The sequence below is a fragment of the Gadus chalcogrammus genome, chromosome 10 (assembly GCF_026213295.1).
Source record: "Gadus chalcogrammus isolate NIFS_2021 chromosome 10, NIFS_Gcha_1.0, whole genome shotgun sequence".
Lineage (NCBI taxonomy): Eukaryota > Metazoa > Chordata > Actinopteri > Gadiformes > Gadidae > Gadus > Gadus chalcogrammus.
This window is the reverse complement of record NC_079421.1, coordinates 11,057,415-11,118,558: the sequence shown is the minus strand read 5'-3', so window position 1 is coordinate 11,118,558 and position 61,144 is coordinate 11,057,415. Positions and strand designations below refer to the sequence as shown.

At 47.6% G+C, this 61,144-nt stretch overlaps 3 protein-coding genes across 4 annotated transcripts; all 3 read left to right on the top strand.

The window, feature by feature from the left end:
- Positions 1 to 416: 416 nt before the first annotated feature.
- On the top strand, positions 417 to 5,535 carry gar1 (GAR1 homolog, ribonucleoprotein). Its single transcript, XM_056599962.1, has 7 exons — positions 417 to 545; positions 1,469 to 1,683; positions 2,069 to 2,223; positions 2,335 to 2,394; positions 2,765 to 2,876; positions 3,072 to 3,206; positions 4,445 to 5,535. Exons 2-7 carry the CDS (start codon positions 1,476 to 1,478, stop codon positions 4,453 to 4,455), a joined length of 681 nt encoding a protein of 226 aa, XP_056455937.1. The 5' UTR covers positions 417 to 545; positions 1,469 to 1,475; the 3' UTR covers positions 4,456 to 5,535.
- Positions 5,536 to 5,607: 72 nt separating this feature from the next.
- On the top strand, positions 5,608 to 16,106 carry LOC130390167 (alcohol dehydrogenase class-3 chain H). The gene is made up of 9 exons (XM_056599945.1): positions 5,608 to 5,711; positions 6,139 to 6,240; positions 9,217 to 9,358; positions 9,450 to 9,537; positions 13,417 to 13,636; positions 13,863 to 14,123; positions 14,391 to 14,526; positions 15,137 to 15,275; positions 15,865 to 16,106. Exons 1-9 carry the CDS (start codon positions 5,694 to 5,696, stop codon positions 15,887 to 15,889), a joined length of 1,131 nt encoding a protein of 376 aa, XP_056455920.1. The 5' UTR covers positions 5,608 to 5,693; the 3' UTR covers positions 15,890 to 16,106.
- A 1,665-nt stretch (positions 16,107 to 17,771) lies between these two features.
- On the top strand, positions 17,772 to 27,106 carry eif4ea (eukaryotic translation initiation factor 4ea). Of its 2 annotated transcripts, XM_056599960.1 has the most exons (7): positions 17,772 to 17,854; positions 21,998 to 22,101; positions 22,303 to 22,398; positions 25,071 to 25,134; positions 25,240 to 25,353; positions 25,799 to 25,938; positions 26,562 to 27,059. In XM_056599960.1, the coding sequence occupies exons 1-7, from the start codon at positions 17,837 to 17,839 to the stop codon at positions 26,674 to 26,676; spliced, it is 651 nt and encodes a 216-aa protein (XP_056455935.1). In that variant the 5' UTR covers positions 17,772 to 17,836; the 3' UTR covers positions 26,677 to 27,059. The 2 variants fall into 2 exon arrangements, with proteins under 2 accessions (XP_056455935.1, XP_056455936.1); XM_056599961.1 differs by lacking the exon at positions 22,303 to 22,398 and having other exon boundaries at positions 26,562 to 27,106.
- Positions 27,107 to 61,144: the final 34,038 nt, after the last annotated feature.

Here is a 61,144-nt window from a genome sequence, read left to right as displayed (position 1 = left end):
GGTGATGATGGTAGGTATGAGGTGATGGTGGTGGTGGAGGAGATGGACATTGTTTGATTTTGTTTCCCTCTGTGTGATGGCCCTACTCTCTCCTGGTTCATGATCTGACCTTTGTTTTATGGTATAAATTTAATTTAATTAGGAATTATAAATTAGAAATAAAAATCTCTAGTTTCTAGTTTATCTAGTTTTAATGTTAAATAAATAATTTATCTGCAATTCATTAAATGATGAAACGGGATAATCAAAGCGTACCGTGTAATAAATGAAAGGCAACAGTGGATGCGCGGTCACTCAACACCTCCTCTCTCTTTCTTTAATAGGTCCATGCTCTCTTTTTGCGACCTCCTCCGGTTTTTCGTCAGCGCTCACCCACTCACGGCAGCAGGTTTCCATTGTAAACATTCACGACAGTGTGACGCTCACAGGTCTTCGACGCGCTTTACGGTAGCAGGAGCCACACGTGTTGTGGTGCATGAGGCGGATCGGCAGCGAGTGAAGAGATAAACTACTTACTACTAACTACTGAGACATAACAGCAGCTGGTGAGTACATTGGTACAATTGTACAATTGTGATCGTATTTGTAGAAAGCTTCAGACTTTAGACCTGGTAGTATCTGGCTAAATGTGGAGGTAAAGCGGCCGCCGAGGGTCTGTAGTGAGCCCGTCGCGGTCTGTGGATCATGTGCTCCTGTTAGTAGAGTAATACCGGGATAATGTTACACATCTACATTATAATATCATGTTCTCTGCTGTTTGAACAATACTCTGATGATGTTAACATAAACATTAATCTTATCATCTGGGTATGGTCTGAATGTGAGACTAGTCTGGTCAGATCTTCTGGTTCTAGGTCTCACTTCAGGGCTGCTAGGCCTCACATGTTGAGTATCTTCGTGCTTTAGAACAGCGAGCGCCAACCACCGGTCCGGGCACCCGTTAGAACCGGGCCCTGAAATATTTTCAGAAAGGCTGACCTATTTTATAAAATAGGCTAAACGAGTATTCTTTCCATCAACACAGACAAGAAATTGATCTATGCTGCTTAAGCACTGTAAATGCTTTGCATTACTTTTGTGTAACTTTAAGGCTAAGTGGACTTTTCTTGCGTTTCTCTTATAAATTGTATATCATTGTATTGTTGAAGGGAGGCTGAGACTCAGGGATTCCATTGCTGTTGCTGTGACTACGACAAATCTTGAATAACAGCCACATCCTTTGTTTAGAAAGGATGTCGTTTAAAATTAAGGCATTATCGACGAGTATGCGGTCCTTGGAACAAAAAAAGCGTGCGAAACCCTGCATTAGTACTACTGACGTTAACATAGTGCTCCGAAGTTATTGCAGTGCTCCAAAAGTTATTATATTGCTTCAAAAGTGACCGCAGTGCTAAAAAAAATGCAGCATATTGCTCCTAAAATTGCCATAATGCTCCTCCTGACCTTAACTTCTCCTCTCTTCCTCCAGTACCAGAATGTCGTTCCGAGGAGGCGGCGGTGGCTTTAGCCGAGGAGGTGGAGGCGGATACGGCGGCGGAGGAGGTGGAGGCTACGGGGGTCGGGGTGGAGGTGACCGGGGCGGCAGGGGCTTCGGGGGTCGTGGCGGGGGCTTCCGTGGCGGGAGAGGAGGAGGAGGCGGCGGGTTCAGGCAGCAGGACTACGGACCCCCGGAGTATGTGGTCGGTAAGTCACCGGGGACTCCCCGCAGAACGCCGTCAACAGGAGATGAGTTAGGCTTTAATGTGGTTAGGTCAATGGTCCAAATTAAGAGGAGTAAGAATGTACTTTAATCATCCGCTTTAGGGTAGTTCAGGTGTCCAATAGCTCACAAAGTCAGCGTAGACCACAAAATGGCCAGTCAAAGTCAACCAAATAAGTCAATAAAAAGTGCAGAAAAACACAAACGAGAACACGCAAAAACACACTGGATACAACACAACCTACTGCAAGAGCTGCTAGGACGCGCTGGCACTGAGTGAAGTGAAGCATAAGTCTACATGTGTAACGTTACATTAACGCTGACACTGGTAAACTGCGGTGTTAACTAGTTTGACGTGTGTCCCTGCAGCGGTGGGAGACTTCGTCCATCCCTGTGAGGATGACATCGTGGTGAAGTGCACCACGGAGGAGAACAAGGTTCCCTACTTCAACGCTCCAGTCTACCTGGAGAACAAGGAGCAGATCGGGAAGGTCGACGAGATCTTCGGCCAGTTGCGGGACTTCGTATCCTTTCACCTCTTTATTATTATTATATATTCTATCGTATGATTCATGTCAGTGGGGAGATGAGCCCAATTACAGCCTGGCTGAGGACGTTCCTTAACCCTGTGTCAGTACTTCTCTGTGAAACTCTCGGACAACATGAAGGCGGCTTCCTTTAAGAAGCCCCAGAAGGTGAGAATACATTCCTCCTTTTACCTCCACTACAACTACCAGCAATGGTACTACAGCTGTTGCCTCGACTGCTCCTAATACCAGTAATGGGACCAGTTATAGCTAGTTACAGCTGGTACTTCCGATACGGCTAGTATGGGTTAATGGTACCAGTTGTGGTACTACAACTGGTATCTCCACTCCTCCCAGTAATGGTTCTATAACTGGCAACCCCACTACTCCCAGTAACAGTAATGGTACCAGTTATAGAACCACAAGCTTTTGGCTCTCAAGTTCCCAAAGTGGTGGTCTGGAGTTGTTTTGATGTGTGATGAGCCTCTGGTTCCCGATTGGTCGTTGAGTAACATGTGACCCTGTTTGTTTCCTGTAGTTCTACATCGACCCGATGAAGCTCCTCCCACTGCAGAGGTTCCTACCCCGACCTCCGGGGGAGAAGGGCCCGCCCCGAGGGGGGAGGGGGGGGAGAGGAGGCGGTCGCGGAGGTAAGCACGTTATTAATATTTATAGAAACAATACACCTCCTGGAGACTTGTATGCGTCACGCACATACTTGTGGAAAAAATGTAATACTTTTTAATGCAATGTGTGTTTAACATATTACAGATTTTACAACTGTATGTAAATTCTTTACAATTGTTAAAGCTGTATGTTAACATGTTGTTTGTGGTGTTTGTCAGGTGGCTTCAGAGGTGGTCGTGGAGGAGGAGGTCGTGGAGGAGGTTTCTCGAGAGGAGGTGGAGGAGGTTTCGGACGTGGAGGAGGAGGAGGCTTCAGAGGGAGAGGAGGTGGAGGTGGAGGGCGTGGTTTCAGAGGTTTGTTTTGAAGGACTTTCATCCATTGGCCGGTAGGGCTTTGACTTCGAACTTCGTGATTCGAATATCTAAAAATAAATCAAAATTCGAACGAATATTAGGCAGCCCTTAATATTCGAACCTGTTATGGGCAGGCCAAGAGGGAGAGACGTCGGAGAACCCCACGCAGTCTATTCATAATATTGTATTGACCACGGAAGAGGCAGTGAATGAAGTATTGATTAGACAGCGATTTATTAGAAACATAATAAACCGTTGGAACACGCAAGACCGGTAACCATAGCAACGCCGGTAAACAAACCTTGCAAAGCCCAATCCAGGGCTGAATCCGAATACTCATACTTATAGTATGCATTTTGTAGTACGCCACAAATATAGCGCGTCCGAATGCTCTGTGTGCATTGTGTAGTACGGAAAACGTTTCCGAATACGTACTACCGCCACAGTATACAACGGTAGGTCACTACGTTACCAGTCTACGAGTCTTGTAACGAACGAAGAAGAGATGGCTGACCCGACACTACCAACAGCGGCTTAGAAAGACGTCATAGAAAGCGGCGAAAAACGAGACATTAAAAAGAGTAAAAAAGTAAGTAATTAAGTAAAAAGAGACATTTTTAATTTAATAGCAACTATGACAAGACGGAAAACAGGTAACTTATCAAGGTAATTTTGCTGGCATCTGAGGGGAGACACGTCATCTCCAAACATCCGGTGGAGTTTCGGCGGTGTTCGGAAGCGTTCAGAGGCGTTCTACGCATAGCTGTAGACCGTTCTAGGCGTTCTACACATAGCTGTAGACCGTCAAGTAGTAGACACTGAACATAAATAGTATGTACTAAGTATTCGGATTCAGCCCAGGTACTACTGAAGGCATTTAATGGTCAAAATAATATTAATAAATATTCAAATATATTCAAATATTAATATTAATAAACAAACAAACTTCGAATATGATTTTTGGGCAAAAGTCAAAGCCCTATTGGCCGGTTCTGGTTACTACTAAGGTTAATACAAGCCAAGTTAGCATCCTGTTATATATATATAGCCTGTTATTAGGTAGTGGCCACCTAATAACAGGCTAGGATGCTAACCCTCTGTGTTGTCGGGTGGGATGTTAGGATGCAGTCGCTAGGTAATGGTCTAGATTCTAACCCTGTGATGTTTTGTCAGGTGGGAGGTGAGGATGCGGTTGCTATGTAACGGTCTAAGAATTGAACCCTCTGATGTGTTGTCAGGTGGGAGGTGAGCTGGCGGTCTGGACGCACCGCGACGGGCGGGGTCGGGAGCCGTACCTGGCCCCAGACGGATCTGGACCTCGGTGGACTCTTCTCTACGTTCCTTCCTGCTCTTGGTGGTCTGGTGCTCCGCCAGTACGGACTGGTCTGCTCCCAGCGCTCCACTCATGAACTTGAGACTCAAATGTTTTTTCTGCTCGACCTGAAGACCTGAGGAGAGGCGTTGTTCCGTTCATCTGAGCGGCGGCGACCGAGACGCTGCCTCTGGTTCCTCACGATGACGAGGACGTTTCAGTTAGATTGTGTGTTTTGTCAAGATGTTTTAGAGGATTGTGATGCAAAGTGCGGTTGACTTTTTTTTTTGTTGACTCTTTTAATAAACGTTGCTTTGCATTTTTTTTTATCTTGTGGACGTTTCTTGGACCCTGATTGTGTTGACAAAGGGGATGTAACGTGTATTATGGGCTTGCGTAACGTATGTGTATCAGTGACCGGGCATCTCCACCACTGAGAAGGGGTCTGAACTAATGCTTCAGTGTAAGGTCATATCTACAGTTTTTTTTGTTGGTGAAATGGTGAGGGATTAAAGGATGGGTGGACTTTATTAGTACGGATTATGAAGTATTAAGAGGCTCAAAGTTCCTTGGATGCTGTTGGATTCTCAATCCAATACAAAGCTCTATCGTTTCGGCCGAGGAGATCAGAGTTTAATCTTGAGATTCTGTACATTTGCACCACTGAGGGTCTGAAGAGTTCTACTCCCCGGAAAGAACATCACGAATCGGATACTTCTACTTGATATTCGAGAGGGAGGGCGGTACTGTGATTTACGAGGGTTTACCAATTAAGAGGCGGGACTTCCGATAAACGAAAATACGTGTATTTAAGTCAGATATTCGTTTGTGGAACACCAAGTCCAAAAATGAGATATTTACTATCCTTTATTCTTGCAACGTTATTAGGTTATGTTTCCTCTTTTAGTCCGTTTGCAGGAGTTCAAAGCTCATGACTTTCAACTCCAGTCTAGGGTTAGGGTATATCGGTTTATAATCTCCGGATAAACACTGGAAATTATAAACGCCAAACTTCGTGACCCTCTAACTTCCGGACTTTCTGAAAACGTGACCTACTGTGGCTCTCCTCTGAGCCGCTCCTGATTGGCTCAATGAACCCCATCCCTTCCGGTTCAGCACGCCTCTTTTTCCTTCTCTCTCCGTCCAGCTCAACTTTCTGTCCTGCTGAGTGAAACATGGCAACAGCTGGAAAAGTAAGTGAACGATAATTGAACTGACATCCTGCTGTAGAGTAAAGGATCAATACTATTTTGAGTTTGTTTGAATCTAAACCTAAGATCGAATGAAGCGCAAACGTCATGTGTTCATTGTTGCAATGCACGCATGACGTTTGCTCTACTTGGGTTCCTCTTTTAGCATTGATTGCACACAATAATTTGCTTTAGTTTATATGTTGAACGGTTTGCATTGGTGAAACTGTTTTGTGCAATATGAGTTTGCGGACAAACCGGTCTGGAGTATGCATTTTTGTTTTCCATAATCATGTCAGAAGAGCCAATGCTCGTTCTTATGTAACTCTCTCCGATCCCCACCTCGTGTGGGTCCCCGGACTTTGACCCTGACCCGGACGGTAACCCGGGTTACGCTAAGCGGGGCTGTGTATGGGTTGTGTGTCTGCAGGTGATCAAGTGCAAGGCGGCGGTGGCATGGGAGGCCGGGAAACCCCTGTCCCTTGAGGAGGTGGAGGTGGCGCCCCCTAGAGCCGGCGAAGTGCGCATCAAGGTAAGGGGCTGGGCTCTTCCACAATAACAAAAATATGATGAAAGAAACTGTAATTCATTTCAGTTTCAATTAAATTGTGTTTGTATAACTCTCAATTACAGTTAGAGTCTCAAATTGTTTCACAGGCTGTGTATGCATGACCCCCCCCCCCCTGACCCTAGCCCCTCAGAGTTCAAGAAACTCCCGGTGCAATGGCATGATCATTTTATGAGGTTTTCTAACATAGATATGAGTTCCCCTAGCCTGCCTATGGTCCCCCAGTGGCTAAAACTTGCGAGCTGATTTGGAATGTGGTCTCATATGTCGTCACATAGCATCTACTCTGCCTGGCCTGCCCAGAGAATTTGGCCCGCCAATGAGACATGACCGTGCGAGTGCCGTGTGTGTGTGTGTGTGTGTGTGTGTGTGTGTGTGTGTGTGTGTGTGTGTGTGTGTGTGTGTGTGTGTGTGTGTGTGTGTGTGTGTGTGTGTGTGTGTGTGTGTGTGTGTGTGTGTGTGTGTGTGTGTGTGTGTGTGAATACACACACTGTAACGCAAGTGTTTCTTTTCGGTTCTTTGACGTCTCTTGTATTTCCACAACGAGACTGTAGTGGGGGTTATCTCAGCCATGGTTGAGAAGGAATTGGGGGAAAGGAACTTTGGCTTTGACTCCCTGAAGTACATGAACTGCGACATGCCTGCCGCCGCCGCGAAGCACCACCGCCCGGCAGCGGGCAGCCAGCAGCAGGCAGAGCGCGGTTCAGTCTACTTCAGTTTGATGTGAAAGTGGAAGAACCAGAGACGTCGGAGAACCCGACAAAGTCGTTTGTGATTCATAATATCGTCTGGAGGCGCACACAGCTTTTGGCCGTGATAATATGTATTATATGATATAGATATCTATGTTTTGATATTATTTAGATATAGAGCTCCAGGACTGTGATGCAAGTGTTGTAGACTTCCTTGTTATTGAGATAACCATTCTGCTTTTGGTGTTATGGCGCCTAACACGTCAGACTCTCATCTCTGGTATTTCTACAACGAGACTCGTAGTGGGGGTTATCTCAGCCATGGTGGAGAATGAATTGGGGGAAAGGAACTTAGGCTTTGACTCCCTCAAGAACATGAACCACGACATGGAGGAGAAAGGGATTGTTGGCCGCGAATGTCTCCCGCTTGAGCCCCGCTTATCGCTGCCGAGGGACCACCGCCTCGGCGCTGCAGGAGGCGGAGGTGTCTAAACGCTGCCCGGCAACAATCCCTTTCTCCTCCATGTCGCGGTTCAGTCTACTTCAGATTGGACGTGGAAGAACCAGGAACGTCGGCGAACCCAATGCGGTCGTTTGAGATTCATAATATCGGCTCATGCAGCTTTTGGCCGTGATAATATATTAGGGCTGTCAATCCTCCCCTCAAATCATATTCGAATTTCTAATGCTTCTTATGTTGAATATTCGAATAATATTCAAATATTTAAATGTTTTTTTTTATTTTATTTTTTTATATCATTATATACACCGATACCATCTTATTATTAGGCATACGTCCCGCGTCCACTAGAGGGTGGTCAACCAAATCTGTTATGTAACATTTGCAACAAGTTTTACCAAATCAATAAAAAAATTATATAAATAGGTAAGATATAACGCCAGAAATATTCAAGCAATGATGTTTAATGAAGAAGCTCGGCAACATTCTCGGCAGTGTGGCTTTTTTTTAATTCTGTCGTTTGGAGAACGATATCCTTCATTTCCCAGTCCTTGTTTATGAAATGTGCCGTGACCGTCACATATGAGTCCGTGGCCACTGATGTCCATCCATCTGTGGTTAGGGCGATCGATTGTCCACTAATAATTTCACGGATGTTTTCTTTAGTGGTATCATACAGCTTTACAATTCTGTTGGTAATTGTCCCACGAGAGGGAACGTGTACCGTGGCTCAATCTCGCGGATGAACTCCTTAAGCCCGTAGCCCTGCGAGATGTTAACTGGCCTCATATCTTTGCAGATAAACTCAGTCAGCTTTTTCGTTATTGTCTCTTGCCGCCCAGCTGGCAGACAACGAGATGAGGAGGGAGGCAAAAACGATATTATTCTTGGCTGTTTTGACCGTGGCTCTTCCTCAGCCGCTAACTGTTCTGCGTACTCCGAGTAATGCACTGAATGGAGGTGTGCGCTCATGTTGCTCGTAGTCGAGTGGTACTTTAACGACTTACAGCATAATTTGCAAATTAAGGTTTCTCTGGATGTAATCTTCCCGTTTCTCGATGGAAATCCAAAATTTTTCCAGACAGTGCTTTTTACGTTTTTAGGAGTTATGCTTTCCAGCTCTGTTTCTGCTCGCGAAAAAAAAAAAAAAAAGTTTGAACGTTAGTTGCCGCACTCGAATGTTCTCCTATTTTAAAAATTCGAATTATATTCGAATAGCGAAGTTCGTTTTGACAGCCCTATAATATATATTATATGATATAGATATCTGTGTATGATATTATTTAGACGTAGGGCTCCAGGACTCCCGTGTGTTCTAGAATATTTACAGAACACGGCTAAAGGCTGTGTGTGCCTCGCCTTTGCGATACATCCTCTGTAAACAGAGCGCATGGTACCGTGGCTGCAAGCTGCTCAGGGCCACACCCCCACCCTCCTCATTGAGTGGCTGTAACTGCACCCCGGCTGAATTTTGGGAACGTCTTTGAATACTGTGTTAGTGGCCCACTAATACCTATATTAAAGCATCCATAAAATAGCATCTCATGGCACCTTTAATTAGCGAGGAAGAAATCTAGAGAATGCAGAGTGGGAATCCCTCCTTCAGAGTGGGGGTCCCTCCTTCAGAGTGGAGGTCCCCCCTTCCAGGAGTGTTATAAGTGTTGTCACTCCAGCCTGGTGGTCGCTGTACATTGTTGTCATAGTTTCCCCAATGCTGAGATGGGCGTACGTTGCCGTCAGTTACCCCGACGTTGAGGTAGCTGTGTATTGTCATCATGGTTACCCTAGGTGGTGGCGACGGGCGTGTGTCACACGGACGCCTACACCCTGAGTGGCAACGACCCCGAGGGGGCGTTCCCCGTCATCCTGGGCCACGAGGGGGCGGGGCTAGTGGAGAGCGTCGGCGAGGGCGTCACCAAGTTCAAAGCAGGTCAGCTGACATCCGGCCAATCACCTCAAAACAGTGGTCAGTGTTGTTGTCGTGGTTACTGATGCTGTCGTCATGGTTCCCCTGCCCCCAGGAGACACGGTCATCCCGCTCTATGTTCCCCAGTGCGGGGAATGCAAGTTCTGCAAGAACCCCAAAACCAACCTCTGCCAGAAGATCAGGTGAGACGAGGATCAGCTCTGAACCCGTGTTACACAGTACATGTTCCTCATCAGAACATGAGGAACATGACGCACTGAACACATTTTTTAAGGCGACATTTCAAAGTTCTCGGTTACAAAGTTTTTTTGAGGAGAGACATGCTGATTAAACACATGTTTTCAATCTCAAAAATAATCGTTTGAATAATCGTGATTTCAATGTGGACCAAAATAATCGTGAATATGATTTTTCCCATAATCGAGCAACCCTACTTGCTGTACTAGTAATGTGCCCACTGTATTGTCAGCGTTAACATGTCGTGGACCTCACCTACCTGTCCACCGTGGAGGGTTCTCATCCTGGCCAGAAGAAGGCGTGTTCTTTTATGGCGCATTTCCACTGGAGGGTGCGGTTCGGTTCGCCTCAGTGCGGTGGGGGGGTGGGGGGGGGGGGGGGGGGGGCAGTATTGCCCAGCTCAGTTCCGAGGTCGCGTGTCCACCGCCGAGAGCACCCTTATGGTAGGCCGGATGTCGATCACCGCGGCAGATACCTAAACATCATGACATCATAGCAGCGCAACACAGAGTAGCCTGCTCAATAAAAACAATAGGCCTAAATAAAATAAAAACAAATGTAACCGCAAGCGGTGTCTAACGGGGTTAAGCAAAATGAAAAGTCAAGAACACACTAATGGAAGATATACAAGTATGACAAATAATTATGAAGGAAAGATGTTGATGAAGATGTTCCACTTAATACAATACTGTGCCTCGGCTTTCATGTGAGCTCTAAAGCAGTGGTTTTCAAACTGTGGGGCGCGCCCCCCCTGGGGGGCGCCAGAGTTCTTCAGGGGGGGCGCGACGTGAGAAAAAAATAAATCCGAAGAAAAACCTGAAAGTCGATGATTCAAATCATCAATCGTACTTCAACTGTAGAAGTAACCTAACTAAATCGATTTTCAACCGTTTATCTTCGTGCAAACCATTTAACAAATCTACACACTTCAATAATATCTAAACAGAATTTCGATATCATTTAAAATTTCTTCAGAATCACAGTTTTAGTTTCGTACCGCTTTGTTTTCAGCTGTTTTCATTGAAGACGTCAGCCAATTCTGATACACCTACTTCTAGACATCGTAACTCATTCATTTTTCAACCGTTTACCATCGTTCAAACCATTAAACAAATCTACACACTACACACAACGGAATTTTGATAGCATTTATACTTTTTTCAGAATCACAGTTTTAGTTTCAAACCGGCATCTTTTTCAGTTGCTTATAATAATTTAGGTCACCATAACAACGCCGGTAAACAAACCCCGCCGAATTGTCGAATCTCTGGACTGAAAAAGCAGATCTGATTCGACTCTGAAAATTCAAAGTCGGGGACCCTGAATGAATCTGTGCAAACTGGCAGTTTACACAGATTAAGATGTTCAAATGTATTTAAAAAAGGTTAAATTGCGTTAAGAAATGTGTTTAAAAACGCACAAAGATGTTTTAATGTTTCAGAAATATGTTTAAAATGTTTAAAAAATATGTTTCAAATGTGGGGGGGGGGGTTTTCTCTGAGGGGGGGCTCACTCTCTCACACTTTGAAAACCCCTGCTCTAAAGCAATGGCCGAACGTCATGTTCAGCATGCTATAATCGGGATTCGAACTCTCAACCTAAAGATCCACTGTGCAAGGCATTATCCCATTGAGCCACTGGTAATCCTTACCTGCAGCCTCACATTCACATGGTGAAAATGTCTATTACAACATCCAGAAACCTCCAAGCACACATTTCTCAAGTGAATTAAGGGCTTTCTTAAAAGCATATACCTAAAAAATCTTTGGAATTCTAGGGAAATAAAACCTTTGTAGGCAAGAACACTAACGGAAGAAATATAAATATGACGGTTAGGGTTAGTTAATTATGAAGGAAAAATGGTTAACGAAGAAGTTCCCCTAATGCCATACTGTGTCTTGGCAGTCAGATTCTTGGAAACGACAGAGTAGGAATGTTGATTGCCTGATGAATTTCAGGTACCGTTCACAGTTGTGTTTCTTAAATGAGTGGCATTGACAGAATTTCATGTTCCGCTTGTTCATAATGCTCTAGGATTCAAACTCTCAACCTAGGGATCACCATTACAATGCATGAGGCCTAAAAAAATGTTTTGTTTGGTTCCTGTTTCCGACCGACCCTGTCAATTTATGTGCGACCCAAATTATTTTATGAGCTTTAAATCTTTTTTTTTTTTTTGATGATAACTATAATTACGTTTTGGTACAGCACCTCTTCATTATGTACAAGGATGAGCAAATTTTCTCGTTTTTAAATGAAAACAACCTACCTATCATTCACTGCCGCTGGAAAAAATAAAATAAAAAAATAAAATAAATTCCCTACCTACCCATGACCTCAACTGACAACCAACAGGAACCAAACTTTTTTTTTTTTTAGGCCTTATCCTGTTGAGCCACTGACATTCCTGAACTACATGAAGCCTCATTCACATGGTGAAAATGTCTATTGATAAGCACACAACATCAAGAAAACTGCAGCACACATTTCACAAGATAATTAAGGGCTTTCCTAAAAGAGCATAGGGTCTGAAAATGTGCACTGTTAATGGTATCCACCTAATAATAGCCATATGGTAGTTATACAATAACAAAATGGTCATATAGGCAAAGTGAGTTGAGACTGTGGACGATTGGCTTTTCTATGAAATTTTGGGAAAAGTAAACATTTTTAGAGCAGAAGACCAGGGTGAAAAAGATGCATCTGATTTTAGAGATTAATATGATGAAAGAATTTTGAGTCCAGGTCAATTTGGTAAGGAGAAATAAGGCTAGTTCATATTTTTTTAAATAGCGCCACCTTTGGGTGCAGTACCACCATTTGGGTTAATGGGTAGTGGTGGGTATTGGTATCACCTAATAACAGTCGTATTTTGTTATTGTCGTTTTTTTAGACAATAACAAAATTGTCGTATAAGAAAAATGGGCTAACTGCTCCTACTTTATTGGCCAAGATTTCTCAAATGGACGAAAAATTAAAAGAAATTCTGTAAGATGATTTTTCTGAGGCTTGGTCGAGAGATTTTATGTCGCGATTTTGGTGATTTTTTTTATTTATTTTTGTAGTCTGAATCTTTTTATCATGTTAAGCTTTAATATAAAATTGTGGTTTTTATAAATGCATCTGATGAATTTTGAGTCCAGGTCAATCTGGTGAGGAGAAATAAGCCAATAACAATAGTGCCACCTTTGGGTGCAGTACCACAACTTTGGGTTACTGGTAATGGGGGTTATTGGTAACCATACCTGAAAATTTCAAGAGTTTTCGACTTACGGTATAGTGTGACTTTCACAGAATTTGAGGAAAAAAAGAAACGTAACAGAAACAACCGGGGACCTGTTGCCCCATCAAGCTCCCTCTGCACGTCTTCCTACCCAAGAATGCAGAGGAACGTCTCCACCTCCTTGTTCGCCCAAGTTAAAGTTTTGTGCGACATGTCCATTGTCCAGAATATTACCTTGTGGGTATGCCTACTGTTCGTTTTTATCCCCATGTCATCCGGAAGTGACGATTCTGTCGATCAATCAACGGAGGGCGTTTGTAGCTCGAACTTTCCGGCACCCTTTCAGGCGTCTCAGTATCCCAACGGAGGAGTACTGCGAGACGAGTACGGCTCAGTAAAGCTCAGTCCGGGTCATGCCCACTTTTGGCGGTGGAAACGCGATTCGTGCCGCACCTTTTGCGAACCGAACCGAACTGCACCCTCCGGTGGAAACGCACCATTAGTGGGGAGGAGGTTGTGGGTTCGACCCCCACGGTCCTCAGCCTGCCTGTAGTTCAGCGCCGGGCCACCAGAGGTCACCGTTATGTCGTGTCTCCCACAGAGTGACCCAGGGCCGGGGCCTTATGCCCGACAACACGTCCCGCTTCACCTGCAAGGGGAAGCAGCTGTTCCACTTCATGGGCACCAGCACCTTCTCTGAGTACACGGTGGTGGCGGACATCAGCCTGGCAAAGGTGGACCCCAAGGCCCCACTGGACAAGGTCTGTCTGCTGGGCTGCGGCATCTCCACGGGATACGGGGCGGCGCTCAACACCGCCAAGGTACATCGCACACCACTACACACCTGGGGACACACCCCACTACACACAAGACTACACGCCTGGGGACACACACCACTACCCAGATGACTGAACCCCTGGTGACGCATCACTACACACCTGGCAACACACCACTACACACAAGACTACACACAACACTTCACACAAGACTACACACCTGATCTTCTGACCCCCCCCCTGTCCTACTGTCCCCCTCTTCCCCACCAAGGTGGAGCCGGGGTCCACCTGCGCCGTGTTCGGGCTGGGCGCCGTTGGCCTGGCGGCCATCATGGGCTGTAAGGTTGCCGGGGCAACCAGGATCATCGGCGTGGACATCAACCCGGAGAAGTTCGGGAAGGCGGCGGAGTTCGGCGCCACTGAGTGCCTGAACCCCAAGGACCACGCTCGGCCAGTGCAGGAGGTGCTGGTGGAGATGACCGACGGCGGGGTGGACTACTCCTTCGAGTGCATCGGCAACGTGGAGATCATGGTGAGGACCGCCGGAGCCCCGCCTCCTCACACCGCCGGCCAATAGGAAACCAGCCTCTCTAACCTCTGTGTCTCCCCCTGTCTCTCCCTCTGTCTGTCTCTCCCTCTGTCTGTCTGCCTCTCCCTGTCTGTCTCTCCCTCTGTCTCTCCTTCTGTCTGTCTGTCTGTCTCCCCCTGTCTGTCTGTTTGTCTCTCTCCCTGTCTGTCTGTCTCTCCCTTTGTCTGTCTGTCTCTCCCCCTCTCCCTCCCCCCCTTGTCTCCCTTCCAGAGATCGGCCCTGGAGGCGTGTCATAAGGGCTGGGGGGAGAGCGTGATCATCGGGGTGGCGGGGGCCGGCCAGGAGATCTCCACCCGCCCCTTCCAGCTAGTGACCGGCCGCGTGTGGAAGGGGACCGCCTTCGGAGGTCAGAGGAACCACTCTGGGATCACATCCCCGCTGCTGAGTGTTTCTAACCTGTTTGGGTCGTGTCCCTACAGCTGAAGAAGTGTTTCTAACCTGTTTGGGTCGTGTCCCTACAGCTGAAGTGTTTCTAAGCTGTTTGGGTCGTGTCCCTACAGCTGAAGTGTTTCTAACCTGTTTGGGTCGTGTCCCTACAGCTGAAGAAGTGTTTCTAACCTGTTTGGGTCATGTCCCTACAGAAGTGTTTCTAACCTGTTTGGGTCGTGTCCTACAGCTGAAGGGTCTCTAACCTGTTTGGTTCATGTCCCTACAGAAGTGTTTCTGACCTGTTGGGGTCGTGTCCCTACAGCTGAAGTGTTTCTAAGCTGTTTGGGTCGTGTCCCTACAGCTGAAGTGTTTCTAAGCTGTTTGGGTGGTGTCCCTACAGCTGAAGGGTCTCTAACCTGTTTGGTTCATGTCCCTACAGAAGTGTTTCTGACCTGTTGGGGTCGTGTCCCTACAGCTGAAGTGTTTCTAAGCTGTTTGGGTGGTGCCCCTACAGCTGAAGTGTTTCTAACCTGTTTGGGTCGTGTCCCTTCAGAAGTGTTTCTAACCTGTTTGGGTTGTGTCCTCAGGGTGGAAGAGTGTGGAGAGTGTTCCCAAGCTGGTTGAGGACTACATGAACAAGAAGATGAAGGTGGATGAGTTTGTGACCCACACTCTGCCCTTTGACTCCATCAATGAGGGATTCGACCTCATGCACGCTGGGAAAAGGTAGATGGATATGAATGTCACAACGGTAGTGGCTTCTTTAAGTAAAATTCAGTGGCAGCTCGGGAAAAATACTTTGAGTATAATATTCCTCAGTGTTTCATCCCCATGACGCCATTGTGTATTGTTGAGTGTTATCGTGAGCGATGTTGTGGCGCCACACATACATACTATGTATAGAAGCTTAACTCTATCTCCGACACCGAAGACAAATCCCCTGCTGGCCAGACGGAGCTGCACACATCAACAGACACCGTGGAGTTGGATATAAGTGTCGTAGGAGCTTAACCTTCTCAGACGTGGAAATCAACCGCTTCAGACAGAGCTCAACACATCCACACACACAGTGAAGTTGTCATTTAGGTGTCCGAGAAGCTTTCTAAATTAAGTGTAAAATTGGGTATCCATTAGTAGTCTGTGGATGAGGGGGATTCTTATCATTTGGTTGCGATCTGTGATCTTCCCCTGAGATGCTACTGAGTTCTAAAACCTGACCTTTAGCCCTCTTGAGTGTCACCCTGCTCTACAACAAATGTCTTCTCTCCCTTTTAAGTGTTCATGCCGTTTTTCTTCTGTTCTGTGTCCCTGGCAGTATCCGCTGCGTGCTGACTTTCTGAAGCTCCTCCTCCTCAGACCTCCTGGACCAATTGGCCACATCCCAGTGTTCTCACCGCCAGGCTAGCTCTGTAGCTTCATACTGTGTAGTAGCATCAGCACCAAGCTAGTACCAGCAGCACCATGCTAGCCCTAGTACTATGACCACTATGCTAACACTAGTACTATGCCAACCATGCTAGGTCTGTAGCTTCATACTGTCTGGTAAAATCACCACCATTCTCCTTCACCGCCTGCAATACACCATTGGACTATCAGGAAATGTGAAGAACTGGTTCACCTCGTACCTCACTGACAGAACTGAGCACGTTGCCCTGGGCAAAGCAAAATCACACACCAACAACGTCACCTGCGGTGTCCCCCAGGGCTCGGTGTTGGGCCCCACACTGTTCTCACTGTACATGCTCCCCCTGGGTAGTGTCATTAGCAGGCATGGCTTGTCTTACCACTGCTATGCTGATGATACACAGCTCTACATCAGGACAACCCCCACTTCTTCTGCCCCTCTGCCAACATCCACACTGACCACCTGCCTGGAGGAGATAGAGGCGTGGATGAAGCTCAACTTCCTACAACTTAACAGCCATAAAACGGAAGCCATCCTTATTGGCACGCCACATCAGCTCCGCTCCCCCACCATCACCAATATCACCTTCTCTGGCAAAAACATCCCCCTTTCCACATCCGTCACCAACCTCGGTGTTAAAATGGACCCACAACTTAATTTTGACACCCACATCAAACACCTCTGTAAGACAGCTTTATACCACCTCAGGAACATCGCCAAACTCCGCCAATCACTCACCCTGGCTGATGCAGAGAAGCTCGTCCATGCCTTTGTCTCCTCCAGGTTGGACTACTGCAATGCACTCCTCATTGGGATCCCTGGCAAGAGCATCCAGAGGCTCCAATACATTCAAAACAGTGCTGCCAGGGTCCTGATGAGGGTGCGCAAGCATGACCACATCACCCCCATCCTGAAATCACTGCACTGGCTCCCTGTCTCACTCAGAATTGAGTACAAGGTCTCCCTCCTCACCCACCAGTGCCTTCACGGACTTGCCCCCCTCTACCTTCAGGAACTCCTCACCCCCCCGACAAACTCACGTACACTCCGTTCAGGATCCACTCACACCCTCCAAACCCGACATACAAAGCTGTGCACCATGGGTGATCGGGCCTTTTCTGCTGCTGCCCCTAGACTATGGAACGCCCTCCCTGACCACCTGAGGGCTCCACAGACTACAGCTCTTTTTAAACGGAACCTCAAAACCCATCTCTTTAAAAGAGCATTTAGCTAAACTTTCTTTGAGGTTCCCCCTTTTTAATAGTTTTTTTGGTATTTTTTTCTCTGAAGCACTTTGAGATTCTTGAATATAAAGTGCATTATAAATACAATTTATTATTATTATTATTATTATGTGTTCCTGTCCAAGTTTTTTTCAATAAAGCGTTTACAGCATGTTGTCCTTCACTCAGTGAAGACCTCTGGTCACTAGTGTTCATGAACTGAAGACCTGTTCACGAACTGAATCGTCACTCATTGAAGACTTCTGGTCACTAGTGTTCACGAACTGAAGACCTGTTCACGAACTGAATCGTCACTCATTGAAGACTTCTGGTCACTAGTGTTCACTAACTGAAGACCTGTGCTGTGTTCCAATATCCATACTATCCGTACTTATTAGCCTTAGTTTGAGTAGTCACTTACTGAAGATTAATTGGTCACCAATTGTTCACTCTGATGTTTTGTTAAGGGTTGAAATCCATTTTAACTTACTTCCAAATTGTTATCTGGATAAATATCGGGCGTCCGCTGAATTATTAAAAAGTGAAATAATTCAGTATGCAATCGAATTAACACGAAGCTATTGCGCATGTGCATTGATAAGTATTTAAAGGGCTCTGATTGGGCGGTTCGGATTCGGTCATCTCACGCTGGAGGAAACATGGCGACGGGAGTAATGGTGAGTCGGATTTAAACCGGAGTCCATTTCTTGGTTAAGGATAACATGCGTAACTAAAGTACGAATGAGTTACGAGTTAGCAAACTTTAGGAGGTATAGCGATGAAGTACGGCCCTGGTTACCTGGAGCCTCCCCTGATGACTAGACGAGGCGAGGCTCACCCCGGCACCTGGGTCTATCATGCTTGTTCAGTACTCGTGATCCTTGTGAAACGAAATGAACTCATTCACGAATGATTTAATGAAATTATTAACTTTATCAGCGTTCGGGTAGAAAGTAAGCGGCTTGTGGTGCCCAACCGTCGTCCTATTTAAATCTTATTTTAGATATATTCCATATCCACTTATCCAGACACTAGTTGATGTAGACCCGCTCTGTCCACTAGAGACTGTAGTTAGACCCTCTCTCCACTACGCAGTATATTCTACAGAGCTAGGCATGCTTTCTAACTATGATATTATAATATATTACTAGTTATAATCGACGTAACTAACTATGATATGAAATATACTAGTTGTATTGTGATATAATACGACACTCATGGGCCTTTCACACCGCCGCAAAATCGGAGCGCGTTCCGGGCTAGTTCGGAGCTAGAGCCAGTGTTTTGGTTTCACAACCACCTAAATCAGCAATAGACTCTCTAATTATATTTAGCTTTAGTTATGGCCGCACTTGAACCGTATGGTGATTTTATTAGTGAACTATTTTACACTGGAAAGACACACGACGCGATCAGTACCGCTCTAAAGCAATCTGGTGCCCCGAAGTGCTCCGTTATGACGGTGAGGAGGTCTCAGTATTGAGCACAACCTTCGAAGAAGAAATCTAGCATCCGATTTAGTTTCAGATCGTCCACTCGCCGGCTCCCACGGAAAACAATAGGGCTGGCCATTGTAGAATGCGAAAGACTCGATGGAACGTTTGAAACTTCTTTATATGTATTTGTTTTAATTCGCGTGCCATTTCCCGGCATTCATTGAGGTTTTATCTAAATATCACGCAAACAAAACAAGCAACTTGATTATTCAGTTTTCACGTTTTGATTTAAAAAAACAGAAAAATACAGTTTATTTGTAATCCGTGTATGGTTCGTTCTTTGAATATTCCGATTTAAAACAAAATCAGAAAAAAGGGTTTGGGGTTTTTCTGATTTGGTTTCGAAGCCGAAAAAGGGCAAAAGGAACATACAAATAAACGGTATTTTTCAGTTTTTCTAAATCAAAACGGGAAAACTGAATAATCAAGTTGCTTGTTTTGTTTGCGTGATATTTAGATAAAACCGCAATGAATGCCGGGAAAAGGGCACGCGGATTTAAAGAAATGCATATAAAGACGTTTCAAACGTTCTATCGAGTCTCTCGCATTCTACAATGGCTCGCTTTATTGTTTTCCGTGGGAGCCGGTGACTTATTCGGCGAGAGGACGATCTGAATCTAAATCGGAAACTAGATTTCTTCTTCGAAGGTTGTGCTCCACACAGAACCTCTGCACCGTCATAACGGAGCACTTCGGGGCACCATATTGAGCGGTACTGATCGCGTCGTGTGTCTTTCCAGTGTCAAATAGTTCACGAATAAAATCACCATAAGGTTCTAGTGCGGCCATAACTAAGGCTAAATATAATTAGAGAGTCTATTGCTGGTTTAGGTGGTTGGCTCTTTTTTCTTCGCTGCGTTCTGCCTTCTGGTGTAGCCTATAACTATAAATGTATCTTATTTTTGTTTTCTTGTTTCGGGTTTAAAAAACCACCACAAAACACACAAACGCGATTAAATCCGTGTATGGTTCATTCTTTGAATATTTAGATTTAAAACAAAATCAGAAAAAACAATTAACAGTCGTTTATTGGTTTTGCTGATTTGGTTTTGAATCAGAAAAAGGGCAAAAGGAATGAACAAATAAACGGCATTGTATTTGTGTTTGTGTGTTGGTTTTTTAAACCCGAAACAGAAAAACAAAAATGGAAACATTTATAGTTATAGGTAGGGGTGCAACGGATCACAAAGCTCACGGTTCGGATCGGGTCACGGTTTTTGAGTCACGGGTCGGATCATTTTCGGATCAACAACAACAATGAAGATAACAAGACAAATGTGACTTTAAATAGAATCTTCCAACTGTGTAAAAACAAAATAAAGTGACAAATTAGTTAATAATCCTGCTTCCTTTAAGCATGGTCAATATTTAAAAAATGTGCAATCTGAGGCATTATTCCTTCTTCTTTTTAACATGGATAGGATAGTAAATAATCCCTAACCCTGGATTTACAATTCAGGATGTCTGCATTGCCTGGGGAGAGTTTAGAGTCTACACTCTCCCAAGGCAATGCAGACATCCCTATCTTCTTTTTTTTAGTTTGGTAGCGAAATACAGTTTCTGTGGTGTTTTATTTGGCATTTTGTAAATCCATTGATTTCGGTTGGGAGAATCATTGCTCATTGCAAGGGGGGTTGGTTGTAGTCTTTTCGCTCGGTTCTAGCCCTACTGTTGATACGGCGAACCGAGCGAAAAGACTACAAACAAACCTAAACATGTCCGGTTCCGGTTTACGTTCAATGGGATTTACGGAACGCCAAATAAAACACAACAGAAACTGTATTTCGCTACGATACTTGATGATGTTGTTAATACCGGAATTGTCCTCTAAACATGCGCTGATCACGTCAACGCACAACATATATTTTTTATCAGCCGATCCGCGGATCACTTGTGTCCCGAACCGTGATGGTTGATCTGTACGGATCACGGGAAATCCGTGAACCACAGTTATAGGATACACCAGAAGGCAGAACGCAGTGTTCTCAGAATATTCAAAGAACGAACCATACACGGATTCTACTAATCCGTGCATGGTTAGTTCTTTGAATATTCAGATTTAAAACAAAATCAGAAAAAACTATTAAGTCGTTTTTTGGTTTTTTTCTGATTTGGTTTTGAATCGGAAAAAGGGCAAAAGGAATAAACAAATAAACAACATTTTATTTATGTTTGTGTGTTTTGTGTGTTGGTTTTTTAAACCCGAAACAGAAAAACATTTATAGTTATCGGCTAACCCAGAAGGAAGAACGCAGCGAAGAAAAAAGAGCCAACCACCTAAACCAGCAATAGACTTTCTAATTATATTTAGCCTTAGTTATGGCCGCACTTGAACCTTATGGTGATTTTATTTGTGAACTATTTGACACTGGAAAGACACATGACGCGATCAGTACCGCTCTTAAAGCAATCTGGTGCCCCGAAGTGCTCCGTTATGACGGTGAGGAGGTTGTGTGTGGAGCACAACTTTCGAAGAAGAAATCTAGTATCCGATTTAGTTTCAGATCGTCCACTCGCAGACTAAGTCGCCTGCTCCCACGGAAAACAATAAAGCTGGCCATTGTAGAATGCGAGAGACTCGATGGAACGTTTGAAACGTCTTTATGTGTATCACGCAAACAAAACAAGCAACTGGATTATTCAGTTTTCCTGTTTTGTTTTAAAAAAACAGAAAAATACAGTGTATTTGTATATTCATTTTTCCCTTTTTCGGCTTCAAAACCAAATCAGAAAAACCAAAAAACGACTGTTAATTGTTTTTTCTGATTTTGTTTTAAATCTGAATATTCAAAGAACAAACCATACACGGATTAAATAAAATGCAGTTTATTTGTTTATTCCTTTTGCCCTTTTTCCGATTCAAAACCAAATCAGAAAAACCAAAAAACGACTTAATTGTTTTTTATGATTTTGTTTTAAATCGGAATATTCAAAGAACGAACCATACACAGATTATTGACGTGAAGACGAAATGGTTGTTGTTGTTTTTGAAACTGGCGCGAGGGTTCTTCTTCTTATTGTACAGTTCCGGCAAGGCGCAAGGGTTGCTGGGAAAGCGGAGACGTTTGCAGTGACGTCATGCATTGTTCTCGCCGGCTCCATGGCTGGCTCTGGCCTGTGTGAAACCAACTGGTTCATAACTGGGATAAGGCTGGAACCTGTTTTGAACTGGCCCTAGCACCAGCCCGGAACTGGCTCTTCGTTCTTTTTGGTGTGAAAGGCCCATCAAAGATGTTGTGTAGAGCTGAACATGCTTGCTAACCATGATATTCTGTAGACTCTTGAATCCTTCATGAAGAATTTTATTCCGTTTCTCTTTTCTAGGTTTCTGCTCCAATTTCTTCCAATTCGAAGGTCGAAACATGTGAGAAGACGATTGAGTCGATAGTGAATGCCCTGCAGTACATCAAGCACCCCTTACAGAACAGGTATGTTCGTCCACCAAGGATAGGTGTTGTATTGACCTGTGAACCAGTGGTTTCAGGAATGTTTTAGTTGGGACTCTGTTGTCCCCTCCCTGTGTTAGGATCATCTGGTCTCATGTAGCCTCCTCTGGCCACAGCTCGGTTGTTCTGGAGAAGCTGTTCCTCTCACAAGTCCTGATGTTTCTGAGGGCTGCTTCTCGCTAGGTGGGCGCTGTGGTTCTTTAAGAACGACAAAAGTAAAACCTGGCAGGCCAACCTGAGACTCATCTCCAAGGTCGACACCGTGGAAGACTTCTGGGCGTAAGTAGTCTCAAGTCAGCCAAGGGAGTAAACTGTCTAAAGTTAAAAAAAAATGAGGAGGACTGAAAATTCGAAATTTCTCCGGTCAGAATGACCGATTGGAAATGAGGCCCCGTACACACGTGACCGGCACCAATTTCTTCTAGTGGGAACAATGTTCTGGGCGCAAGTAGTCTAAAGTAAGCCCACTTCTGGGAGAACATGGTCTGAAGTTAGCCCCCTTCTGGGCGTGAGCAGCCTAAAGTTAGCCCCCTTCTGGGCGCAAGTAGTCTAAAGTAAGCCCCCTTCTGGGCGTGAGCAGCCTAAAGTTAGCCCCCTTCTGGCGACAGGTAGTCTAAATTAAGCCCACTTCTGGGAGAAAATGGTCTAAGGTTAGCCCACTACTGGGCATGAATTGTTTTAAGAGCAAACCTCTCATCAGATTATAGATTATGATATAGGTATATTAGGGCCAGGCAATTAATCTAATTTTGATCGTGATTTTGATTTTAGAGTCAAATGATCACAAAATTAACATAAGCGGGTTTTGCGATTTTTTTAATTTTTTTAAATGTTTTGTAGAAAGGGCAGAACAGCTGGATACATATCTGTACATTATTTTAGATTGGAAAATTTCCTTTTTGACCATTTTGTTTTTTCAGGAAGAGACATGCTGAATAAATACAACATGTTTTCATACTCAAACATAATCGTTCCAATAATCGTGATTTAAATATTGACCAAAATACCGTATTTTCCGCACTATAAGGCGCACCGGAGTATAAGCCGCAGCAGCTAAATTGAATGATGTGTACATATATAAGCCCCACTGGACTATAAGCTGCAGGTGTTTTAATGTTTAATTACCATTAGGGCTGGCCCGAATGCCATTTTTCTGGCTTTGAATACTCGTTGGTTTTTCCAAGCGAATATTTGAATACTCGTTCCAGAAAAAAACACCATAAAAAACAATAATCCCTATAAACTCCCCGGAACCGATTTTGACAGTATCTGCATATTTTGTTGAATATTTAATAGCTTTTGAATGTTAATTAGTAGGCCTAAGTAGGTTGAAGTTCCTTAGTTTTTTCCTGTGAAAGCGAACAGCTGTTGTTCCGTTCCAAATCAGCTGTCCTCTGCCATCTCAGCCCTTACGGGAGCTTTTCAATTCATCCTGGAACGTGCATCTTTTCAGGGAATTTGTACAATAAATCCATAACAAATACCGAATATTGATCGTCTTATGTGTCCATATTGTATCCATTATATTGTCCCGGGTATTGCCAAGGCGCTCACGCTCTTCAGCAAGCCAGTCACAGTTGAACAAACAACTAAGCTAAGGTTAGCATTTCGTGGGAGCGTGTCTATGTTCCCCGGGTCCTATGTTCCCCTCTTTGTATGAGACTGGGGAACATAGGACCCTTTTTTTAAAAAATGGTCCTATGTTCCCCGCTTTTCCCAAAAAGGGTCCTATGTTCCCCGATATGTATGTGGCCAGGGAACATAGGAACCTTTTTCAAAAAAAGGGTTCTATGTTCCCCGGTCTGTTACTTTTTCCACCATTACTGCCAAATTCCGGCCGAGATAACTACCATTGCATGTCTTTACCTTTTGTGGAAGAGGGAGAGACGTCGGAGAACCTGACGCAGTCTATTCATACGCCGGTAAACAAACCCTGAGAAGCCCAATCCCTACGAGAGCTCCCCGCGCTACGGCCATCCGGAGGCGCACAGAGCTTTTGGCCGTGATATTATTATACAATTATATTATGTAGGCCTGCTATTATATAAAGAGCTCCGGGAGTCGCAAACGGCAACAATCACTTTCTCCTCCATGCTGCAGTTCACCCCGGACTGCACTGCACTGATTTGGCCGGTTGAACGCTGATTGGCTGTTACGTTACACATGTCACTCAGTGGCCACGCTGTTGAACGCCGATTGGCTGTCATCACGCGAATGTCACGTCAGAGTTTAAATATTTAAATATTTAAAGATTGATAGATTGTGGTTAACAAAGGAACCCTTTTCCCAGAAAAGGGTCCTATGTTCCCCGCTTTTCCCAAATAGGGTCCTATGCTCCCCGGTATGTATGGCTACAGGGGAACATAGGGATGACCCCCATTTGGGAAAGTATTACTTTTCCTCCCGAGATCCCGCTAATGTTATGTTATAAAGTAAAGGGTAACAAGATATCTATTCTTCCTCCTCCTCTCTCGCTTCTCTGCTTGGTGTCGCTGACGCTTATAGTTTGCCTCCCTCGCTCTGGTAACGTCACTTACGTGGGAAAAAAAACAACGAAGCTACGAATACTGATTTAAGCTTTGAATACCAATATTCCGAGTGGCCGTTAGATGTAAAAATCCATAGATTAGCCGCAGCGTTATATAAGCTGTAGAATCGAAAAATGGGAGAAAAAAAAGGCGCGTTTTATAGTCCGAAAATTACGGTAATCGTGATTACGATTTTTCCCATAATCGAGCAGCCCTAAGATATATCACAGATCATTCGATTATCTCAATTATAGGTTATATCAAATAATGTATGATCATATCGAGATATCATATTAATGATGAGATTATAAATTGTATCCGATTATACATGATGCCAGATTATAGATTAAGAATATCAGATTATGATTCATTTCAGGACATACCTAATGACAAGATGTTCTCTCTCTCTCTCTCTCTCTCCAGGTTGTACAATCACATCCAGCTGTCGAGTAACTTGGTGTCCGGATGTGACTACTCTCTGTTCAAGGTAATGCTATTATAGCACCAAGCACTACTGTTCAAGCTAGTGTTAGCTTAGCAATCTGTGTGTGTGTGTGTGTGTGTGTGTGTGTGTGTGTGTGTCTATGTGTAGGACGGCATCGAGCCGATGTGGGAGGACAAGCTGAACCGGAGGGGCGGCCGCTGGCTCATCACGCTGTCCAAACAGCAGCGCCGCGCAGACCTGGACCGCTTCTGGCTCGAGACGGTGAGTTACGCACTACTCACCAACCTGTTGGCTACGTACTAACCTGTTAAGCTAAGCTTTAACCTGTTAGCTAAGCGTTAACCTGTTAGCTAAGCGTTAACCTGTTAGCTAAGCGTTAACCTGTTAGCTAAGCGTTAACCTGTTAGCTGCGCGCTAACCTGTTGGCTAGGCGCTGGCCTGTTGGCTAGGCGCTGGCCTGTTGGCTAGTCGCTGGCCTGTTGGCTAGGCGCTGGCCTGTTGGCTAGGCGCTGGCCTGTTGGCTAGGCGCTGACCTGTTGGCTAGGCGCTGACCTGTTGGCTAGGCGCTCACCTGATGGCTATGCACTAACCTGAGTGGGTTAGGGCTAGTTTACAATATAGTATGTATCCTGTGTGTTGGGGCTAATGTTTAGTGTTTTATGTACCCATGTTTGGGCTTGTTTATATGTAATCTTGTCTGGTTCAGGTCCTCTGTCTGGTGGGGGAGACGTTTGATGAACACAGTGACGATGTGTGCGGAGCAGTCATCAACGTCCGTGCCAAAGGTGACAAGATCGCCATCTGGACGAGAGACTACGAGAACAAAGAGGCCATCACACATATCGGGTATGAGAACCATATGAGTAGTGTTTAACTTTGTTTAAGTTATGAGGAGTGTATTAAAGGTGTTTTACACTAGGTAGGTTATGAGGACCATATTAAAGGTGTTTAACACTAGATGGGTTATGAGGACCGTTTTAAAGTTGTTTAACACTAGGTGGTTTAGGAGGACCGTAATAAAGGCGTTTAATTCTAGGTAGGTTATGAGGACCATATTAAAGGTGTTTAACAATGGGTGGGTTATGAGGACCGTATTAAAGGTGTTTAACACTAGGTGGGTTGTGAGAACCATATTAAAGGTGTTTAACACTAGGTGGGTCATGAGGACCGTATTAAAGGTGTTTAACAATAGGTGGGTCATGAGGAACGTATTAAAGGTGTTTAACACTAGGTGGGTCATGAGGACCGTGTTAAAGGTGTTTAACACTAGGTGGGTTATTGGAACCGTATTAAAGGTGTTTAACACTAGGTGGGTTATGAAGACTGTGTTAAGGTGTTTAAACCTAGGTGGGTTATGAGGACCGTTTTAAGGTGTTTAACACTAGGTGGATTTTAAGGACCATATTAAAGGTGCTTAACACTAGGTGTGTTATGGGGACCGTATTAAAGGTGTTTAACACTGCTTCCAGGCGGGTGTATAAGGAACGGTTAGGCGTGCCTCAGAAGGTGATCATTGGCTACCAGTCCCACGCAGACACCGCCACCAAGAGCGGCTCTTCCATGAAGAACAAGTTTGTTGCCTGATGATCCTGGGATGACCCCGTGACCCCTGCCCATGCTGCTTTGTTCTATATTTATTTAGATGGGGTCTTGTACGTTATTATTTTGTTTGAGTAGAGATGTTAAACTCTCTAATTTCGAGGTTGCTTTAGATGAGAAAATATTTGCTTCATTTTTAGAGGGCCAACTAAAAGTTATGAGAAGTCGATAGTTAGCGTTACAGAAACATGTTTGGTTCGATCATAAATGCATCTTTATATAAAACACACTTCTGTTATTTTAAGGCCTTGTTTTGTTTCCATTGGCTAGAAGAAGAAACCGTCCTAGAGCTTTGATGTTATTTTGGTTTTGAATTAAAAGTTCTGAAATTATGAAGCTGTGTCTAATGTTGCTTTGAAACAATTGTAATGGAATGGAATCGAAGTTTGACTTACAATGAAATGACTTTAAACTTTTACAGCTAAACACCGCACGCTGGTCTGCTACACGCTGGTTTGTTACAAACTTGTCTTGTGAGTTTTCAACTAACTTTTTTCGGTTGTAAGATAAACAGGTTTAATGTCTGGATAATTCGCTGTAGCCACAGTTGCGCTGAAGTACTCGTCTTCTAGACTCAAGTAAAAGTACGGAAACCTGTGTCAAAAGAGTCGTGATTAGTAGTGATTCAACTTCCTCACTTGAGTCCAAGTGGAAAAGGTTGTCGACACAGAACTGGGAAGGAGATCAAAATCAGACAATCTTGTCTTAATATCCTTTAACTCCTGAGAACATGGGCGGGGATGTCTGGTCGCTGCTCTGGTGTCTGCTGGGTCACCTCCCCTCCCTGAACCGCGCTACCAGCTCTCCCAGAGACGTCAAGTCTGGCGCTGAACTCTCCCCCCCTCCTGTCTCGGTCTTCACGTCATTCTCATCTTCTGACGTCACACCTGATCCACTCGTCTTTTCGCTGATTGTCCGTTAGGATGAAACCAGTCTTGTTGTCTCCCGTCAAACGCATTAAGAACAAAGTAACCCTAACCCTACATCCTGACTTTCAGGGCCTGGACAAGCTTACACTGCATACTTTATGGCCAGTCCACCATCCATTGCTATTTGACCCATTGTTGTTATTCTGATATTGAGACAAATCATGATCACTGTCCTATAGCGTCCATTTTTTGTGAGTGTCAATGTCTACTTAGTTCAAATGCAGTTAGAAATATGGGACAGTCGCTTAATTTTGTTTATAATATGCTTCAGGCCGAAAGACTAAATTAATATTCAACTTACTTGCTCCTTTTAAGTCTAACATTGCTTGGGGAGTCCAATTCCTTCACTGAAAAGGGTGGAAAGTGCTTAAAACTCGGCTAGTTAGCGATCTAACGATCCTCTACATGTAGTTGTGTTGCGCGATTGCTGCTGAGGGAGGTAGCCTATTTGATTGATTTGCTGAACTGTCGAATCATGTGGTGAGGACAAAAAAGAAAAGCGATACCATTGGCCTGGGGTGCGACCTGAGGGCGAGTTTTCTAGCGCCAATGAAAAGCTGTCTCTGCTTGATAGACAGCAAAAAGTTAGCGAGCTTACATTGACTTCAACGTGGCCGGCGCCCCTGACTTGGAGGGCTTTATTTCGAATGACCAATAACTAGCCTAGCCCAAATCATTGACATTCAGACGCATTTAAATGGTTGCGGGCAGTGACAAGTATATCACACAATTAAACAAGGATAAACGCTATGTATTTTTGCTGATTTATTTCGTATCTTGATAATAGAATGATAGTTGGCAGATATATTCAAGTGAATATTTCATGGAGGGGCGGCGCCCTCTATTGACCCACCGCCACTGGTAGATGATGCAGATATCTGGAAGCTGTACTTAAGTACACTAACTAAGTACAGATACTTTGTTACTTCCTGCATCTGGGCTCAATTAACCGATTGAGATGAGCTCTGATCAAATAAATTAATCGTCTATTCACTAGCCGACTCCAAGTGAGTGATGAGCAGCACGCGGAGAGACCGTACACGTTGGAGCGACAGTCCCCGGACAAATGTGAGAATCATTCAAAACCACTGGCGGGCCATGCATTTCCCACCTAGGCCTTCAGTGGTGTCCTACATGAACTAATCCACCTCTTAATGCCATCATTATGACTCCACGGCTATAGAAACCGTCAATATTACACAGAAATGCAGTATAACAGGGCGTTGCATTACAGACAGGTATCTCATGTAGCAAGAAAGAATGCCTTTACTTCAGAGGTCTTCAACAGGGGGTCCGCGACCCCTAGGGGGTCCGCGGAGGTACTGCAGGGGGGTCGCGAAAGTTTTGGTAGATAGACATTTGTTTTATATTCCCCCCCCCCCGCAATTTTTTCCACAAATTGAAATGTCTTTAAATACACATTAACATGATTCCAACACACTGTGTATTGTGTATTTAACACTAGGAACGCCGGGCCATTTTTACTTACTACTAGCGCCACAGAGGGGTCAAATGACCCCTAAGTCATTTGAATGAGAGGCTGTGCATTGGCTTATAATGATCAATAGGTGGCGTCAATGAGCGACGACCGCGCGAGGGCCACATGTGTGTGTGGGACGCAAGCCTAGTCCTCACGATTTTGGTCATTTAATTCTCATTTAATTCTTGCCGTCAGCTTTCAAGTTTTGGTGACATTTTTATGTATTTTAATGAAAGCCCAGCAGGAGAGAGCTTTTCTCTGCCTGCTCCTTCAATTAAGAAGAAGGAGGACAGCAAAGCAACGTCAGTTTCTCGTCTGGTCTTTATATCTACTCCTTTCTCCGCCGCAAACAATACGTATTTGGATGAGAGTGCGCAGCCAAGACTGTTGGGAGAGAGAGAGTGCTGTTATGTAAGCGGATAATGTACAGAACGCCGGTCATTATCTGAAAATTAAGCCCCGACAGGGCGAACCGAAGGTGTCTTGCTTTGCCCTGAAGGGTATTACTTTCGATAATGACCGGCGTCGTTCTATTATCCCGCTTATTACACGGCTATTTGCAAAAACGAAAATATATCTTCACAAGGTGTGTCTTTTATTTATTTATTTTTACCATTCGTAGTGAAAGCAGAGAAATATTCCGCCAAAGACTTTGACGTCACTCGCCAGGGTTGATAAGTTACCGGACTGCAGAGCGATAAGAAAGACGTGAATGAGGCAAAAAATTGACTTTCCTTGAAAGCGGTCGATGTGCATAAAAGTAGCATAGGCCGACCAATTGCGAACTACTGAAGCTGCTGATGCCATCTCTAGGTTAAAAAATAGCCGCACCCACCCCAAACCGAGAGAGAATTGTATTCCGATTGAGGCGTATATATGATCCTTTTCTAGTCCGATGAGCTGTTCTTCCACTTCTATTTGGATCAGAAGTGTCCAAGTAAACGCGGCTAGTGTAGTGAACAGATAAATGGAGGCAGAAGATGTCTTTCAGTCAGCAATGCACACATTCAGTGACACAGGAGCTCTTTCAAGCTTGGTACCGGTTCATTCACAACATCTGTCCAATCAACGAGGAGGACCCGCCCCTATCGCTGCTCTGCAAATCACGAGGCCGTATGTGACACGCGGGCTTCCATTCTTATTATGCTAGCCACTCTTTATGTTTGGATCAAAAAAAATAAAAAATGGATCGTTTTGTAACGAGAGAAAAAAAAAACACAAGCACAAAAGTGATAGGCCTACCCTCCACCTCAGAAACCGCAGGTGAAAATGAAACGGACGATTTACCTGCTGTAGGCCCCGCAGCTGTTAATGGTAAGCGTAAAAGAGAGAAGACCCGAAAATATTCTGACAATTATCTGAAGTTTGGGTTTACCTTCAAGGAGACAAATGGCATTGAATTTCCAATGTGTGTCATTTGTTCTACTGTGCTGTCAAACGAGTCGATGAAGCCATCAAAGCTGCATCGTCACTTGGAGACAACCCACAGCCACATAAAAGACAAACCCGTTGACTACTTCAAAACTTATCTCAAATCCCTCCAAGGCCAACAGACATTGATGAAAAAATCTGCCAAAGTTGGTGAGCTAGCTTTGAAATGCTCTTATGAAGTTGCTATTGGGATAGCCCAAAAGAAACAGCCATACACAATTGGAGAGGATTTAATATTGCCTTCAGCAACTGACATGTGTAAAACAATTTATGGGAATAATATTGACATTAATAAACTGAAAACTGTTCCATTGTCGGACACAACCATTGCTCGCCGTATTGACGAGACGGCATCAGATGTGAGAGTGCAACTGATAGAGAAGCTGAGATTGGCAGATGCATTTGCATTACAGCTGGATGAATCAACGGATGTGTCAAAGGACGCGCAGCTTCTGGCGTTTGTGCGCTTTGTGGATCAAAATGAAATGCTGGAGGAATTTTTGTTTTGTAAGCGCCTTCCTGAACGCACAACAAGTGCTGAAATCTTCAAAGTGATCGACGCTTTCTTCAGAGAAAATGACATTTCATGGGCAAAATGTGTTGCACTGTGCACCGACGGTGCAAGAGCCATGGCTGGATTAAAAAGTGGCCTAATCGCGCTTGTCAGGGATGTGGCTCCAGAGGTGATTTGGACGCACTGCATGTTGCACAGAGAGTCACTTGTTGCCAAGGACATGAGCGCTGAGCTGTCTGATGTCATGGACTCTGCCGTAAAAGTTGTCAATATAGTCAAGAAGAGTGCTTTGCAAACACGACTCTTCTCAAATCTCTGTGCTGCTGAAGGAGAAGAGCACACTGGGCTACTGTACCATTCTGAGGTGCGCTGGCTTTCACGCGGAACAGTGTTGGCACGTGTGTTAGAATTACGCACGTCTATTCGGGAGTTTTTAATTCTCCAAAAGCGCACAGAGCTGGCTGCACTTTTCAGCGACAATGTCTGGATCACCAAACTTGCATATCTTACTGACATTTTCGCTGAGCTGAACAAACTTAACAGTTCTATGCAAGGTCGCAACACATATGCCTTTCAGTTGTATGACAGAATGGAAGGCTTCGTCAAAAAGATCAGAAAATGGAAGGAGCGTGTCGGGGAGGGAGTATTTTCTATGTTTCCATCAGTGGATGAGCTGGGAGATTCTGCTGTGCTCTCGCCTCCCGTAACGCACGCGATTCTTGCACACAGGAGGCACCCATGGAGGCGCTCCATGGTCAATTTAGGAACTACTTTTCTGAGGCCGACTCCTGGCGCAGGGACAAGACATGGATACAGTTTCCATTCAGAGATGACGCAGCAGACGGTGCACGCCTGACGGTGACAGAGGAGGATCAGCTCATTGAACTGTCCACTGACAGCATGTTCAGAAACATATACGAAACTAAACCACTCACCCAGTTCTGGATATCTTGCCAGAAAGACTTTCCACAACTGGCAGCAAAAGCAATGATGAGCCTGTTGCCCTTTGCTACAACATATCTTTGTGAGAGTGGATTTTCCTCACTCATCTACCTGAAAAACAAATACAGGTCAAGACTGCAGCCAGAGGCTGATATGACTCTCTGCCTGACAGCCTCCATCCGTTCAAGGTTAGACAAGTTGTGTGCTACTCATCAGGGTCAGACATCTCACTAATGTGGGAGTATGTATGCCATCCATAGATGGTTGGAGGATACACTGCCCATACTACATGTATGTTTAAAGTTAAAACATGAATCTGTCAATTATGTTAATAGTTCAGTATTGTATGCAAGATAATAGGTATATATTTATGCATGCCAGTGGCACTAACAAGCATCACTAATTTTCGTTTCCACATTTGTTTTAAAAATGTCTGTTATGTTTACAGTTTAGTTACTGTACCTTGCACATGTTTAAAATAAAAACATGAACATATGAACCTGTGTATTATTTGAATATCTTAGTATTGAATGCAGAATAACAAGGTCAATCTATACATGGCACCATAGGACCAGTTTAATATAAAACACAATTTTATATAATATATAAGTAGGGGGTCCCCGCTCCATCTCTCCATCAGTTTGGGGGTCCTTGGACTGAAAAACGTTGAAGACCCCTGCTTTACTTAAACAAGAAACCCAATTAGGACAATTCAACAAGTCTATTTTCACTGTAGCCACAGCTGCCATACTTGCATCATCTCAAGCAGAAACATAAATATTAACCTAATTAACTGACAAAAATATTAAAACGTTTAAATAAAATGTATTTCTAACCAAAACTACTGATTATTTGTACGCAAAGTCCATCCTCCTTTCTTTCCTCAAGAAGAGTTCGATGCGTTTCAGTTCCAACAATAAGTCCCTTTCTATCGCCATGGAGGCTAATGCTGAAAGTCGAGTCTGTCCAGTCTTGTTCTGGAGCAAGTTTAAATTTGCTACAGGAATATAGGTTATATATTTATTATTCGCTTTATTTTAGTTTGGGCCGGTAGCCATCGATGCATTGCTGGCTCTGACTAGTACTTCTCTGACCATCCAATCAAAGGACGTGCAAATCCTGATGTCACTGGACGCCTGCTAGATGGCCTCGGTGTTGCCAACTCGAAATCTGATTTGGTTAAAGCAACAGTCATTGCCAATTCAGGACGCAGGGCTGCGTCCTGTCTCCCCTTCTGTTTTCCCTGTACACCAACTGTTGCACCTCCAGCCACCAGTCGGTCAAGCTCCTTAAATTCGCGGACGACACCACACTGGTAGGGCTTATCTCCAGAGGGGATGAAGCTGCCTACAGGAGCCAGATCGACTTGGTGGTTTCTTGGAGCAACAATAACAATTTGGAGCTAAATGCGCTAAAAACAGTGGAGTTGATAGTGGACTTCAGGAGAAACCCGACCCCCACCAATCATACTGGGGGGCACTCCAGTCGTCACCGTGGAGTCTTGCAGATTCCTCGGGGTGACGCTCTCTCGGGACCTGAAGTGGGGGCCAAACATCGATGCCCTCACGAAAAAGGCCCAGAAACGGCTGTTTTTCCTGAGGCAGCTCAGGAAATTCAAGCTGCCAACATCCATGCTGGTGAATTTCTATACGGCCATCATCGAGTCCATCGTCACCTCCGCCATCATCACCTGGTTCCCCGCAGCAGCGGCCAAGGACAAGGCCAAGCTGCAGCGGGTGATACGCTCGGCGGAGAGGGTGATTGGATGCCCCTTGCCCCCCCTTGGGGCCCTGTTTAACAGCAGGGCTCTGGGGAGGGCCAGGAAGATAATGGCGGACCCAGCACACCCAGGCCACGGTCTCTTCGTTCCGCTCCCTTCAGGCAGGAGGTTGCGGTCACTAAAGACTCTAAAAACTAGACATTCGCACAGCTTCTTCCCCACGGCCATCAGACTCCTAAATGCACTGCCCCCCCCCCCCCCCCCCCCCCCCCCCTGACCTGTCTCCCCACTCAGTGATCCAGTGATCCAATGGTCTGTTGTACCCAATCACGTGAGCTCTCTGCACTTAGGCACTCTATATTTATTATATTATTTATTTACATTTGCAATGTCTTGTCCTGTCTTGTCTGTCCTGTTGTGAACTCCACTGTACCAAAACAAATTCCAAACGTGTTTACATGTCATGGCAATAAAGTCTTCTGAATCTGAATCTGAATCTGAATTACTTTAAGCTACAGACGCCAGCACTATCGATTCTGAAGGCTTCAAGGCAGATTTCTTTGACCCTGGCAACCCATGATGGCTGAAATATGATTGTATGAAAGCTCTAACATAAATATACATTAGTGGAAACAGCGCAACCAAGAGAAAGCTATTAAATGAAGAGAATAGACTATTGGAAATAATTTAATACATATTCATGGAAAGAATATATTAAAACATAAGTCAGTGATTCTGATAGTGTTTAGGCCAGCAGAGAAGGCCTTGCTGGCCCTGACAGCCCACCACTGCCGCCTAGCCACCCTACACCCTACTGCTGCACCCTAAACCTCGAATCTAGACGCTACTGCTACACCCTAAAGCCCTACCATCCACCCTAAACCCTACCTCCCATCCATATAACCTACGGAACCCGTGTGTGTGTGCCCTTCTGAGACTGAACCGGTTTTTCTCCTTTCCTTTCATCTGCGGTTCACCTTTTTAGTGTCTAATCTCCCGGCCGGCGTGATGTTTGAGTGAACAGTTCATCTGAAGGTCTGATCAGCTCCCCATGCAGTCACCCTCTGACGGATGACAGGGTGATGGAAAGGTCATGTTGGTGGCTTCATGTTGTGGCCCTGGCGCGCGCGCTTGTGTGTGTGTGTTAGTGGTCTCCATCATCATTGCGTCATGTCCCTGAAGCCGCGGCCTTTAGGAGAGTAAACCTTTTGTATCCTAGACTGACACCATGTAGTTACCATGGTTACCACCGCCATGAGTAACCAGGGCCAGACACACACCCACACACAGCTGCTTAAACCCATGCACTGTTGCTATGGAAACACTCCTTCCTTGAACAGATAGTGTGAATGAAACATATGGACGTAGAATTACCTGTACCATATATTTAACTAACACTATAACGAATAAATCCTCTTATGAACACTATATGTATGTATGTGTGCATATATATATGTGTATATGTATAGATATGTATGTATATGTAGATATATATCTATGTGTATATATATATATATATATATATATATATATATATATATATATATAAATAAATGATCTGGTCCTGATGGTTGTGGTTCTGATGGTTCTGGTGTAGCCCGGTCTGGTCCTGATGGTTCTGGTGTTGCCCGGTCTGGTCCTGATTGTTCTGGTGTAGTCCGGTCTGGTCCAGATGGGTCTGGTGTAGCCCGGTCTGGTCCTGATGGTTCTGGTGTAGCCCGGTCTGGTCCAGATGGGTCTGGTGTAGCCCGGTCTGGTCCTGATGGTTCTGGTGTAGCCCGGTCTGGTCCAGATGGGTCTGGTGTAGCCCGGTCTGGTCCTGATGGTTCTGGTGTAGCCCGGTCTGGTCCAGATGGTTCTGGTCCTGATTGTTCTGGTGTAGTCCGGTCTGGTCCAGATGGGTCTGGTGTAGCCCGGTCTGGTTCTGATGGGTCTGGTGTAGCCCGGTCTGGTCCTGATGGGTCCGGTCCTGATGGTTTTCGTTCTGATGGTTCTGACCCTCAGAGGCCCCTCCTCTCTGAGTGGCCGGCCTCTGAGCGTTGGGCTTCATTAACATGTCCTGTTCGCGTCTGTGTTCCAGTCCGACGTCATTACTCCTCCTCTGGGACGGGAAGGACTTCAAGGGGATGTTTACCGTGCATAGCGAGCATTAACAAACTAACGGTCCGCTAAAGAGCTCCACTCTGGGGTGAGAGCGAAGGAACAGACGGAAAAATAAACCAGGCTGTCAGAGTGGTGTGTTCACCACCGGGCGCGGCGGGCGACAGAAGGTTTACATCTGGTGACGTTGGGTTCTGCTGCGTGGGGAGGGTCTCCTCTTGGGGGGGGGGGGGGGCCCTCTGGGTCTCTGCCTTAGACCCAGAGGGCCACGCTCTGTTACATGAGACTGATCTGAGGTCAGCGTGTAGGAACCATGACGGTCCCTTTACATGAGCCTGAGATTAGAACCCGGGACTAGGAGCATGGATCACAGATGCCACCATAGGCTAGATTAGGTGGTCTACATACTGTCCACGTCTACACTTAATCCAGGTCTATGTTTGCATATAGTCAAGGTCTACAAACAGTCCAGCAGAGGGGGTCTACAAACAGTTCAGGTGTGGGTAATTCTCTCACCTCTCAATCTCTCACCGAGCCGTCTGACCCACTTCAGCACCACTACAGTACAGAAGCCATGGTAACGTGTGTATGTGTGTACACCTGTGTTCCTGTATGTTTCTATCAGTTTGAAGTATTAATAGTCCTGGAAGCCATCATGTTGAAATGTTTCATTGTGAACAGATCCTCGCTGATCGACCATTCCTCTTCCTCCTCCTCCATCCTCCTCCTCCGCAAATTGTTACTATATGGCGAGCCGACCCATATCCTAGCATGCATCACACCAGGCAGTGAGGTAGTTAGAGTCCGGAGGGAGGAACGGTGCATCTTTAGTGCCTACCTGCAGAGAGCCGCCGTGTCTCCCCGTCGCCACCAAGGGGCAGCACAGCAGAGCCCGCCGTGTATCCCCGCGGCCACCAGGGGGCAGCACACCACAGCCCGCCTTGTCTCCCCGCGGCCACGAGGAGGCAGCACACCACAGCCCGCCGTGTCTCCCCGCGGCCACGAGGGGGCAGTGCTGCACACCGCAGTGGATCACCAGTCCGGACGTCCTCCTCTGTCACTCTGTGTTTCTATATTACTGCGGTCTGAGCGATGAGCTGCGTGGGGCATCCTCCTGCTGTTCACCAGGAGAGGGAGGGGGTTTGTGGTGTTTGTGTTAATTCAGCACATTCGGTGTTGGTGTCCCTCTGAGCCTAATCCTACTCCCCCACGTCTGAGCGGCTCTGTGTTCCTGTGTCTATCGATTCCAAGCTGTGTAATCCTTAATGGTGACAATGGTGCTGAGATTAGGTTCTGGAGGCGCGAAGCCGGCCCTTTTAAGGCGCTAATGGGCAAAAGCGCGTGTTAATTGGATGTGACTGTTGAGAGTAAATTAATTATCGATCGCCCTCTCCCGACCGCTGTTGTGTACTTACATGGTGACTCCTTTTTCCTCTGTCTCCACCACGTTTCCTGCTCCTCACGGCTGGACGGGCAGGCGGCCGTGCGAGCTCCGCTCCTCACGGAGACTCTCGCTCAGTTCCCCCTTCCACCCCCCACCCGTCCCCAATCTACGGCTCGCTCCCTTCGTCTGTCGCTCACTTTCCCTCGTCTCCTTCAATTCTGTGTTACACACCGGCTCCCCTAGGAGGGGGGAGAGGGGGTTTGCGGGCATCATTATTCTTTGTATTGATTTCCTGCGTCTCTGAAGGAAACAGGAAACACTTTTATTCCACCATCAGCGGCGAGTGCGTCCATCAGGTTACTGAGTTCTGCTCGCCGTTGCTTTCCCAACGGGACGAATCGGCTCCACCCCCAGCCACAGAGCTCCTCCCCCAGCCACAGAGCTCCGCCTCCAGCCACAAAGCTCCGCCTCCAGCCACAGAGCTCCTCCTTCAGCCACAGAGCTCCGCCTCCAGCCACAGAGCTCCGCCTCCAGCCACAGAGCTCCGCCTCCAGCCAAAGAGCTCTGCCTCCAGCTACAGAGCTCCAGCTCCAGTCCCTCAGCCAGGTGCTCTGACGCCGCGGCTTCACATGGAGCTTCATATGAGTCTTCGTATGAGGCTGCTTTACACGGAAAACTAGTGATATCTAATCAAAGGAAATACCAGTGAATGTAAAGTAATCAAATGTAATCCTTGTTAATGTAAACTAGTCCTATCTAATCAAATGTAATCCTAGTTAATGTAAACTAGTCATATCTAATCAAATCTAATCCTTTGTATTGTAAACTAGTCATATCTAATGGGACGTCTGACCAGCCAGTGATGTCTCCACAGGCCGCCCTCAAGCCATCAGGTCTGAAGGTGTGGTCAGCAGCAGTCCTTGTGACGTAGCAGCCGACCTGAAGGTGACGTAGCAGCAGGCCGGCCTGTCGGCCCCTCCAGTCAGCCTGGTTGCCAGCGGGCGTTGGCGGATAATGACTGCAGGACTGGGAGATGGTCTGGAGTGCTGTCCCTGGGGGGTGGTTACTCTCTCTGGACCTGACGGAGGCGTCCTGCTCCACCCTCTCTCTGGTCCTGATGGAGGCTTACTTCTCAACCCTCTCTCTGGTCCTGACGGAGGCATTCTTCTCCACCCTCTCTCTGGTCCTGATGGAGGCGCTCTGCTCGAACCTCTCTCTGGTCCTGATGGAGGCGTCCTGCTCGACCCTCTCTCTGGTCCTGATGGAGGCGTCCTGCTCCACCCTCTCTCTGGTCCTGATGGAGGCGCCCTGCTCCACCCTCTCTCTGGTCCTGACGGAGGTGTTCTACTCCACCCTCTCTCTAGTCCCCTCTCTTCTCTACTCCCTTTCTGCTGGGGACTCTCCCATTACGCCATGCATGAATGATTCACCAGTCAGTGTTGGTTGCAAATAGTTATTCATATTTCATATCATTCATATTTCATATCTGCTTTATCCCTGGAACCGGGCCGGCCCGGCCTCCAGCCCGCTCCAGGTGCTCTGACCCAGATGCATTCACTCACTCAGTCATTCATTCATTCATTCACACCCTGTGGAGGCAGATGTGAAGGACTGCATGATTTGCTTGATGGTGTTTTCAGTCACATCTCACTCGCTGGTGGGTTAGATTCCCTGACCTGTAAAAGTGTGTGAGTGGGGGGGGGGGGGTTCAATCAGGCTCCCCCGGATGTGGTCTGGGGGGGGGTAGGGGGTGATGGTAGTGGCGGTACTGTCCCCGGTCGCCACGGTGACTCCAGACCTCCACAGCCTCATTCTGTCAGAGGGATTCAGCTGGAGCCTTAGAGGAAGTCCTTATATGGAGCGCTGTGAGGAGTAGGGGGGCGCTGTTCCCCTGGCTGTAGTTCAGCCCTGGGCCACCAGGGGTTGCTGGGCCCCTTGCTGCAGATGAGCCCTGAGCCACCGGGGGGCGCTGGGCGCCTGGCTGAAGGGGGGCCTCTTAGTATTCACAGCACCGTTGGGTTCATCATAAGGAATGTTTTATTAATTGACCAACCTCTGTATTTCCTAAGCGAACCGTGTTTGTTTTACTCTGCCTGCGGTCGAACTCTCAGCGTCACGTTTAGAGCGTGGTGGTGCTCCCATACCAGGGAGAAGGATGGGAGGGCTAGGCTGTACGCATTACTAGTGTGAAGGTTCGTATGACCAGATTAACTAATGTTGTTCATCTGGTTCAGAGAAAAGGAAAACAATTAAGCTTAAAGACCCAGCATTCAGGGATGGGGAAAATAGAGTTGATGCTGTCAGATTAGGCATGGGGAGTAGAGACTTATACGCCTTATAATGCTATGATTAATTAATTGGATAACATTAATATAAACACTATTCAATTGATGCTATTTATTCGTTATTTAATTGTTCATCACAGTGGAAATGCTGACTGCTGCTAGTTCTTTTTTCCATAGCTCGTTAACAGGGTTGGAAAATGAACCCTGATTGCTCGTTAACATCAGCTCCGGGCGTGTTGCCCGGAGCTGATGTTTTGGGGGCGTGGAGTGTCCGACCACGCCCCCGAAAACGCTTGAGGGTCCGCCACGCCCCTAAACACCCCTTAGGGTATGACCACGCCCCCAAATACCCCAGAGGGTCAGACCACGCACCCAAACACTGCTGAGGGTCCGACCACGCCCCCTAAATAATGCTGACTGTATTGGATCGTTTAAACCTAATTTAATATTCAATAGTTTAACCCTAATTTAATATTGATAGTTTAAACCTAAGTTAATGTTGAACGATTTAAACCAAATTTAATATTGAACGATTTAAACCTAATTTAATGTTGAACTATTTAAACCTAATTTAGAGTTGACTAATTCCAACCTGATTTTGTATTCGATTGTTAAATAATCCTAAATCCTATCTAATAAATTGTAATCCAAGTTAATGTCAACTAGTCATATCTAATCAAATGTAATTCTAGTTAATGTAAACTAGTCATATATATTCAAATGTAATCCTAGTTAATATAAAGTAATCAAATGTATCCTAGTTAATGTCATCTATTCATATCTAATCCAATGTGATCCTAGTTGATGTTAAATAGTCATATCGAATCAAATGTTATCCTAGTTAATGTAAACTAGTCATATCTAATGGAATGTTAGCATAGTTAATGTAATGTAGTCATTGCTAATCAAGTGGAATCCTAGTTAATGCAAACTAGTCATATCTAATCAAATGTAATCCTAGTTAATGTAAACTAATCAGATCTAATCTCATTTGATTTTAATTTATGTAAACTATTCTCATTTGATCCTGGTCATGAGGAACGCCAGGATCTCCTCCTCCTCCGGCTCTCCTGAACCTCCTGGTGGTGATCAGGATGAGGAACAGAGCTCCTCCTCCTGCTGAGGTTCTCCTGGACCTGGTGAATGGGATGGATGGTCAGGAGGATCCGTGTTACTGAGCGGTCTCCGTCCCCTCAGACGCCGAAAGGTTAACGACCTCAACGCCGTCGCTAAGACGCCTCGGCCTGATGGGCCCCGCCCGACGCCGCGGCGCCGCATGATGCTAACGACGGCCGATCCGGGTGATCCATCACCTCGTCCGTTTAGATCACGACTTCCCTCCCCAGGTCTGAGCGTAGACGCGGTCCTCCATCCCATAATGTCGCGGCGGCGCCTCGGTTTGTGTAAAAGCGAACGATGAATTTATCTTGTTGTGGATGGAAGATATTCTGCTAATGTCCTCTTACTGCGATGACACAAGTTAATGACGTGGAAAAGACTCGTTATGATTCATAAAGACCTCTTAAAGGCTGAACCCACAGTCCAGCTAAAGGGCCGGTACGGGGGATTTGTGGCGTCTAGCAGGGGGGGGGGGTGCACAGACTGAAACGCACTCACTTCACCAGGATGGGGGGGTTCGGAGGAGAGACGCGTTCTTCTGATTGGTGATCAATCACATGGTATATTGATCGGTTTCTTTTCAGATTAATCTCTTCGTCTCGGTCTCGGTCTCTGTCTCTCTCTGTCTCTCTCTCTCTCTCTCTCTCTCTCTCGGTCTCTCTCTCTCTCTCCCTCTCTCTCTCTCTCTCTCTCTCTCTCTCTCTCTCTCTCTCTCTCTCTCTCTCTCTCTCTCTCTCTCTCTCTCTCTCTCTCTCTCTCTCTCTCTCTCTGTGTTAATAGATTAACAGTGGATCTAAGCCTGCAATATGAATGATCGGTATTCATCACGTTCCCAGATGATGCTGTTAGCTCACCAGCCTCCGTAACACAGCCCCTACCTGGTGCCTCACCAGAACACGGAGCGTGATGAACCCCACTGCACACCAAGAGGGAGGGAGGGATGGGGAGGAGAGATGGATGGAGAGAGAGATGATGAGGGAGGGAGGGAGGGAGGGAGAGATGGGGAGCAGGGCGAGAAAGATAGGGAGGGAGGGAGAGCTTGGGAGGAGGGAGGGAGGGAGAGACCACTATTACCGACACCACCACACCTCTTACCACCATCACTGTCGGCACCACCACCACTTCCACCATCCCCACTATCAGCAGCATTACCACCAGCACCACCTCTATTAACACCACCCTTTCATTGTGCTGGACCTCTAGTCCTCCATTCCTCTAGACCTCCAGTCATCCAGTCCACCTCCAGACCAACTCCAGACCTCGTCTACTCCTCCAGTCCTCCTCCAGTCCTCCTCTTCTCCTCATGCTCTGCTGGATACTTTGAACGCAGCGTCTTTAAATGAAGCCGGTGATTGGTCGTGACGTGAGCTGGCTCTGACCTTGGGGAGATTACAGCGGCCACACCGTGAAATGACCGGCCCTCTCAGCCAGTTACCCTCTCTCCTGCTGATCTCTCCTCTACCTCCTCCTCCTCCTCCTCCTCTCTCTCCAGGGGCCTCATGTACTAAGACTTGCGTGGATTTCATACTGAAACTTGGCGTACGCCGAAACCCAGAAACTGTCTTACGCAGAAATAAATTCAGATGTATCAAAGTGTGCGAACGCATGGATCCAAGCACGTTTCTTTTGTACATCTCGATCAACGTGGAATTGAGCGCACATGCCGAGGTGCCAAACTCCTCCCTGTCCACACCCTCATTTAAATATGCAATTTCATTTAAATAGGCCTCTGGACCTGAGATTCACCTCTTAATTCGATCACCTGGCACCATGAACAGAGGCAAAAAAAAGAAACTTCACGGAGTCTGAGCTCGAGATTTTGCTCCACGAGGTAGAAATGCGCAAGCATATGCTATTGGAACCCTGTCAACAGGGATAAATGCAAAACAAAAGAGAAGTGAGTGGGAGTGTGTTTGCGAGGCCGTCAATGCAGTCGGGTCTCAGCAGCGCACACACTCTGAAATTAAAAAAAAGTGGTCAGACCTCAAGGTGGAGGTGAAGCGGAGGGTTTCTGCCCACCGCCGAAGCGTGACCGCAACAGGTGGGGGGGCGGGAGTGGGGGAACTCTCCCCCTTCGATTTGAGAGTGGCCGCTTTGATCGGTGACACAGCTCTCACCGGAGTGGTGGGAGCCCATGAAGGGGACGCCGATCATCCCCAAGGTAAATATGCTGAAGTCATAAATGCTGTAATTATACTGGTCATACAATTGGCTGCTTGCAATACACATAAGTCGTGCGTAAAGATGCCAGGATATTAAAGACTTTGACTCGTGTTTATTAGCTTAAATTTTTTATTTTTGAATAGACAAGCAAGGAGAGGGCACGGATTGCTCCGTCGGCCCCAGCGTCTCCAGCGCCCTTCGGATTTGACCATTTGCGATGTCCTCTAACAACGCTAACGCAGCCATTTTTTGAAAAAATTTCTTCATCCATTGCGCATGCTTTTATAGCCACCCATATAATTGCAAGGTGTGTTAATTGTTCATTAGTGTGTCTCTGATGTGCAAATCACTCTGAGTCATTGTTTTCACCTTTTTTCCCAGTTTCCCAGCGTCACCTCTAAGTGTCCAAAGGAACAATAGCTGTAGAAACGTGCGTACGACAGCTCTGGAGCTGGCGTGGGGACCGCACATTTTTACGGTCATTTCATGTTTTGTACATCTGAACGTGAGCGTGGAAAAGGACGTACGCCACGTTTTTGTGCGTACGCAACCTTAGTACATGAGGCCCCTGGTCTGTACATCACTGTGTTAGCAACTCCTCCTCTCTTTCCTGCTGATCTCTCCTCTCACCTCCTCCTCCTCTCTCTCCTGCTGATCTCTCCTCTCCCCTCCTCCTCTCTCTCCTGCTGATCTCTCCTCTCACCTCCTCCTCTATCTCCTCCTCCTCCTCTCTCTCCTGCTATCTCTCCTCCTCCTCTCTCCTTCTATCTCTCCTCCTCCTACTCTCTCCTGCTGATCTCTCCTCTCACCTCCTCTCCTGTCCTCTCACCTCCTCCTCCTCTCTCTCCTGCTGATCTCTCCTCTCTCCTCCTCCTCTCTCCTGCTCTGTCCTCCCTGTTAGCTACCGGGTCCTCCTCAGACAGTCCAGAACATACCACAGCTCCTCTCCCTGAGAGCGCCCGTGCTCCACTAGACCGCCGCTAAGCGAGGAACACGTTCTGCTCCGTGCCCGGGGGGAGGAACACAATCAGGTTCTCATCTGGATGCTGTGGATATTGTGTCTGCCTGTTCCGTCCGGGCGTCTCGCTCCCCATGAGGGCTGTGATTATGCAGTGCGCTCATGCCTCCTGACAGACCAGGGACAGACTGGGTGTTACTTTAATTGAATGAAATGTGAGCAATATGTAGCTTATGGTTCAACACACAACCCTCCCCCACCTCCTCTGGCTCCCACTACAGCTGTAGGCTCCTGCTTCTGCCCCTAATTGTCCTCCTCCTCCTCCTGCTAAAGCTGTAGGCTTCTCCTCCTGCTACAGTTGTAGGCTTGTCCTCCTCCTGCTACAGCTATAGCCTTCTCCTGCTCCCCCTGCTACAGCTCTAGGCTTCCCCTCGTACTAGAGCTGTAGGCTTCTTCTCCTGCTCCTCCTCCTGCTAAAGCTGTAGGCTTCTCCTCCTCCTCCTGCTACAGTTGTAGGCTACTCCTCCTCCTGCTACAGCTATAGGGTTCTCCTCCTCCTTCTGCTCCCCCTGCTACAGCTGTAGGCTTCTCCTCCTCCTCAGCAGTAGTAAGTAGCTCAGCTACAACCAATCCATAAATCCCACTATTCCAGGCCTGATCAGCCACCCCCCTCCCCAAGGCCGGACTGAAGCAGAGATTCATGAAGGCTGAGGCCGGGGACTCGCTGGCTGCCGTCTGCGGCGCTTCAAAAGCACAAAGAGCGCTGAGACGGAGCGTGATGAACAGAGCGTTTACAGGAAGGAAACAAGAGCGTCTGGAGCCGCGCCACCGCCGCTGACAAACATTTATGAATCACTTTAACAGCGGCCCGAAGGTCTCAACCCCGCAGCGGAGAAGATGGATGCTGGGGGCGTTGCCACGGGAAGGGTTGCTAGGGGTGTTGCTGTAGTGGTAGGTTGCTAGGGGGATGTTATCAGGTCGGGGGGGCGGTGGTGGGGGCTTTCTAGGGCATTGTTGCTGGGGGCCGGTTCTTAGCGGCCTGTTGCTAGAGGCCGGTTGCTAGCAGCCAGTTTCTAGAGGCCGGTTGCTAGGGGCCGGTTGCTAGAGGCCGGTTGCCAGGGGCCGGTTGCTAGCGGCCGGTTTCTAGGGGCTGGTTGCTAGCGGCAGGTTGCTAGAGGCCGCTTACTAGGGGCAGGTTGCTAGAGGCCGCTTACTAGTGGCCGCTTGCTAGGGGCCAGCTGCTCGAGGTCGGTTGCTACCGGCTCGTTGCTAGCGGCTGGTTGCTAGGGGCCGGTTGCTAGGGGCCAGTTGCTAGTGGGCGGTTGCTAGTGGGCGGTTACTAGGGGCCAGTTGCTAGGGGCCAGTTGCCAGGGGCTGGTTGGTAGAGGCAGGTTGCTAGGGGCCGGTTGCTAGCGGCCGGTTTCTAGGGTCCGGTTGCTAGAGGCAGGTTGCTAGGGGCCGGTTGCTAGCGGCCGGTTTCTAGGGGCAGGTTGCTAGAGGCCGGTTGCTAGGGGCCAGTTGCTAGAGGCCGGTTGCTAGAGGCCGGGTGCTAGGGGCCGGTTGATAGCGGCCGGCTGCCAGAGGTCGGTTGCTAGAGGCAAGTTGCTAGGGGCCGGTTGCAAGGGGCCTGTTGCTAGGTGCCCGTCGGTAGGGGCCTGTTGCTAGGGGCCGGTTGGCCACCCTCTTAATGATTTATTTGTCTATATCTGACGTTGCGTTTGTCAATCTAGAATCCATGCATATATGATCGATGGTCGGTGTTTCATCACAAAGTGTAGAAACGAGAACATTAGCACGAGGTTCATCCTCTAACTAGGATGACCTCCTGACTTACAAACACTTGCTGCCTCTTGCCGTGTTGCCATGACAACCGTACCAGCCAGCCCAGCGTGTCCAACTCACCCTTCTTTCCCTGGCCTCCCCCACTCTGCCTCCCCCGCCGCATTTTGACATTTTACCACGACTCCCGGGAGAGGCCCTGCTCAGAACCACATCATCCCCAATGTAGAGTTCAGGAGCGGCCCCAGACATTGCCCTCTCCCCTGGGACAGCTCAAGGCGCAACCCCCCCCTCTCCCCTCTCTGTCAATCCCATCTCTAGATAGCAGCAACGACCTGCAGCGACCAATCAGAACTCCCATAGAGGATGTGGGGGGAAGAGGTGTCTGGGGGAAGGTGTCCATCAATCCTATTTATGGAACTTCAATCATGTAATGATGAGTTAATAATAAAGGCAACTCAAGGAAACAAGATTTAGATTAGACTCGGAACAAAATAGAATCAGGTGAGAGGGTGAGGGAGGCCAGGTGAGAGGGTGAGGGAGGCCAGGTGAGAGGGTGAGGGAGATAATATATGTTTGATAACAGCCCAGGAGCTGATGGAGGCGCCGGAGCAAGACGGTGGAACGGTTCGAGAGGTTAGCTGCTCGGTTCTGTTGTGTTCTGCGTTGTTCTGCAGACCGGCTCGTCTCTGGATTACTTTGGGGAAGTTCTACTAAAAGTCTTTCTCTTATTCAGCGGCTTGCTGATGGCTTTCCTTGTTCCAGTGTAAGTGTTGTAAGTTCCACAACATTAGATAGAGAGGCTTTGTTTGGGTTAGTGTTAGTGGTTTATTTTGTATGGGTTAGTTAGTTGGGGTTGGTGTGGGTTAGTTAGAGTTATTGTGGTTTAGTTGGTCTGGTTTATTCAATAGGCCAGTAGCCGTGGTAACCATCATACTGGACTCCAGTATGACCCACGTCTTGACCAATCAGAGGAGAGTATCTCACCGCGTGGGGCTTTACCTCTGGTACTGCTTCACATCGTTTTACAAACTAATGGATCTTTGTAGAATGTTGTGGAGTGAACCGAACACAGCGAACCTGTCGTCTGTACGTTCTGTATGACGTCTCCAGCCCCCCACTGGGGGGAGGAAGTGGATTCAGACGGCAGGAAGCAGGCCAACATTCCTAACGATTCTCCTGGCATTCCAATACTAATCACTCTCCTTATCCCCACACAACCAACAACTTTCCAATTATCCCGTCTCTCTGCGGGCGAGGGGGGGAGATAAGGGGATGTAAACACGGTCCTCGAGTTTCACCACTGCAGGCTACAGCCAGAGCTGCGCTAACCCACTTACTGCCATGGCAACGGAGGAATCCACACTGAGAGAGAGGAGCCCCCCTACACCACCCTTCACCACCCTACACTACCCTTCAACACTCTACATCACCCTTCACCACCCTTCAACATCCTGCATCGCCCTACACCACCCTAAACCCCCACCACCCTACACCAACCTACACCACCTCCCCCCCCTACACTCCCCTACACCACCCTTCACCACCTTACACTACCCTTCAACACCCTACATTGTCCTACACCCCCCCTACATCACATTACACCACCGTACACCCCCTACACAACCCTACATCACATTACACCACCCTAAATCACATTACACCACCCTACACCGCCCTACAGCTCCCTACACTACCTTACACCTCCCTGCACCCCCTAACCCTCCCTCCCGCACCCTACACCACCCTACATCCCCCTACCCCCCCTCCCGCCCCCGGCTCCCCTATGTTCCAGCCTTGTTCTTCAGAGGGAGGTAATGACACCCTAGACAGTCCCCTACACCACCCTAAACCCCCCTACATCCCCCTAAACCTCCCTCCATCTCCCCACCGCCCTCTGCCCCCATGAGTTCCAGCCTTGTTCTTCAGAGGGAGGTAATGACACATAATGGCTGCTGGCGGGGAGCAGGCGGCTGCACTCCGGGGAGCGGGGCCATTACAAGATGAGCCCAACAACACGGAGCGCTCACCAGTCGCCAGGCTCTGACCCACATGGAGAACAAAGAGCCCCTCTGCCCAGTGTGACATTGGGGGGCTTGGGGCGTCGGGGCCAGGGGCCGGGTGGCTTCATGTAGGTCCTCAGGGCATCAGAAGGACCGTCTCTCTGAGAGCAAACATCCCGGATCACAAGACGGCAAGACGACGCTGTTCTTTTGAAGAGCAGGAAAACATGTTGTGTTCCTTGTTTCTGGGCTGCGGCCGTAGTGTTTAGACAATATGAGGAGCAGTAGGGTTTGAGGAAGGGCTGGGAGGAGGCGTGTTCCTCTCCTGGCCCCGAGGAGCAGAGGAGCAGGAGATGAGACGGGGTTTCCTGGCGTCTCCCTGCGGTCAGGAGTTGTGGAGAGAGTGTGTTTGGCAAGGTTTAACTCTGGGTTGTTCTGATGTCTCCTGCTGACCCATCTTTTATTAATCTTGTCAGGGTTTCAGCCGACAGCCGGCGTCCCTGTGGTGTGGATCTCTGGGGCCTCGCGGAGCGTTTATTGCGTAATGGATGACGCCGCGCCCTGCGCGCTCGGCGGTGCTGACTCCGGGGCCGCACAACACTTTCATCTGAAGGATTGAAGGTCAACATGGGAGTCCTGATGCAGACGACTGAAGCTCCATCTCCCCCCGAGCCTCGCGCTGCACTCTGTCTTACAGGAGGACTCCCATCGTCTTTCCGGTCCTGAACATCCTGTAGTCTGTGTGCTCGCTCCAATAGATGTCATGAACTCAGCTCTCCATGTGCTGCTCTTCAATCTGGTAGTGTCGGATTCAGAGGCCGCTCTTCCTCTGGTTGGATCAGAGGCTGCTCTTCCTCTGGTTGGTTTCAGAGGCTGCTCTTCCTCTGGTTGGTTTCAGAGGCTGCTCTTCCTCTGGTTGGTTTCAGAGACCGCTCTCCCTCTGGTTGTGTTGGAATCTGAGACCGCTCTTCCTCTGGTTGGATCAGAGGCTGCTCTTCCTCCGGTTGGTTTCAGAGGCCGCTATTCCTCTGGTTGGGTTGGATTCAGAGGCCGCTATTCCTCTGGTTGGGTTGAATTCAGGGGCTGTCCAACAGTGATTCTCTTCTTTGTTTGCTGCCTCCCTGTTGAGGGGTTGAGGGATGATGAGGGGACGGAGGTGGGTCTATGACCAGCTCTTACTTTCCTGCAGAGGCATATACGGCCAACGGAAATGTCAGGTCCTCATGTCAGCAGGTGAAGGTGAAGGTGCTTTGTGCTCCTCTCTCTTCTCTTCCTCTCCTCCTCCTCCTCGTCCATCTCTTGTGTCTCTCAACTTCTCTCCGGTGAAGGGGTGGACGTGCCTTCCTCTGTGGTGATCAAAGCGTCGGTCTTGGTGAGGGTTCAGGGTCCTCAGCGGTGTCGGTCGTGTTGACTCCGTGCTCCTCGGACCGTCAGTGGCGCTGCTGGGTGCATGTTTATCATCTGATTAAAAAGTTTATTTAAAAATATCTGTGCCCCCTACTGCGCCGCTCAAGTGTTGCATCGTCATTACCGTCATTAGGGTCGTTCTGTGGAGCAGCAGAATGCATTCTGCTGCAGAAGAACACAAACGCTTGATGCTGCTGTCGACGGCTTATGAAGGACTTAAGACTAAAAGTAGAGGCATCAAGAGAACAAGAAACACAACAAGTGCCTTCATAAAGAAAGAAGCTGACGTATTTGATCGTGTAGAACAGAGGCGACAGTGTTAGAAGCCCAGACGGCTGCAGACTGAAATGTGTTTGCACCGACTTGATTGTAAAAACAGAATCGTCTTTTGCACAAAGCACTGGCTGCTATCTCTGTTGATGCTGCGTTGTTCTATTATCATGTGACACCATTCATGGTGGAACCAGAGCCCTCTGGAACCTCTGATGACACTCCAAGCCTGTCTGCGCGGTGCACCAGCAAACTTCTCGCTCGCACCAGCACCGTGCACGCTTGCACAAGCACCGTGCACATCAACATGCTGCCTCTCACACACACCACAGCACTTCTGCTGGAGGAGGTCTCCGTGGATGTACCAGAGGGGGGTCTGTAGTATCAGAGGGGGTCTGTAGTATCAGAGGGGGTCTGTAGTTTCAGAGGGGGTCTGTAGTACCAGAAGGGGGTCTGGAGGACCAGAGGAGGGTCTAGAGGACCAGATGAGGGTCTGGTAGGGTCTGGAGGACAAGAGGAGGGTTTGTTGGCCGGGTGTTCATGTAACTCTCAGATGTCACTCGTGGCTTTAGCCGGGCTCAGCGGCTGTAATCCTCAGCTCAGATACTTTTACAAATCCTGTGTAATTATATTTCCCCATTTACTGGCGGGCAGCAATAGCCTAATTCCTCCATAATGGTGACGGTGAGAGAGAGCCGCTGGCTTCTGCAGCGCGGCCCTGGGTGGAAACTCTGTTTGTGCCTCCTCCACCAGCGTCAAGCCTCCAGCACCCTCCACCCAGCCCCCAGCCTCCAGCCTCTACCCTCCACCCAGCCTCCAGCCTCCTCCACCAAGCCTCCAGAACCCTCCACCCAGCCCCCAGCCTCCTCCACCCAGCCCCCAGCCTCTACCCCCCACCCAGCCTCCAGCCTCCTCCACCAAGCCTCAATCCTACTCCACCCAGCCTCCCCCAGCCCGGCCTCCAGCCTCCTCCACCCAGCCTCCAGCCTCCTCCACTCAGCCTCCTCCACCCAGCCTCCTCCACCCAGGCTCCTCCAACAGCCTCCAGCCTACTCCACCCAGCCTCTACCCTACACCCTCCACCCAGCCTCCTCCACCCACCCTCCAGCCCCCTCCACCCAGCCTCCAGCTTTTAGAGCTACCCTTCTTGTCGCTTGTACTGAATTCATGCGGCCTCCTTTAGGATGGCCCGGTGTTATGGAGTTAAGTTGTGGACGGTGTCCGCCTACTCTCAGCCTGGAGCAGCCCCTCTGAGGTCAGCCCCACCTCTCACCACCACCACTACCCCCACCACCCCCACCACCTCCACCTACCACACCCCCACCTCCACCACCACCCCAATCTCCACCATGACTGCCATCAACACCACGTCCACCTCCCCCACCTCCCCAACCCCCACAATCCCCGCCTCCAACTCCACCACCACTGCCATCACCAACCCCATCTCAAACACCACTGCCATAACCACCCCCACCTCAACCACCCCCTGTGGTCTACTCTGGGCCTGATGGATGAAGGGTGCCTGTAGACAGACTTGTCCTCCACTGTAGAGGGAGTCTGTTTGGATGACCTTCAATCAGCTCCAACACCGCTCGTCCCATCGCCTTCCCACTGCTCCCTGTCCTACCATAGCCTCGTGACTCCTGGGATGGGACGGCCTCATCGCTTTACCCCATGAGTCTGAGCTGCATTTGTTTACTGATGCAGAACAATTAGCTTTTACAACGTATCTCATTATATTTCTAACACTTTAGAATAGAATGCATCTCATTCTATATTCAACATTTTGGAATATAATGCATCTCATTCTATTTTCAACACTTTAGAATATAATGCATCTCATTCTATATATAATCATTTAGAATAGAATTTTCCTCATTCAATATTCAACACTTTAGAATAGAATGCATCTCAATCTATGTCAACACTTTAGAAGAGAATGCATCTCATTCTATTCATTCGTTTTTGATGCCCTTTCTTATAAAGCGCATGTAAAGGTTTCTTAGCATGAGTGAATTCCGGGTGTTTTATCTACTAAATCATATCATTGGCTGAGAGTCTTAATGGCTACTTAGCTGCTAATCAATGAGCACTTACCTTAATTGTTGCTGTTGGCTAATTAAAGCTTATCTGCAAATGAAGCAGCGTCTGATATCCCCTGCAACTCTACTTGATGTAGAACCTGGATTCTGGGCTCACAACATTCAATCATTCAGTTGGTTAGTGACTCGCTCACTTGCTGCTCATGTGTAGTTTGTACGTTGGGCTTAGCAGATGAAAGACCTTACATCTCAGAAACTGTCACAACTGACGCTACTAGAGAGTATATACATTTATTACATGGCTCCTCTTAATGCTGTAGAATGCTCCGTTCACTTGCATGGGCCTTCCCAGCTTCCAGCGGTCAATTAACTTTTGATAATTGACCGTTACTAAGCATATATTGACCGCTGTCAAGGAAAGTGGATTTTTTGCCTATGATTCACGTCCTTCGTTTCATTCCACAGGTAGTTAACTTAACCAGCCCAGCGTATTGGGTTGCTAAGCGACGTCAATGTCTTTGAATTGTAAAAAGACACACTGTGTGTAGTTATTTTTTCGTTTTGGCAAGTAGCCGTGTAATAAGCGGGATAATGTGTAGAACGCAGGTCTTTATCAAAAATAAGCCCAGGGTGCAGCAGACTCCTCTTCTCGTCTGTGTCCTGTTTGCCCTGTCGGGGCTTATTTTCCCGATAATGATCGGCGTTCTATACATTATCCCTTTCAGATATATAATACTGACAAAGGTAATTAATATAATTGCTTCTATTTATTCAAGCTAGGGTTGGCAAATGACTGAGCATTTGTCATATTTGTTGACATTCTCTTTATATCCTGACTGTATTTAGGCGATCCAATACGTCCTACACGGATACCTGGGTACACTCTGCCCGCCCTCTCACTGCGCATGACCTAAAGCCAGCTAGAAAGCTAGCGAGCTATTGTGTATTTGGGGGCGTGGTGTTGGAGGGAGGCCTGAGGAGAGGGGCGGGGTTTCACCAGCGAGATTCTTTCTTCCTCAATCTTACTCTGGCTGGTTTCTGCATATCGCCAACCCTAACTGTAATTGTTGTACTTAATATAAATATTAGATGGATTCATTTTTCTTTTCAATACATATTTGATTTTAAAAGTTTTTTGCCCCCCGTATCCATTTCATATTTGGGACCCACCACTGGTGGTCTGCAGTGTGTGTAATAATGGATACATTGCTAATAAGATCGTATATATAATGGACTGGTAATAATGTGTGACAGTTTGAGAGTCATGTCCGGGAACCTGAAGTTCTCGGGGGGGGGGGGGGGGGGGGGGGGATCACAGCGGAGTCAGCCCCTAACAGAGGGGGAACCCCAAGACATTAGGAGGAAGAAGTTTGTTAATCCCTGGAGGAGAAGCGAGACCTCGTCTTCGTACTGAAGCACTCTCTGACCGCAGGGCAGCACTTTAATATTCACATATTCTCATTAAAGTCCTGAAAACTATTTAAACCGCTATACTATTAAGATAAGACGGATATTGAATTATAAAAAGCCAAACTACTGAGAGAATAAGGTAGACCTTAAACCCACATTATACCCTTAGCTCATCCTGAGGGGCCTACAAAGCAGCTCAGAACTACAGCTCAGACAGACCCGCTCAGAGACACCAGCTAAGAAAGACCAGCTCAGAGAGACCAGCTCAGAAAGACCAGGACCAGAGAGACCAGCTCAGAGTGACCAGCTCAGAGAGACTAGCTCAGAAAGATCCGCTCAGAGAGACCAGCTCAGACAGACCAGCTCAGAAATACCAGAACCAGTGAGACCAGCTCAGAGCGACCAGCTCAGAGAGACCAGCTCAGAGAGACCAGCTTAGCCAAACTCGAGAGACCAGCTCAGAGCGACCAGCTGAGAAAGACCACAACCAGAGAGACCAGCTCAGAGAGACCACCTCAGAGAGACCAGCTCAGCCAAGCTCAGAGAGACCAGCCCAGAGAGACCACCTCAGAGAGACCAGCTTAAAGAGACCAGCTCAGAGAAACCAGGGCATAGAGACCAGCTCAGAGAGACCAGTTCAGAAATACCAGAACCAGAGAGAGCAGCTCTTAGAGACCAGTGTAGAGAGACCAGCTCTGAGAGACTAGCTCAGAAAGACCAGCGCAGAAGGTCTTGAGACCAGAACCAGAAAGACCAGCTCAGAGAGACCAGCGCAGCAAGACCAGCTCAGAGCTCTGCTCTGCATCTCTGGTTGGGTTCCTATCGTGGAGGCAGGTCCAGTCCCATCATGAGGCAGGTCCAGTCCCATCAACAGGCGGTCTATAATGGGAACCAGCGCTGTAGTTTGGCGGAGAGCTTTCGAGGGTTTCCATGCTGGGAGAGGGGCTGAATACAGATCCACTGTCCTGCTTTGGATTCATGGAGAGCGTCTTCAGAGTCTTTAGATGGTGTAAGCTGGTGTTGAGAGCGCTGAGCACATTCACAGCGTTCCTATCTCTTAAACAAACCCCCGGATTCCCCTCTTGATCCCTGGCTGGGAAGGTTAGGCCGTGTTTCCCAGGATCTCGACGTCCTACCAGGGATTGGAGGATTAGGGCGTGGCCTCACAGAGCAGCTGAAGACAACAACGAGAGTCCTCCACTCCCACCGCTCTCAGGAGCCGAACTCCTGGAAGACGCTGTGGAGCTGGAGCTTGAATATTGTGTTGGTGAGCGGCATCACGTGCTAAATGAGCTAGCTGCGCTAACGTTAACGCTAATGCTAACACTATCGCTAAGGTACATGGTCCCAGTGGAACACAGGTCGGCTTTGTTTGAATCTGGATCGTCTATGAAGGCCTTGTGAGACCTGACTCAACGCTCTACTGCTGCTCTAGTGCCCTGCTCAAGGGCTGGGGGCAGAGGGGGAGGGTCAGAGTGAGGGGGTGAAGTTGAGAGGGTGAGGGTCAGAGGGGGAGGGGGAGGGTCAGAGGGAGAGGGTGAGAAGGAGAGGGTCAGAGGCTGAGGGTCAGAGGGTGAGTGGTAGATGGTGTGAGGGTGAGGGTCCGAGGGTGAAAGGGGGAGAGTCAGAGTGTGAGAGGGTGATGGTCGGAGGATGAGAGGGTGAGGGTCAGAGGTTTTCTGATGAGGTGTGAGAGGTAGGGTTAGAGGTTAAGGGTTAGGTTGAGCGAGCTAGGGTTAGAGGTTAATGCTTAGAGAAGTATACCTCTCTAAGAGTTAGAGAGTTAGGGTTAGAGGTAATAATAATAATTCTATGATTACTGTACCCACTCCGGGTCGTGTTAGCTCTATAATTATTGTACCCACTCAGCCTACTGCACACTGCTTTCTGAAGCAGTTTCTGCGTGTGTGTGTGTGTGTGTGTGTGTGTGTGTGTGTGCACGCGTGTTCATGTGTATGTGTATCCATGTGTATGTGTGTGTGTTTGTGTGTAGGCATGTGTGTTTGCGTGTGAGCGTCCCCCGTGTGTGTGGGCGCTTGCGTGTGTGCGCGTGCGTGTGTGTCATCGCGTCTAGAAAGCTAATGAGACTGTCTGTTCTCATACTGGGGAGCAGCTTTTAATTTCTCCCCCTCTTTCCTCTTCCTTCCCCCTCTCTCCCCCCCTCTCTCCTGTCTCCCTGCGACACAAGCCTTTAATTCTCCTCTCTCTCTCTCTCTCTCTCTCTCTCTCTCTCTCTCTCTCTCTCTCCCCCTCCCCACCTCCCCCAGCCATTTTATCTCTGACACAAGCCTTTCTACTCCCTTCACTGTTGATCTGTGAGCTGGCAGCTGATAGGCTGATGTGTGTGCAGGCCGCTGATTGGCCGAGCCGGTCCTACCTGGTAGATTCCCTTCAGAGCAGAGCCTGGGTGCAGCCAGCAGAATGGCGATGGGGTTCTGGTCGTCTGGGGTGGATGGTGTAGTTGTTCCGGGTGTTAGCCAGAGATCCTCTGTTAGAGGCCTGATAGCGCGCGCAGCGCGGCCTTTGAAGTGCACAAAGCCTCAGCTTACGGCCGCGCTGTTCTGGAGGATAAACACCGGGCTGAATATAAAGCTTAGGACTAAACTTTCATTGTAAAGATCAAATGAGTCAGATGAGATCCAGAATACAAACCGGTCCGAGCCTCCTAGCCTCCTAGCCTCACAGCCTCACAGCCTCACCTCCTCCTGAGTCCACTGGGTGCCTCGGAGACCTGGATCTGGATCTCGGGGTATCTTCGTGTACCTTGGGTTAGGGGTTTGTTAGTAGGGGGTTAGTTAGTGAGGGGTTAGTATTAACTGCAGTATGCAAATTTGATGATCTTGAAGTGACACAACTCCGGACACGTTAACATGGTGTGATGAGTCAAGGACGTTAAGTTGTGTCTCATGGTGAAGGAGGGTCGGGTTATCGACCGTCACCTCGTCAGCCTCACCCTGAACGTCCGTTTGGGCAACTCCGTGTCTGAGAGGGAAAGCACAGCGAGAACATGGAAATGGATTTCAGATTTCACACTGAACTTGTGACCTGGTTTCTGCTGAGTTGGTCCACTGAGAATGATCTGGTACCATTTAGCCACTGAGCTGGACAGTATCAGCATGTAGAGTAAAGACCTGCTGCTCCGTATTCTAGTGGACGGAGACACTGGGGAAACCACAGGGACTTACTGGCTTCAGAAGCCTTCATCTTTTAGAAATGCTGCGAACACGATCTCACTAGAGAACTACTATCATAGAGTACTATGAGTTTAAGAGTAAAATGCCACGACTATAACTGTAGTAATAGTCGTTTAAAGTGTATTTAAACGGTACATACACAGATACAACACAATGGGAAAAAATAAATAATGCAGTGTAAGGTTTAGTGGCATCGAGGGGAACGGACATGAATGGAACACAAGTAGGGTTTATTAGGGTAATTCTTTATTAGGGTAATCTGATGGAAATTTGAGTCATTGTGTTTTCACGAGTAGAGGGAATCTTCCATGGTGCTGCCATGTTCCTGAAGCAGTCCTGAAGGGACAAACCACAATGGACTACATTAATGATAATAATCACTATCTTGCTTGAAGACTTTGATCTAAACTTCTATAGACTAGATAACTAAATCCATATTATAGATCTATCAGGGAGCCTCATCTCTGGACTCCTGGCCACTCGGTGCGGTCGCGGACGAGGAGGTACCTAGCGGAGCCTACAGGCCACCGTAGCTTCTCCTAGATCTTAGGGAGGACAGGTGAGGAGGGGTGTGGAGGGGTGAGGGGGGGTGTGGAGGGGTGAGGAGGGGTGTGGAGAGGTGAGGAGCGGTGTGGAGGGGGGAGGAGGGGTGAGGGGTTAGGGGGGGTGAGGAGGGGTGTGGAGGGGTGACGAGGGGTGTTGAGGTGGGGTGTGGAGGGGTTAGGAGGAGTGAGGAGGGGTGTGGGGGTGTGTAGGGTGAGGAGGTGTGAGGAGGGGTGTGGAGGGGTGAGTAGGGGTGAGGAGGGGGGTTATGTCTCTAATGGAAAATCTATTGCCCCAGACCAGAGAGACCAGTGTGTTTGTATAGAGACCAGAGAGACCAGTGTGTTTGTATACAGACCAGTGTGTTTATAGAGAGACCGGTGTATTTGTTTACAGACCAGTGGGTTTATTTAGAGGACCAGCTCACCTCATTCTTAGGTACAATAACCTGATCCTTATCTTCCTGATCCTTGTACATCAATTAATCCCTGCTTATGAAGGTTATTCTATCCCAGTCCGTTCCGCTGCCTGCTGTTTAATCCGACCACTGGCCCTTTAAGAGGGAGTGTGAGGAGTGGGTCGGGAGCCAGCCTGGGCTGTCGGCCATGTTGGTTCGCTGCTCACTAGCCCGTCGCCCGCGGGTGTGGAGCAGCGAGCTGAACACTCGCTGCTCCGCACCTGGAGCTGTTTCTACTGCCGGGGATGGACCGCTGCCCACGCTGAGGGGGTAGTCCCGCTGCCCCGGGACAAGGGACCCATCCTGGTCCTGGTCCTGGTCCTGGTCCTGGTCCTGGTCCTGGTCCTGGTCCTGGTCCTGAGGTGGACCATGTTGGCCTGGACCCGGGCCCCTGGACCCGGGCCCCTGGACCCGTTCTGGTTCATGGTCCTGGTTCTTGTTCCTGGAGACTTCTTGTGTCCTGGTCCTTGTCCTGGACCCGTTTTGGGTCCTGGAACCGTTCTTGGTCCTGGTCCTGGTCCTGGTCCTTGGTCCTTGGTCCTTTTCCTGGTCCTTGGTGCTGGTCCTGGTCCTTGGTGCTGGTGCTGGAATTGAATTGAATTGAATTGGGTCCTGGTCCTTGTCCAGGAACGGTCCTGGACCCGTTCTTGGTCCTGGTCGTTTTTCTGGACCCGTTCTTGGTCCTGGACCCGTTCTTCCTCCTGGTCCTTGGTCCTGGTACTGGTCCTGGGTCCTGGTCCTGGAGCCGTCATGGGTCCGGGTCCTTGTCCTGGACCGGTCCTGGTCCTGGTTGATCCTGAAGGCGCTGGCTTCATCTGAGTGTTATGTGGCCCAGGAGGAAGAACGGGTTTGCTGGTCACCGGAAGGTTGCAAGTTCGATGCCCGGCTCCTCCGAGTGTTGAGGTGTCCCTGAGAAAGAAGCCTCACCCAGACTGCTCCTGACGAGCTGGCTGGCGCCTTGCGTGTTTGACTCCGCCGTCGGTGTGTGAATGTGTGCATGAATGTGTGAATGTGAGGCAGTATTGTGAAGCGCTTTGTGTGGCAAATGGTTAAAAAAAGTGCTGCATAAATGCAGTTAATTTACCATTGATCTGACTGGCAGCCAAGGAAAATGATTCCTTAAAGGTTGGTATGGGATTTGCGAAACACCAGCAGATTTTGAAAATACACAGCTCAAATGGTCCTACCCCCTCTCCTTCAACGCTGACTCTGACTCCACCCATTCCAGGTACATGGACGCGCAATCATGCACGAGCGCGAACACAGATGCGCGAGAGCGAACCATTAGCTAGTTAGCTAGCTCCAGTAGCTACCGCAGGATAACAACAAACAGAAGCTTGCTCTGGGTCACGAGCTTTGAGTACGTTCACGAAGGGGTCACATGCGGGGAGTGGGGGAGGGGGAGTGCAGTACGACCGTTTGATTGACGTACTTACTGTCCAATGCCACTCAGTGGTTCTGGTAATCATTGGCTGGAGTTTTTCGAGCCCTGCTCGTTCCACAGATGATTAACTTGTTCAATTTTCATGTCAGCACTTCTAACTCAGTGGCTGTAAGGATATGATAAGGATTTCAAGTAATTTTGCAAAAATGGCCAAAAAGGATAATTCCATACCCAACCTTTAATAAATATCCATGAACCACAATGTTGTTCTGGACGGAAATATTAATAAGCAAATGTTTGTTATTTTTACCGAAATTACTTGAACATGTCCAAGGTTCTCCATAACTCTGGTTAAGTAAGGTCCTAGGTTCTTCATAGCACTGGTTCTGTAAGGTCCGAGGTTCTACCTCACACTATGGTTCTGTAATGTCCTAGGTTCTACCTCACACTATGGTTCTGTAAGGTCCTAGGTTCTACCTCACATTATGGTCCTGTCAGGTCCTAGGTTATTCATAACACTATGGTTCAGTAAGGTCCGAGGTTCTACCTCACACTATGGTTCTGTAAGATCTTAGGTTCTACATAACACTGGTTCTGTGCGGGTCAATCAGGTCCTAGGTTCTTCACAACTCTGGTTCTGTCAGATCCTAGGTTCTCCCTAACACTATGGTTCTGTAGGTTCGACATCACTCTGGTTCTGTAAGGTCTGTCAGGTCCTAGGTTCTTCATAACACTATGGTTCTGTAGGTTATTCATAACTCTGGTTCTGGAAGGTCCTAGGTTCTTGATAACACTATGTTTCTGTAGGTTCTTCGTTACTCTGGTTCTGCAAGGTCCTTGGTACTACATAACTCTGGTTCTGTGCGGGTCTATCAGGTCCTAGGTTCTCCCTCAAACTATGGTTCTGAAGGTTATACATCACTCTGGTTGTGTGCGTGCTTGTCTGTCCGGGTCACACACATGACGATTCCTAAAAGGTGGCAGGATGAAAGCCTTTCATTTTAGTTGAGTAATTGTGTGAAATGGAGAACGGCTTTGGTCTCAGAACGCAGAGAGCAGGAGACGAGGCTCAGCTCTGAGCCAAGACTTTGTAATTATAGGAGAGCCAATCCCTAAAGCCGGCCGGGGTCGCTTCCCAGCAGTCCTGCGGACCAGGGGGGTCAAAGGTCAGGCTCCACTCCTCACCCTGCTGATAGGCTCACACAAGTTTTGCTAATTTTTTATCAGTTAAGAGTTTTTTAAGGGTTCTTAATTTGCTTTGAATTATGCTAGAATTATACACTGCATTACGTTGTGTGTTTTTTAGCCCCAAATCAATATGCTACAGAAGATACAGTCGTCAGATTATGAGATAATATTACACAACTGCAGACCGTTTAACAACGCTCTGAGTAACTAAACATCTCCTCTACACTAAGACAGGGTTTCATTAGTGATTCAGGGCTGGTTTGCTCCAGTAGAGGGAGCTATGCAGATCTCCACCTTTCCTCTCAGCCCCCTGTTGGGAGGACTCAGCTTAGGAGCCATCTCAGTCAACTGATCCCAACACATTGAACCGGTTTATGTTGATGCTCAGACCGGAACACGTTCTCACAGATCAACCATTCACCTGCATGCTAATGCTACGAGGCTAGGACTCATGCTATGGGATGCTAAGCTGGTGTGAAGCTCAACATGTTCTAATGTTAGCTGCTAGACTAATGCACTATACTGTGCTAAAATAGTGCACATCCCAATGTGTTATCCTACTGCTCGAAGGCAGTAGGATAACACCATGCTAAGCTTGCGGGTATCTCAACATGTTCTCACATTAGCTACTAGACTAATGCACTATACTGTGCTAAAATAGTGCACATCCCATTGTGTTCTAATGTACGCCACTAGGCTAATGCTAGGCTAAGCTTGTGCAATTGCAACTTTGTTCTGACATTAACTGCTAGGCAAATTATATGCTATGCAAAACTAGTGTAAAACTTGACATACTACTTTCTGCAAGACTAATGCTATGCTAAATTAGTGTTAATTCAAAAAATGTTCTGATATTAGCTGCTATGCCAATGCTATGCATGGTGGTGATGAGTAAGGTACGCCCCTTCACTGTAAAGCGTCTTTGAGTGTCTAGAAAAGCGATGGATAAATTCAATCAATTATTATTATTATTATTATTGCTATGCTAAAATAGTGTAATCCAAATATGTTCTGATATTAGCTGCTATGCCAATGCGAGGTCATCCCTATGTTCCCCGGGTCCTATGTTCCCCGGGTCCTATGTTCCCTGGGTCCTATGTTCCCCGTTTTTCCCAAAAATGGTCCTATGTTCCCCTGTAGCCATACATACCGGGGAGCATAGGACCCTTTTTGGGAAAAGCGGGGAACATAGGACCTTTTTTTAAAAAAGGGTCCTATGTTCCACAGTCTCATACAAAGAGGCGAACATAGGACCCGGGGAACATAGGACCCGGGGAACATAGACACGCTCCCGCCAATGCTATGCTGTGCTAAGCTAGTGTGTGATTCCAAACTTGTGCTGATATTAGTAAATTGCTGGGCTAATGCTATGCTCAGTGGCAGTTCTACGTCCAGTTACGCCCCGGGCAAGACTTCCTCCAAGCGGGGGGGGGGGGGGGGGGCGCCGCCCCCCCATGTGATTTGGCGCCCCCCACAAAACCGCCCGTACCTAAAACCGCCACTGGCTATGCTAAGCTAAGATTGTGTGCATCCCATCCCACTCACACTGGGAAGTTGCTGATGCTGTTCTCTGCGTGCTCACCTTCCGTCGTGTTGTTTGGCTTCGCGGCCGCGTGCGCTTTGCCACTGCGCCGTCACACCTGTCGGTGAGCCCCTGGCTGGGGGAGGGGGACCTTGCAGCCTTGTGTCTGCCGCATGATAAACATCTCATCATCCTCTCCAATTACTGCTCAATCAGGCACCACTCGCGG

What these genes read in the sequence shown, in the direction of transcription:
- gar1 (XM_056599962.1), top strand. Translation starts at nt 1,476, where the DNA reads ATGTCGTTCCGAGGAGGCGGCGGTGGCTTTAGCCGAGGAGGTGGAGGC. An exon ending in TCGGCCAGTTGCGGGACTTC is followed by an intron (nt 2,224 to 2,334) that starts GTATCCTTTCAC and finishes ACCCTGTGTCAG; the next exon opens with TACTTCTCTGTGAAACTCTC. An exon ending in GAGAGGAGGCGGTCGCGGAG is followed by an intron (nt 2,877 to 3,071) that starts GTAAGCACGTTA and finishes GGTGTTTGTCAG; the next exon opens with GTGGCTTCAGAGGTGGTCGT.
- LOC130390167 (XM_056599945.1), top strand. An exon ending in CGTCACCAAGTTCAAAGCAG is followed by an intron (nt 9,359 to 9,449) that starts GTCAGCTGACAT and finishes CCCTGCCCCCAG; the next exon opens with GAGACACGGTCATCCCGCTC. An exon ending in GAAGGGGACCGCCTTCGGAG is followed by an intron (nt 14,527 to 15,136) that starts GTCAGAGGAACC and finishes TTGTGTCCTCAG; the next exon opens with GGTGGAAGAGTGTGGAGAGT.
- eif4ea (XM_056599960.1), top strand. An exon ending in ACCGTGGAAGACTTCTGGGC is followed by an intron (nt 22,399 to 25,070) that starts GTAAGTAGTCTC and finishes CTCTCTCTCCAG; the next exon opens with GTTGTACAATCACATCCAGC. An exon ending in GTGACTACTCTCTGTTCAAG is followed by an intron (nt 25,135 to 25,239) that starts GTAATGCTATTA and finishes GTCTATGTGTAG; the next exon opens with GACGGCATCGAGCCGATGTG.